We start from the raw sequence: 71,327 nt of genomic DNA on the forward strand, positions 1-71,327 counted from the left end.
AGGATAATAAAAAGGCCCGCCGCCTATAAACGTCTCTGTGAATTGAGTCATGGAGAAAGGGTTTCTCAGGAGTGAGTTTTAATTTGCACAGGCTGAAGCAATGTCAGGCCGCATGTGTTGCCAGGTGGTTCGGTGAGCCAGAATTGGGTCCACAGAGCCAGAATTGGGTCCACAGAGCCGGCGATGAGGAGCCAACTTCAGAACACAGAGCTAGCAGCTGGGCACCACCAAATGGAAAAGGAAGCAGCCTTGCTTAGGGCGGGCGGTATTAGGTGACTTTCCAAAGAACTCGCGAGCCAACGGCTCCCACTGAGAACAATGTAATAATCATGACATCAACCCCTCGCTTTTACCTGGCACTTTTCATCAGGAGATCGCACGGTGCTTTACCAGGGAGGTCAGCAGCATTATCTCCATTTTACAGATGGGGAAACTGAGGCACAGAGAGGGGACGTGACATGCCCAAGGCCATCCAGCAGGCCAGCGGCAGAGCCAGGAATAGAACCCAGGTTTTTTGTTCCAGGCTCTGATTCAGGAAAACAGCCCTAGTCAGGATAGCACGTAAGCCCAGGGCTAAGTACCATTGAAATCAATGGGATGTAAGCAAGTGCTTAAAGTTAAGCACATGCATAAGGGCCCAGCTGAGAACAATGGGAGCTGAGCTCTTGAGAAAATATGGCCACTTCGTTCAGGTGCCGAAATGGGATCTGATTGCTTTGCAAAATCTGTCCAGCGGTGACCCAGCTTCCATTCCCACCTCGGTCCCTGACTTGCTATCTGATCTCATGCAGCATCTGCTATCCAGAGCGGGGTGGAATGGGCGGAGCTGCGGAACAGCACACCGCCAGGACACATGATGCTTTAGGACAGGAAGTGAAGAATACTTGATCTAGTTGAAATGACAGGGGCGGTTTAGAAGGGGGAACTGAACGCCTCTAATGATCGTACCCCACAGTACGGTGGGCGCAGAATGAACATTTTCCCTTTGGATTTTTTCCAATGGATTTCTCCCCAACCTCTGGCTTAGAAGAGCAAGCTACTAAGGCAAGTGTGTTCAAGGATGGGCCTGGAATTCATGTGTAAATCCCTGACAGCCAGAGCTTTATTCACAGGAAGAAAGCAGGAAAATGCAGCTATTGAAACATAAGGGACAATGGAAACAGTAATAAATTCTAACACTAGGACTTGGGATACATGGGCGCCATCCCCTCCTCTGCCACAAACTTCCTGCAGGACCTTGGGCCAGTCACTTAGCCTGTCTGGGCATCAGTATTCCCATCTGTGCGATGGGGATAGCAGCCCTGCCCTGCCCCACAGAGTGTTGTGAGAATAGATACATTAAAGATCGGGAGCACTTTGAGATTTATTGATGGAAAGCAAAGTACAAAAGCCAGGGGTTGTTGTTAGTACTTAGCGATATAGGGCCTTCCATCAAAGGGTCTCCAGGAGGGTGCTTTGCATGCTTAGTGGATTTAGCCTCAGCGCCCTCCAGTGTGAGGCAGGTTGTTGTTGTTACCCTATTTTACAGCTAGGGAAACTGAGGCCCAGAGACTTTAAAGCCAAAAGTCAATGGGAGCTGGGAGCTCAATCCAACTGGACTCCAAACCATGGAGGCCTCTAAAGTCAGTGACCAGGATATGCCTGCATTTGACTTCCCCAAGACCACCCATGGAGTCTGCAGCACAGCTGGGAACAGAAGCCAGGAGTCCTACCTCCCAGGCCCCTCCTCTGTAAGCCCCATCACTCCCCAGGACCTCAATCTTTTTGTCTTGTAAAGAACTCCTAGAGTAGCTGCCTTCCCTCTCAAAGGTGTCTTCCAGGCCACAGAGGTGCAAATATTTATCCATACTTGGAATTGCAAAGTGAAGGCGCCCTAAGTGTTCCCAGACACTTGAAGGCAGTTGTTGTTTCAAAGACCTGGCCTGCAGACACCTGGCTGGAATTAATCAGCAGATGCCAACACTGAGGGTGACTGAAGCCCTTATTAACCCTTCACACGTGAATGTCAAGGTCACTGCAATGTTTCACTAAGGCACCTTTTAAAAAGGTTTCTGTTAGCAGTGGCTGGGAATCCCTGAGTGAGGAATATTTCCCCTGGATAAGGACATCAGCAGGTAGGAGATATTATTCGCTGCTCCTCTGATGTACTAAAGACTTGCTGTGCCCTGATTACTCATCACGATAAATCAAAGTAACAATCACAATATAAAACACTGTGGCCTGATGCAGGAAAGCCCTTATATACGTGCTCAGAGATACGCCTTTCAAGAGACTGCAAGGCTTTCCCACGAGAAGGTGTGTGTTACAGAAGCTCTGACATCGCCATTTTCCTGGGTTGGTGTCCAGAGGCAATAATCACAGACCCAAAGCACAAATTTTCCTGTGCAACTCATTCAGTCCCTACCTAGTCGGGAATAAAAGGGATGAAAACAATGACCTTAGCGGCCGCGTGGCTCAGCAGAGCGCTGTAATTGGCCGTTAAGAATTATACTCTGGAAATTGATGGCAGCCGTGTGGAGGCCTAGATCCTCAAAGGTATTAGGTGCATGCATCAGCTCAGGGAACAACCATTTCCTGCAGCCTCCTAGATCCTAGAGAGAAAGGGTGGCCTGGAAGCCCTGAGAGAACCTACGCAGGGAAGCTGGCGGCTGATCAAGCAGCTTAGTATGATGGGCTTGCAGGAAGAAGGAGTTCCACCCAGCCAGGGCAGAAGGTGGGGACGTAGCCTGCCAGGATCCATAAAAGGTTAGTAAAACAGCAGTGAGGTCTGGAGCCTTTTTAGAAGACGCATCCAGAGACAGGAGGGGGCTGGATAGACCTCAGCCTTAGCAAACATTCTGGGTGAATCTTTGGAAGGAGTGGAGTAAGGGTGCCTGGGGGTTGAGAAGCATCACTGGAGGGGAGAACGGTGGTGCCACCCCTGGAGGGAGGAAAACTGTCCCCCCATTTAAACCTTTGGAAGACTAACAGCTGGAGAGGCCGCCGTTGCTGGGGAAGTTCCAGGATCTGTTACAAGCCAAGCCAGGGAAGAGAGACAAGTAGGAATTCCTGAACTTCTAACTAGTGAATAATGGTGTCATCAAGGGTGTAGGCAAGTGCCATTAGCACAGCCCTCGACAGCAGACACAGCATTTAAAATGCCAATGGGACCGTCACTTCCTAGTCGTGCCTTTGGGCCTTGAGGGGCACCAGGTACATTTCAGCACATGAGCATTGTCCAGAGTAGCGGAGAGTACGTAGTGGCATATTTCAACAGTATCCTTAAACATCTCCTTTGGAGCAGCTGGCAGGCGTCTAGTGAAAAATCCAAGCAGCAGGGCTTACCATCACCGCTCGGAAGCAGGTCTGGGCAAAGCGGGAGATAGAATACCTTGGATTCTCGTTGGAAAGAGGAACAATTAGATCACAAATAGGCAAAATGGTAGCAGGGACCAAGATTTAAGACCATGCGACGGAGGGGCCGGCACTGCTGGGTCTAAGAGGTTGGAATAGGCTGCTGCTTCCACATTTTCTTCAACTGCAGCGTCTCTGACCAATCTGTCTAGAAAGACAAGGTAAGTTTATGCTTCGAATGTGTCTCCCCAGATCTGACTTCACTCCCCCAGCCAGCGCTTCAGAGCCCAGGGTCTTATGGAAAGTGTTAAGCAACATTAACTATAGGCACCACTACCAATGATGCCTGTTATTTATTTATTGTTAATTATTATTATTAATTCATCACATGGATCTTATACAAATATGAACCATTATTGATTAGGAGTAAAAGCTGCCACTAAACCTTCCCAAGCCCCTTCCCTTTAACACTCTACCCCTTATCCTTGTGCAAGGATATCACCTAAATGTTTGGCTCACTGTTTCAGGGGTATCAGAGGCTGGAGAGTGAATTCTGCTTCTACTGGGTTTCTCCCAGGGGTCGGGAGAAAAATAAGTGACCACTTCAGAAAGATCCAACTGAGCATGTGTAGACAGCCACGGAATATAATCACGGCCTGTGCTCTCCCTTGGAAACCCCATCTTGCAGCCCTCAGCTGTTTGGCTGAGGAGAAGCGGGCAGGACATCTTTCAGAATCCGCTGTTCCTTAAATGGCTAGAGAGATCATTTGAGAGTTACTAATTCTATGTTATGTACTTATCTGGTCCCTGTCACCATAGTATCTGAGCACCTCATAACCTTTAATGTAGTTACCCTCACACCACCCTAGCCCCATTTTACAGATGGGTCACTGAGGCTCTCACAGAAAGCGTGGAGCATCGAACTGAATGGAGGTCTAACTCTGAAGCTAACGCCCTAACCATGGGATCCTCTTTTCCTCCCCCAGGGCTAAGCCTGCTACCTGCACAGTAATACCTGGGCCAGGGACTGGAGACCAAGGCAGGAGAAGGGGTAGAAGGCAGCATATGGAAAAAGGAAGGGAAGAGAGTGGAGGAAGCGGAAAGGGATGGAGAACTGGAAGTGGCCGAGGTGAAGGGCTGGGGTGACATGCGCTGTTTGGCGTCTGATCTCCTGTGCCTGTGTGTTGTTACTGCCTGTCCCTGAGGGGGTGGCAGGTTGCTACAGAGACCTCTCCCCTTGGTCACCTTTCTCCCAGGGTCCGGCATGGTGACACCTACCTTCTCAGCTAGGGAGACCTGCCAGGAGCTGTCCTGCTAACTAAACCTCTGGGTCTCTCCCTCCAGCTCCACTCCTCAGCCGACTGCAGGGAGACTAAGCCAAAGGCAAAGACAGAGGAAACCCCACTAGGTCTTGGGAGGGTAAAATCCTAGGAATCTCCCATGACTGCAACAAGAACCAGTAGCCAGCCAGCCGGGTACAGACCAGGCCAGATCCCACGATGCTTTGCGGCACACGGCCACTTCTGCCCAGAACCTACGATCCCCACTCGGCCAAGGCCAGGGGAGAACTCTACAATGTCCGCGCTTTGGAAAGAAATGGCCAAGGCAGCCCCATCCCTCTTGCTGTATATTTTCTTACTCAGGGAATACAAACAGACAGCAATCAGGGGACGGACAGGGGGCTGCTGCTAATCACCTGACCGGAGGGAGCGGCTAGGGCTAGTCCAGTTGTTTATGAGACATAACCAGCCATGTGACACAGGTTGGGCCATGCAGGGTCATGAGCCATTTAGCTTGGTATAAACAACAGAAGCCAGGCCAGGGCTGTAATCTCTCCCAGATGCCTTTGCTCCTTTCCCATGTGCCGAGCGGAAGGATCCGAAGCTTATCAGGGGAAAATCCTTCTCCGCGCAACCTCCTCCCCTGGAATTTCTGAACTCACCAGGGCTTACTCACGTAACGGCTCAGATGGGGAGGGACACAGAGCCCCTTTGATGGGGGCACCTGGCTCCCTGTTGCCCTGTGTCGTCATTTACACCCATGCACAATAAGTGAAAAAGAGGCATAAATCATGGCCTTTGGGCTCTGGTAGCACTTTAAACCCTGTTTGCACTGGGGCAATTGACAACACAAAGTGCAGGGCAACAGGGAACTGGGACTCAGAGGGCAGGACAGCGGGTAAGTAGGGCCCAGGGGGGAGGACGTGGGCAATGGGGCCCTAGCGGTCGGGTTTCATCCTGTTGCTTGTTTATTCCACCCTGTCAGGCAGTTCCCCCCCCCCCCCCCCCAGCTCTGGGCATTCTAGCCTGACACACTATTGTCTGTGGAAGGCAGATGCTGTGTGATGAGTGTTTACACTGGATTCATCAGCATCTCGGTCCTGGAGAACGGAGGCTCCCTCAGGATGCCTCGTAGGAGTCAGAGTAGGGAGAGGAATTAGATCTAAAGCCAGAGACAGACTCCGGGATTCTGCTGAGCTAGTCTTGGCACAGTCCTGATCCTGCACCCGGTGTGGGAGGTAGGCCATGGGCTTCTGTGGGGGCAGGATTAGCCTATGAACCATTTGGAACCAGTTTCCTTTAGTGATCAACCCAGCCTGGCCTACCCACTCCATGCAGAGCTCCAACTTTCCTGCTTTTTCCGGTCTAAATGGTTTTCCTGGGCCAGACCCTCCCCCCAGATGCACTCACCCAGTTCAAGTAGATTGGGGGTCTCACACTGAGATTTCTCCACCTGCAGCGATTGTTAAGATGAAACTCTTGGCCCATCACCTGGGCATCAAACTGGAGCGATGCCTCCATCAAAAATCCTCAGCCTCTTGCTGTAAAATGGTCCATGTGGCAACAGGCACAGTGCAAGGTCTTCGGGGAATCGTTTGGGGGGCCCAGCTGCACCCCGGCACCAGGAGGAATTCAGGATCAGCACATTTTGGGTGCATCTACACTAGAGATTCACCTCAGATGCCAAGGCCTGAAGGGACCTAGTGGGACCTGGGGCATAGCACAGGCCAAAGAACAGCTCCACAATAATTCTCTCGTGCCTTGGCCTAGGACAAGGCTGCGAGGCCGCTCTGCAAGGGGCTGCATTGCGTGCCATGGGCTGCCTTCCTCCAGCTCCCCCCTATGGGGAAGCCCATTCAAATTCCCCTAGGGAGGCACATGTCTGAGACCCCTTGGGAAGGTCCCTGCACATCAATCCCCCAGGGCTGTCTCCAGTCAGAGCGCTGAGCAATTCATTTCCAGTTTGAACCTCAGTTTTACAACAGAAGGGAGTCCCCGTACTGTGGAAAGGCCCCGTTTGCTAGGTTCATCGGCCTTTAAAAGAACCATCAGGATTTCAGGAGAAAAACACCGGCCTCTCCCTCGGGCCTCTGTTTATGCTACAGTATAAATATCTCGTGCGACTCTCTCCAACTTTCCACTCCTCGGCCTTCCCAAGAAGCTGTTGAGTGGGAGGCTTCTGAGAATCATGGCCTGGGATCACGAGGGCCGGGTTGTGGGGGGCACGCTGCGGGTGTTGAGAAGCCACAGGCTTTTTCACGAGGGAGAGAGAGACGGAGTCAGGGCTGTGGTGTCCCCCGGCCTCACAGCTCGCTCCCTCATCCCACACGCATCCCGTGTGGTTCCGCTGCGTTTATCGCCCTAAGCCTCGGTGAAGAGGTTTTTAATATCCATGAGAGGCGAGGGGGGCCATCAGCAAGCTACTGGGTCCAGGCCATGCATTCCTCAGAAGAAGCTCCGGCCGACCCGACAACTCCCTCCAGCTCTTTCCCTGGGGCCTCACGGTCGTGCCGTTGATTAGACTTGGAGCGACTTCGGCCCAGGGCAGACACAGCCTGCTCCTGATTGCTTGTTGTTTCTAATCAGGAAACCTGAGGCTACAGGAAATGCTCTGGAAAGAACTCCTCCACACACGCGCGTGTGTGCGCACACACACCCCCCACTTCTTTGTTCTGAGCTCCCCACCCAGCTGGCTGATGCAGGTATTGGTGTAACCCAGACATTACAGCTCCCACTCTGTGCCGATGCACGAAGATTTGTACAGTCCCCAGCCAGGGAGACCTTTGCTCATTAGCTCCGGCCACTCGTGCATTTAGCACTGGAGTTCCCCAGCTCAGTCCCTGGGAGGGGGGCCATCCCGTGAGGGTATAAGGAGGATAGAGGTGCAGGGACAGGGAGGGAAAGGAAGTGGATGGGGCTCCCAGATGCCTACTCATGGGCCGGCTGAGGGTGGGTGGCAGCATGTTAAGAACGAAGGAATAGAGTGTAAAGTGGCTCCCTTCCCACACCCACAGTCAGCACCCACCCCAGGCTGACTCAGGTGCCTTTGAACATCCCAGCCTCTATTAACAAATGATCACCCCTGTGCCTTGGCAGCTGTGAGAGCCTGAGGCTCCCAGAAATAGGGAACCGGGCCACTTTCTAGGATAAAGACCCCTGAGACCCCACCGCCGCCTTTCACACGGGCGCCCAAGCAGGCTGCAGCTGGTAACGGCTTTCAGTTCCCACCCCCCGGGCTGGAAACAGCAACACTGTCCACTTAAAAACCTCACCCAACCCCGCAGGAAAGAAACCTCCCAAGATGAAGGGGAAGGCTCTGCCTCGAGATGGGTACAGGGCTTCCCACATGTTTATTCTGTGGTTTCAAGAGCTGCCAAGGGCAAACGGGGATGCATGGAGGCAGGCATATATTAATTACATGCCCAGCAGCACCACCCCTGTTTGTTTATTGATATCTAACATCATAACACATTCCAGACATTACCTTGCCAGCACTGATCTCCTACCAGCCCCTTATTAGCGACAACAACTGCTCGTGTCCAGTGACATTGCATTATAACACTGAGCCACACTCTTTGTCCCCCTCAAGTTTATGTCTGGACATTGCTGGGGATCTGTGAACAAACTCACGTTCCCCAGCCATGCATGCTCGCCACCCCTTCGCTCTTGGGTAAAATGTGCTTGGCCTGCTTTTTTACGAGGGTATTTCACCCTGCTCCTTACGCATCATACACAATCTCGGTACAGAAAACAATATCCCCAAGTAACGTTCCCTCTAATTTTTGACAGGCTGTGTGCACAAAAAATTTCTTCTGTGCAAATTGTTGTGCTTCGTGCAAATTTTTGTGCGTGCGGTGTTTTGCTGTGTGCGCAGGGTTTAGGATCTGTGTGCGCATGCACACCTTAGAGGGAACAGTGCCCCCAAGCCAGCTTCCTAAACAAGGCTATGTTGGGGTGGGGGAGGGAATAATAATAGCTAAACATGGACCAAATCTTCCCAGATTCACCACCACACAACAATCACAATTTACATACAAGTAGCTTCATGAGGGGAATTCAGAGCTGCGACAAATCCATCTTCTACCAGCAGCATTCGGTTTGGGCCCATCCCTTCCAGAAAGGCTGCTGTGTACGGGGGATCCGCTCCGGCCCCTGGTCTGAGAACTCGGAGGGAAGTGGTTTTCCCAGCCCACGTAAATTTGAGGTCGAGATTTGTCTTCATCCAAAAAATCAAACCCCGGGGGGGGGGGGGCAGCGGGGGGGAAGAGAAGGAATCGAAAAAGAGATTTCAGTTGAGGTCAGTTGGAATTATCCAAACGGAATGTTTCAATGTGTTTCATTTTGATCTTGATCTTTTTTAAAAAAAGATTTTTTAAACTATAATTATCTTAAATTACAAGGCAAAAAAAAAAAGCCATTTCAAACCAGAAGACTGGAATTTTTTGTTTTAAAAATGTCAAAAGATGGGCTATTTCGAATATTTGTTTTCATATCAAATAACTTGTAAAAACCAGCTCTTCTCCTCCAGCCCTCACGCAGCTTTGGTTTCAATATGCCTGCAGCTCCCGACAAAGAAAAACTCGTATTGAAAAGTTCCCAGCTAATTCTACTCAGGGAAATTCTCCCATCTCCCCTTTTCTAGCAGCTGCCACACTCAGTGCAGCAATGCAGGGACAGACAACAGGGAAGTGATGGAAAGAGCTGTTTCTTCTGCAGCCGCTTTCATCAAGCCATCAGTCAGGCTACAGGGGGTCATTGCGGTGTGGCTAACTCATAAGACTTGTGATAATATTCCAAGGGGGCAGGGGATCTATTAGGTTCCTGTTATGGTTTTTGCCTACCAGGTTAAAAACAGAACCTCTATTTTGGAATGCATGGTAGGGTTCACAGTGTTGCCAATCGCTGTGATGTTTACCATGAGTCTCATGATAGCTGGTGTTTTTAACGCCCCAGCTCCTAGAGTCATGTGAATATGCAAGGATCTCAGCTTGCATTTTGAATGAAGGTTCTATCCCTCGAAGCCACAGAGAAGGGCTTGAAAACATGACCAGAGTGCACCTTCCTGAGTCATGATTTTTTGGCACGCTTGTCTTCCTCTCCTCATTGCCTGCTCTGTGCTAATCAGACCAAAGGCCCGTTGAGCTGGTTGGGAAAAAAAAAAAGTGTTTTTTTGTGGGACATTTTGAAAAATGTTTGAGGCTTTTTTAAGGGGGAGGGAAGTTCCGCAAATTTTCCTGTGAACATTTGATTTGGAGGGTGTCCAGTTGCTGGGCCACCTTTGCCACAACGGCCACTAGGAAGGGGAGCTATTTGGGCACGGAGGATAGACATGCACACCTTACATTCAGAACTGTCCACCTGCCCCAAACTTCAGGATGCTGCTCCAAGCTCCATTTGTTTGCCCTCCCCCCCCCCAATTGTTAGAAGAGCCATTTAAAATAACCTGAAAGTCACCAGGACTCATCACCCAGTGGGCCAGGCCATAAAGGGTATGTCTACACTACAGCCACACACCCGCAGCTGGCCCACATCAGCTGACTGAGGTTCATGGGGCTATAAAACTGCCGTGTAGACGTTTGAGCTCAGGTTGGAGCCCAGGCTCTGGGATCCTCCCCAACTCCCGGGACTAAGAGCCCAGGCCCCCTGACATCTACACTGCAATTGTCTAGCCCTGCAGCTGAAGCTTGAACCAGCTGACAGGTGTTTTATTGCAGTGTAGACAAACCCTTAGAGAATCAGCTGAGGGATCATGTTTGAAACGTTGGCAGCTGTGATCTCCTGGTGCGGTGTGACCCCTTCAGGCAGATTCATGGATAAGCAATTTTGGCCAAGAAGCAGGGGGCGGTGGGGTGTTTTTTAAAATGAGTCCTTTTCCAAAATTGATTTGAATTAGGGCACACTGACCTCTGTTGGCTAAGTGCAAAACCTTGAGAGCATTTCAGAATCATATTGTGAGTCCGCCACTGAGTCCAGGACAAAGGGAATTGCTTTAAAACATGCAAAAATTCAATAAAAGCCATTTGTTATATCTCCACCATAAAGACTAAAAGTTGCATCTCTGCCCAGGACAGAACAGAGGCAACATCTTTAAAAGAGTCATTGAGAATACTGAGTATTCAGTATTGCTCCTCAGAATATTCAACCGCTCATACAGAACAGAAATTCTAATCTTTAAAAAAGAAATTGAAGGAGACTAAATAAACTAGCCCTTAATCGGACATGGAGAGAACCCGTTAGAGAGATCAGTTTTAGTTGTTTGTGCAAAAAGAAAAATCTATACACTCCATTACCAGGGTATCTGAGCACCTCACAATCTTTAAGGCCCTTACCTTCACAAACTCCCTGTGAGATGGGCAGTGCCACAGAGGGGAAACTGAGGCAGAGACTAGGGACCAGATTTTTTTTTTTAAAAGGTTTTGCTTCTTCCAGTGACAAGCCCAATACAGAGGTTGCTGACCACCATCTTCCACGGCCATGACAGTCATAAAACTTCCACGCTCCTTTAGAGACCAGTCCATCTGACCATATTTCCAATATAACTGTCTCTCTCTTCCTCTGCCTGGTTCACGCACAATCTTGCCTGATTGCAGAGCAACTTGCTCCCAGTGCTCCTACTATCAGTGAGCTTTGTGTCCCCAGAAAGATGCTATTTGGGCTCCTAAATAATAATAATTCCTATAAGTATTGTTATCCTATATAGTGCTTTTTACCAGCAGATTGCAACATGCTCCACAGCATCCCTTCGAAGCAGGGAAGCACTAATAGTTCCATTTTACCAAGGCACAGGTCGGCTAAGTGACTTGCCCAGGATCATACAGGAAGTCTGTGGCAGAGCAGGAAATGGTACCTAGGGAATGTTCTTCCAAGTCTCAGGCTAGCACCTGAACCAGGCTTTTTCTTTGGTGACCAAAATGGGGTGTGGGATGTGTGCAGAGCTCTGAAATGCAAGATTTCCTGGGATTTCCATTTTGTGGGAAATTTTGCTCTTTCAAAGTTTTCTGCAAAGCAGAAAATGCCCCCCCCCCCCCAAAATTTGCTTCAGAACCAGCAATGTGTCCAAAACAAGCTAGGCTGTGAACAGCAGGGTGCTTGGAAGCCAGGAGAACCCTGGTTTAAGCCAGCGTTCAAGGCCTCAAGGCTCCCTGCTGCAGACCCAGGAGTGGAGCCCCAGTTAATCACCAGCACTCCCAGGTTTCTCAGGCTCCAGGCTCAGTGCCGGGGAACCCCTGGCATAACTGTGTGACCTTGGGCACGTCACGTAGGCCTGCCTACACACAAGAGTTATACGCTTTTAACTCCACTAGTATAGCTAAAGCAGTACAATCCCCCAGTGTGGACACAGTTATACTGGTATAAAGGTGCGTACACCAGTTGTGAACTGGTGGATTCTCACCAGCCCCAGGGAGTTTGGCAGACGATCGCTAATTAGGTATCTTGGCCCTGTGGCTAAGCCCTAGATCCCACCACACCGAGTGTCACCAACCTGAGCTGACCACCTCAGAAGAAATACGGAAGCCGGTGAGAACGTGGGAGTACTTACAAGAGGAATGTATCAGTGTCACGGGTGAGACTGGCCCTTTTGAAGGGGCGAGGCCAGAGTGCCTGGGACTCACCAGCTCACTCCGCCTGGGCTTAAAAGCAGGCACCAGGGCTGCAGAGGGGAGACAGTCCTAGAATTCAGACAGGGAGACAGTCCAGAGTCCCAAGAGCAGAGAGAGCTCAGAAGAGCTGGGCTGAGAGCATCAGGGAGGGGACGCCCTCGGAGGAGGAAGCGGGCAGAGATCTCCAGCGAGTAGTGGACCCACATCAATCTCGTGAAAGCAGCAGGCAATCGGGGGCAGGGTCACCCACAGACTTCCCCAGGCCAGAGAGGGCTGAAGGCTGGCAGCTGCAGAGACAGATGCCTGCTGGCTCTCTGGGCCAGAAAGCCGATGCCAGAGAGGGCTGAAGTCTAGGGAATGATGGAGGGGTGAATGCTAGCGCCACACCTGCAAAGGAAACAGGGTAGAGAAGTACCCCAGCTGGAAGAAGGCACCAGAGCCGTACCTGAGAGCCAGAGGCATAGGGAGAGATGCTGGAGCCTTACTTGGTGTTAGGCCTTGAAAGAGTGACTGTACAGGTTGGACTGTGCTGGGGAGATCAGGACTACAGTTGTGGGGGGACTTATAGGATAACCCCACAAAGAGCTAGTTATGCTTGGAAACTTGCTGGAGATACTGGGGACTCCAGAACAAGAGGGAAAACGGAGGTAGGCCCATGATAGAGAAGGCATGCAGGTGATCAGCCCTGGCAAGTGCCCAGGAGAGGTAAATCAAGGCAGGGGACCATTTGCAGGGCCCCCTGAGGCCACCCTTACAATCAATCAGCATCTACACCCAAAGCCTTTAGTCCCATTTCCACATAAGTTCTCTTACTTCTCAGGCAAGTCCAAAACTTCCTAGAGAGGCTGTGCCCAACTTTCCCCTGATCCAGTACATTTCCCCACAGGTAATCGCCTGGCCTCCTGCCCCTTTCTGGAGCTGTTGTCCTCCAGCCTTCTTAGTATCACTCCCTCCTCCCAAGCTGGAATGATCAGGGTCTGGCTTATATAGAACCCAGGCTCCTCCCACTCCCAGCAGCCTCTGAGAGGACTGGTTAATGGCAGTCAGCTGCTTGGGGGGTCGGGTTCTCTCCCCATATGACAGTTCATGCTGTCACACCATGTAATGGGGCTCAGACTCACCCAGTGGCGCCTCCTGCTGGTCATCCAGGAATGAGCTCTTTTTACTAGCTCCGGAGCGCCCTCTGCTGGTGTCTCACTGGCCCCTGTGTCCCTCCCGGACCCCGGTGCCCTTTTACCTGGGGTGCTGCCCCTCCAAGCAATACCCCACAGATCTGGGTCTCCCCTCCCCAGGGAACCCTCATCCCCACCTTTCCTCAGCCTGTGGGCTACTGCCAGTCACCATCTAGCCCCCTTTCACTGGGGCCGACTGCAGACTGTATAAGCCAGTCATCATAGGCAAGGGGGGTTTGGACCTGCTGCCTTCGCTTACCCTTGGGCTGCCTTGTTGCAACCCCACTACCCTGCCTCAGGCCATCTGCCAGGCCTGCAGCCTGGGGCTTTTCCAGTCTGGAGCCTCCCAGCTCCTCTAGCCTTTCCCAGCCCTGCTTCACCTCAGGTCCCCTGGTATGTCTCCCTTGATAGCTAGAGAAGATGCTATCTGCTCCTAGCCCACTGCCCTCTTATAAGGGCCAGCTGGGCCTTGATGAAGCCAAGTGCGGCCTGACTGGGGCATGGCCCCCAGCTGAGGCTGCTTCCCCCAATCAGCCCCGCTTTTCCTTCCCTGCCACAGCCCTCTCCCCGGGCTGTTTTAAGCCTTTTAAGGCAGGAGCGGGTGACCACCCCTCTACACACCAGTATAACTTATTCCTCCAAAGGAAGCAGAACAAGCTATATCTGTATAAGGCCCTTTTATACCAGTATAACTGCATTCCACATTAGCAGTTGCAGTGGTATATCAGGAAAAAAATCACAGCCTAATTGACATCATTATACCAATATAAAATTAGTGCTTCTGTGTAATGAGAAGAGTAGTGCTGCATTACCTCCCGGGGTGTCGTGAGACTAAAGAGTGTGAGATGCTCAGATACTATGGTGATGGAGGCCAGATAAGTACTTGAGACAGTGAGATGGAAATTAACAAAACGCAGTTCGCCAATTCTCAGCTATCCTAACGCCCTGATCCTGCAAACACAGGTGCATGTATGGAACACTACTCACAGGAGTCGTCTCATGAAGGTCCATGGGGCTAGTCATGTGAGTTAAAGGTAAGCACTTGCATAAGCATCTGCAGAATCAGGGTCTGAAATAACGACCAGGTGAAATGAAAATGCTGAAAAGAAAATTGATCAATATTTTTTTAACCCACAACAACATGAAAAGAGAATGAATCCGTCGTCTCAGCAAAGAAGGGATTTAAAATATTTTAGCACAGCAAACAAGGTGGGAGTGATTAAATCCAGGATCACATATTTTTAGCAAATGACCAGACTGAGATAGCTCAGTGGTTTGAGCATTGGCCTGCTAAACCCAGAGTTGTGAGTTTAATCCTTGAGGGGGCCATTTAGGGATCTGGAGCAAATATTGGGGATTGGTCCTGCTTTGAGCAGGGGGTTGGACTAGATGATCTCCTGAGGTCCCTACCAACCCTGATATTCTATGATTCTAAGAAGCAGAACAGAGCCAAGAGTTAAGTGAGCAAGAGCCAGTAGGTGGCATTCATAAGCTTTGCATGAGGTGTCGATTGCTGCAAAAGAGGAAAATGTTTCTTGTGCAAAAACAAAACAGAAGAAAACACTGAAATGTTCCTCTCCGCTAGATATTCCCACACCACTTTGATCAGCAATATCTGAGCTGTCATGTTCTAAAGTGACCCTTCGTCTCATTGTCCCAGTTTGGTCTTGGGAAAGTGTAGTGCCTAGGAATTGGGTAGTTTGCCTTTAAATAGTGTGTGAGCTTCCTGGTCTTCTCCTGCAGAAGCCACCAAAACCTTACAGGGCAAGGGTGCGTATGTGTAACGGGGGTTTGTATGTTTGTGTATACTGCAGCTAGTGTTTGTAGTTGGAACCCAGCTCTGCCGTAGTTAAGGTTTATGCTTAATGTTGTGTAAAGAGCAAAGACACATCAGATGGACTCCTACTTCGCAAGTGACCAGCCACTCCCTCCTGCTCCTCCCTCACTTCGCTCTTCAAGACACGCTCCTTCTGAAAAGCCTTTCAGTCATGATCGCTGGCAAGATTCCTGCCCCAAAGCCTCCAACTCATCCTGGCAACTCTCCCATCAGCAGGTGAAATGCAGCCATCAGCAGAAGGGTAGCTGGGATCCAGCAGGACCAGCGTGGACTTCAGGGCTGTGCATGATGGGGTTGGTGCCAAACCAGCGCAAAGAGACGGAGGGACATGGGTGTGGCTAAGAAATGCGGAACCCTGCCCAACCCGTCTTTGGCATGCCACCCCAACGACCCCTCCTAATGGAACCCTGACCATTCGGCTGCTCCTCGGACCTTGTATGCATGTGCAAGGATGGGGCTGGAGGACCAGATTTGCTCAGTAGTTCCATCCGCATAGTATAGCATCTAGCTAGAGGATTCAGTAAGGAATAGGGGCAGGATGCACGATCTCAGAGACTATAGCTTGACTTGATCTGCTGGATGCAGGCAGCTGGGAGCCAGTCCGTTAGCTGTGGGGCAGGGACCACCTTCTTGTCCTGTGCCTTTACAGCCCCTCGCACAGGGGGCCCTGCTCCGTGTCCGGGGCTCCTAGGCCCTACGGTGATACAAATCATCAATAATAATTAATTAATCAACGGACGTGTGCACCTCAGCAGTAACACCTGGCATTCAAAACAGCATTTTCCTGGAAGCCCGAGGAAAGTTTCCAAAAAGCTGGCTGAAACAGAAGCAGGGATTTTCATAGGCGCCTAAGGGAATCGGGCACATGCTTCCCATTGACAGTGGGGTTTGGACACCCTAGACCCCCTTGTTAACCCCCCCCAGCCTAAATCTTCAGCTGGTGCCATTTCCACTTGCCATCTGCTCTGGGCTGCATCTGCACAGACCTGCGTTCCATCCTCCCCATTCCTCAGAGCCGATTCTTTTCAGCTCCCTCAAAGCCCTCTGGGGGTCCGCACTACCCCAGTGGCCCTCCTAGCCACCCCCACTCCAGCTCCCAGCAGCAAGAAGAGCCCCTCTGTTCCACGTGCAGAGAGATGCTGAGGGGAAGAGGGCGCACTGCTAGACTGGGGACAGAGAACCTGCTTTGGACCACTCCGCCTTTGCCTTTCCTTAGCCAATGATGCTCTACATTAAACAGCTTTTCCCCCGCCCCTCTCGTCCTGGGCCGGATCCTGCCAGGGGCTGGGGGTGCTTAGGATGCCAAGGGAGAGGCTGTGGAGACATTTGCTGTCCTCTATCCAATCAGAGGAGACGTGGCACTGAAAAGGGGGGTGCTTTATGCTGCTAGCTCTCCACACCCCCACACCCCTCCCCTTCCTTCCCAGCACACAAAAGCAGTGCAATTAGCTGTCTTAAGGGAGCTGGGGCTTAGCCAGCTGTGAGCTGCAAATAATCAAATACCTCCGAGGCAGCCCCCGGGCAGAGCAAGCAGCGGTGGCTGCGGCCGTGTTAAGAGAATACAAATAACTGCCATCCATTTCCAAAGCAAAAGGCCAGCTCCTGCACTGAAGGCCAGCACTGATGCAGCTCCTTGTTCCCCAGCTGCGACAGCCTTTCCCAGCGGTATTTTTATTCCAATCCTGGATGTCCTAAGGAGCCCCCTGCTACCGAAGGAGGAATGCCCAGCTGGAATACAGGAGAGAGCTTCTTTGTTCCTCAGTAGCAAGAAGAGACCCTCAGAGGGTAAGTACAAGATGCCCTCCGTGCTTCCCTTCTGCCTGGGAAAGGGTTGATGATGGAGACATCAGGTCCAGCTCCTGGGGTATTTTTTCCTCCATCCTGCTTTGAAGGGGTTGGGGAAGGGGGATTAGAGCTCCGGGATCTGCATGGGCGCTGGGGCATGGCTGGTTCCTACATGCTAGGAAATCATCCGTTAGCACAAATACGCTCCTTTCCCAAGCAGCGCATCCGGCAATGCACCAGGATAAAGACAAATATGTAATGCAGGAAACACTGCACAGACAGAGGGAGGGTGGGGAGAAGGCAGTAACCCTTCGCCACACAGCTCTCCGCCAGCCTCCTCCGGGGCTGGCTCCCACCTCTGACAATGCCCACAGTAAATCCGAATACCGGATTTCCTTGGTGATCCATAGAGCTTCACCCCCTTAAAGCAGCAGGCAGACAGAACTGCATCTCCTGCTCATCCATCGTCATGGAGGCCCTCTTTAGAAAGGACACCAGAACCGCACTGGCTCTCACAAACAGCATCGAGGGGACGGGAGGAGCAACACTGGCTTTAGTGGGGTCACTCAGGCTTGACGCTGGTGTAACTGAGACTGGGATCTGGCTAGTTGTATTAAAAATATGTTCCTATTTGGCCAACCCCTAAATACGCAGACACCTCATGTATATTGGATCCTTTGGATTGAGCCTGAACATTCATGTACCTTTCACGCTGACCGTGCTTATGTGCAGGTGTGTCATGTCAGTTATTCAGCTCCGGCAGTGGGCTTGATCCTGCTCCCTTTAACTTCAGCTGCTATTGAGATCAATGGGAATGGAATCCGGTCAACAGAGGAGTATATGGGGCCTTGCTAAAGGATCTGACAACATGCAGTCCGGATCCTGAATCCTTGCACACTCTGAATTCCTACTGACTTCATTTCGAGCTTTAAGTGGGCAAGGAATATAGGGTCAGACCCGAGATAGGATGGGCACGATTCTCATGGACCGGCAAGGTAAAGGGGTCACAAAGCAAGAGTGAGCTACAGTCACAGTCACTCTGAGACCCCTTCGCACTGCCAGAGGCCTGAATGTAAATGAGAACTAGGCCCGGGGGTCCTGATTCTGCCTTCCCTTGCACTAGCGTGGCTCAGGAGTGACTGCACTGAAGGGAACGGAGTTACATCAGTATAAACCACATGGAAGCCGGCACAGAGCCAAGGCCCCTACGCAGACATGTCCCTGTATGGTTTGACATATGTTTTTATAAAAATGGGACCCAGGACAAGTGATGAATGCCACAAGGCTACCAGGTGTATCTCCTGAGTGAAGAAGAGCCAGCGTCTTCCTCACAGGAGGCCTTCCTCCTAGACCCCTCTCTTCCTCTCTCAGTGCTGGGGGCTTAGTTGGGTTGCAACACAGAACATCACCCAGAAATTTCTCTGTGCAACAGAAGAGATTCACATCCACAGGAGACAGCAAAATGGAAACAGGTGTCACTGCCACATAACCTGAAACCGATCTTGTATTGTTGTCCTTTAAACCTGTATTGCATTTCCATTGGCGATCGTGCTGTTAACATCAATATTAGCAGTACGGCAGAATAAAATCTGAAAGGTGAGCCTATACCCCACAGAACGGAGCGTGTTGGGTCCCTGCGGATCTCTGCAATGGCTCTGCTCAGAATTAGCATCTCAAAGGGTGATCGATAAGTAGTTTGCTGTGGTCGCGTTTTATACAGAGCCTATGCTCCAGGACCAGCTGACTTGTTTTTATCAGGGGGGGTCAGTAGCTCCAAAATACCATGCCCAGGGGCTCGCTGGCTCATGCTTTTATAAAGCCATTGTGTTTTCTATAGAAAGTCTATGTAGTCACGTCAGATCTGAACATTCCCCCATCCCTGACCCACGTCTGGAGCTAAATTTTCCAAATGGCTTCTGATGTTGGAACAGACCAGAATCAAAACCCTGGACTCCCACGCTCCCGAACTATGAGGGGGCTGAGGGTGGGCTGCAGATCCTAAAGGGTGTAGCTTTACGCTCAGCATTCAGCTTGTTGCCCATGCTGCTGTGTCTCCTATTCCAGACCGAGCCCCTCGGCAGGTGAAACCCAGTGCGGCCAGAGTCTCTCCCCAAGCGCGATGGGCACCACCGAAGCCACGCTGCGGATGGAGAATGTGGAGGTGAAGGAGGAGTGGCAAGACGAGGACTTCCCCAGGTCTGTTCTGGCAGAGCTGCAGCTAGAAGTCAGGGAGAATTATACTAGAGAGCAATAGGACACCTGCGTCTGACAAGCAGGTTCTTGCAAAGCTCAGGCAAACCATCATTCAGAGAGCAGCGATTTTGCAAGGATGGCTCACAGCCCTTTTCAAAATGTTTGCATGGCAAGAATCTTGCAACACACTCACACCTCTTGGGCACTCAGATACCAGGGTGAGCGGCATAGTGGTCATGTGATTGTTAGCAAGCTGGACATACCTCCTTCTCTTGTCTAACATGCAGGGAGTATCTCCTCAAAGAAAGCAATTCTGCACGTACTTACTCAAGCGAGCAGCCCCAGTGAGGCGATTGAAGTCAATGGGACTATTTGTGTGAGTAACTGCTACACGATGCTATAATGAGTTGTCGAGTCAGGTCCCAACTGATCCCCCACCGGGGCTGTCAGACAGCCATGTAGAGAAAGACGGAGTTGCATCTGCTCGCATCCAATCCGAATTTTTGCCTCTGGCCCCTAGCACAGAACCCATCTCTCCCAGCTCCAGTCTTCGGCTTGTACCCAGCACCTGGCTACACCCATGCGTATCACTCGGGATGCACCATGCAGCTGGCGCTGATGAATGGGGTGGAGCGGCGCGGCCTGAATGCTGTGGGGATGCCTTTCAAGTAGTGATCCTCTCTTCCCAGCTGCAGCGGAATTGCTACCACCGGGCCTACAGCCATCCTCTGTTCATAGGACAGTGGGCCTGCTGTGTAATTCGGCCTGTTAAGTGCAGTACCCTGGCAAGGCCAACCACTGTAGTCAGAGGTCTCCTGTCCTCCTTGTTGTTAGATGATTAGCTTAGTTCTGTTCATGCAAGTCCCAGCTGCAGGGCTAATCTAAGCACCTCTGTCTGCAGCCCACGGTACCCCGCTCGTTTTTGTTCACTCGTCGTCCTCCCCACGCACAAGAATGAGACTCAGCCAGGCCTTTGTGTTGCTAGAAGATGGGAACAGCCCTCGCTTATTTCAGGGAGGGGCAGGGGGCCCCAAGCTAGCAAAGAGCTCCTGAGAAAGCAAGTTAGCCCTGAGCCGGAGATCTGCTGCAAGACCGGACAGCAGTCGTGACTCCCCCAAATGTTGTCGTTATTTCTATTACAGAAGCATCTAGAGGAACTAAGATCCCAACTGAGCTCAGAACCCCCTCCCCCCGCATTGTGTTTGGTGCTGTACAAACACAATGGCCAACAGGCCCACGTCTCCTGAGTCCTGGGCCAGTGCACTAGCCACTAGGTCACACTGCTATGACGATGCAGGAGCCACAAAGCTCCATTTTTTCCAGCTGCGGCAAATCCGCTCTCTTGTCATAATAACGTAGCACTTCTCTTAGCTTTCACCCCTCGATCTCAAGGTGGGTCGATAGCCTTTGTTCCCATTTTGCAGAATAGAAACCCGAAGCACAAAGAGCTTAGGTGACATACCCAAAGCCACGCAGCAAATCAGTGGCGGCGTTGTGAACTGAGCCCCGGTGTCTGGAATACCAGGCCCCCTGGCCGAGCTGCCAGACCACACTCCCGCCTACTGCATAGGGATTAAACAGGGAAAGAGGTTAACCTTTAATGTAAATAAAACCTAACGAAGCCTGTCAGCTGACGCATGAGCCCCTGCTGGACTGGCAGAATTTAGCTGGCGTTGGAGAATTGAGTTAAAGATATTTTCACACTCCAATCACAGAGACTGTCCCTTCCGGCTTGCCTTGGAGCCCGGATGATGTGCTGAGCAACTGTATTTGCTTAGCGGCCATTAGCCCCTCTGGCTACAAAGGTGCAGGCGGTCCCTACAAAGATCCCCGCTGGGCGAAGTGAATTCAGCGCCTGACAAAGGGCGGAATGTGAACGTTCCCCGTAGCCAGCCGGTTCTTGGGGTGAATTTCCTGTTCCCTGGTAGCAAAGGGGTGGTGTCCACTGCTACACAACTGGGCTGAGCTCTGTCACCCAGGCTGAGAACGACCTAAGTAGCACCAGCAAGGAAAGACTCCTCCCTGAAGGTTTAATCTCCTGGCTACAGTGTGTCTCAGCTGTTTGTGTGACTGCAGTGATGCTGTGGTGATGCTAGAGGGTGGATGCAGGAGCATGCTCACTGTGTCACTAGCATCCATCTAATCCACAGCAGGGGCACAGGGGAGCAGGTGCCTTATATGGTGAAATTGGCCATCAGCTGATCAGTACAGAGCAAAATGGTGGCCCATGACCCTTAGAAAAGCTGCTTTATTCAGGAAACTCTGGAAAAGGGGAAAGATTCTTCAGCTAGCTGTGTGGGAAGGAAAACCCAAGGGCAGACTTACCCTAGGAAGTGGGAGACAGCAGTCTAAGCATCCTTTGGAAAGGTAAGGAAGACCCCGTACCTCTGACTTTTAGACAGATTCTATTGCTAAATGAAAAGGATCTGAAATCCCCCATCAGCTTCATAAACCCCTGAGCCCCACGGCAGCGGGTATTTTGATACACCCAAGCCAGATGGCTTTTTTTTTTTCTTTGACAGTGCATCACCCGACTGTCAAGCATCAGAGGGTCAGATCACAGTCACAGAACCAACCAGGGAAAGAGAGAGAGAGAAAGACAGACAGACAGAAAGTGTGTGTGTGTGTGTGTGTGTGTCCATCCACACGCATATGTGTGTGTGTGTCCGGTGGATCTTTTGCACTGATCTAGGAATATTCTTATTTCTTACCAGTTTAGGGTACGGCTGTCTGCTGGGCTCTGGGCTGGACCTTAGAAGCAGGGCCAGTGTGCCTTTAATCAGAACTCGTACACTCGTTAATATACAACAACCTGGCTCCAAGGGGATTATCCCTTCATCTGAATGTTTAGACAGTTTAATTTGATGGCTGTGGTAGCGTGTCAGTGCAAAAGGCAGTCTCTGTAGCTCTGTGGGGCATGTGCAGTCTATCCCCCTTGCTTGAACGTACCAGGTAAAACAAGCATATGGGTTGCTCTGAGACTGGCCTGTTCTGTGGGGCTCTGTCCCTGAACTCGCAAATCTTCACCCCACAGCCCCTAGCAGGCACTGGAAATTCTAGTTCGGGTTATTCGGCGCCAGGCAGAAGGAACACAGCCTGGTGTTTTGCCCAGCGTGCTGCGCTTCAGAACACCACGCATCATTCATGCGCCCGCGAGAGCCTGCGTAGCTCAGCTGGGCAGACTACAAGGGGACGTGGCGAGACGTGCTGCTTAACATATGCAAAGCGTGGGCCAGATTCTGATCTCATTTACACCCGGGTAGATCCACTGGCTTCCTTGAAATGATGCAGGACTCGCACCAGTGTGACTGAGTGCAGACTCTGGCCCTGGCATCTAAAAGCAAAGCTTTCTGTTACGTTGGCATGGCTGAACCTCCTGCTAGCAGCCACCATCTTGCAGAAAAGGGAGGTTTACGGTGCAAGCTGGAAGTCAGAATCTGCCTCTGGAGCTGTGACCCAGGGCTGCCGTATTGCTCAGTGCTCCCCGAGACATGGCTGTAAATTCCTGGGTAGGGAAATGATACAGCGTGCCTGGGTCCTATTTGCCTGTATTACAAAACCACTGCAGCTTTTGCGGGGGGAGGAGGGGGCTCGTCAGTTTCTGCACAAGGAAGGGCCAGGATAGAAATGGGGGAGTCTTGAGCCAGAGCATAGCATGGAGGTGCCGAGTTCTCCTGAGTTTTAAGGCCACTGAAAGAAAAGGAGGACTTGTGGCACCTTAGAGACTAACCAATTTCTTTGAGCATAAGCTTTCGTGAGCTACAGCTCACTTCATCGGATGCATACTGTGGAAAATGTAGAAGATCTTTTTATACACACAAAGCATGAAAAAATACCTCCCCCCACCCCACTCTCCTGCTGGTAATAGCTTATCTAAAGTGATCACTCTCCTTACAATGTGTATGATAATCAAGTTGGGCCATTTCCAGCACAAATCCAGGTTTTCCCACCTCCCCCCCCCCCCCCCACCACACACACACACACAAACCCACTCTCCTGCTGGTAATAGCTTATCTAAAGTGACCACTCTCCTTACAATGTGTATGATAATCAAGGTGGGCCATTTCCAGCACAAATCCAGGGTTTAACAAGAACGTCTGAGGGCGGGGGGTAGGAAAAAACAAGGGGAAATAGGTTACCTTGCATCCAGTCGGAGAACACTTCAATCTCTCTGGTCACGCGATTACAGACATGAAAGTTGCGATATTACAACAAAAAAACTTCAAATCCAGACTCCAGCGAGAAACTGTTGAATTGGAATTCATTTGCAAATTGGATACAATTAACTTAGGCTTGAATAGAGACTGGGAGTGGCTAAGTCATTATGCAAGGTAACCTATTTCCCCTTGTTTTTTCCTCCCCCCCTCGCCCCCCTCAGACGTTCTTGTTAAACCCTGGATTTGTGCTGGAAATGGCCCACCTTGATTATCATACACATTGTAAGGAGAGTGGTCACTTTAGATAAGCTATTACCAGCAGGAGAGTGGGGTGGGGGGAGGTATTTTTTCATGCTTTGTGTGTATAAAAAGATCTTCTACACTTTCCACAGTATGCATCCGATGAAGTGAGCTGTAGCTCACGAAAGCTTATGCTCAAATAAATTGGTTAGTCTCTAAGGTGCCACAAGTCCTCCTTTTCTTTTTGCGAATACAGACTAACACGGCTGTTACTCTGAAACCTCTTTAAGGCCACTGACTCCCTTGGCCCCAGTCACCTAATCTCTTGGCATCAGGTTCCCCACCCAGATAAAGGCCACAATCATACAGGAAGGATTCATTACTTAGTATCTGCAAGGTGCCTTGATGGGGCGGCGGGTATAATAGGCCGGGGGGGCTGTGCTTCCCCTGGTGCTACCCCCGGTTGTGCGGTTTTGGGGGGGAAGTTTTTGATTTATTATGCCCCAGGCAGGTTCCAGGGCGGCTGAGGAGGTGGTATGTGCTATTCAGCTTCCTGGGTTCCTCTCTGGACGGAGTCGCAAATACCGCCTCCTCAGCCGCCCCGGAACCTGCATGGGGCATAGCAAAAGCTTCTTCCAGACCAGAGACGCTTTCCCCCGGGCGGCTTGGGGTCTGGGGAGGGGCGACCCGGCGTGGCTGCAGCGGGCCCGGGACTCTTCTGGGCAGGTGCGGGGGGCCGGCTCGGGGCTTCGGCCAGACCAGGGCTCCTCCGGCCGAGGGATTCAGGGCTCCTCCGGGCACAGGGGGGATGGGGCTCTGGCTGCGAGGGGGGGCAGGCAGAAGGGACGGAGCCAGGGCTAGCCTTCCCAAAGGGGGACTCTACCCACCACCCCGCGCCTTGAAGAGAATGAGTGAAAGGCAGTTGCCGGGGTATGGTTCAGGTTAGGGCTGTGGTGTAGCTCGCAGTGTTGTGGGTAGAAAAATTGCAAAGTGATGTCATGGGCCAAATTTTTCCCCCCCATCTTCCTTGGGCAGAAGTATAAAGTGAGGCCGCAAATAACCGGCCCAGGGTGGGTGCTGACGTGCCCAGAGTGTCTGTTCACTTTACACTCCAAGGCTCCCTTCTTGGCAGGACACTCGCAGTTTGGGGGCCCCTTCAGGGAAGGCCGGGGCAGGGGCTGTGGCTCAGTGAATGCAGCAGCCAAATCCACCTGCTCTGAGTGGCTGAGCTCCCAGGCTTCTGCGTGGCATCGTCTTTAGTCCATTTCCCCGTCCGGCTGTCAAGGGGCCCACACAAGGCCGTGGTGTCTGGGCTGCAAATGCAGCCAGGGAAGGGTTAAATCCAAACCAGGAACTTTAAATGACAACCCAGGAGAACATTGCAATGCGTAAAACTTGACAACAGCCCGGCTGCTGCTGTGCTAAGACCACAACCTATCATGCTGGTCTCATTGTTTCCTCGTGCGCCTCCATCGGACTGTCCCCATCTGCTGTGTCTTGACTTATACTTCGATTGGAAGCTCCTTGGGGCAGGGACCATCTCTTTGTTCTGTGTTTGCCTAGCACAATGGGGCCCTGGCCCATGACTGGGTCTCCTATGTGAATACTTTATTATTAGATTCGGGGAGGAGCCTCATCTGGGTGGGCAAGGAAACAAGGGTGTAAGGCACCGTGCAAGAGTGAGAATGACTAAACAATACCTCCCTACAAGAATTCACCAAGCAGAGGAGTGAACAGGACTTCCAGGTTCAGCAGCTCTGCTAGACTCTCCTGTCCGTCAACATCCCATCTTTAAGGTCGGCAAAGGGGAGCTTTCAGTGGAGGGTTAACACAGCAGCCATCAAATATTTCAGAGACTCCTTCTGCAGAAGCTAAGCGTTCCCCAGGCCTTAGTTCCTGAAGGAGCCTCCTCCATTAATAGATATGACACGGACAGACACTATTTCGTTGGTGTTTGGTCCTGCTTTGAGCAGGGGGTTGGACTAGATGACCTCCTGAGGTCCCTTCCAACCCTGATATTCAATGATTCTATGCAGATGATGAATGAGGGCTTCCTATTAGGTATGTTCCTCACGTGTGTCGCAGGGTTAATTCACACACTGCTGGGGGCAGTAATTTAGTATCTGAAACATCAAACTTAGAATCTATAGATTCCCCAGTGCCACGAACTCAAATCCCTGTAGGTTTGACGCAACCCTTCATCCTTCACAGGACATGAACGTGGGTTTCATGCAGTTTAATAAGGGAGAGTGAGGACGTCTCTCGGCACTTTTGGGGGGTAAAAGAGAGTTTGCTCTAGTGCCCTTGGCTAAAATGTCCACTCTCCTTGCTGGGTGGCAGCTGGGTGTCTGGCTGCTGCCTCGCACCCCAGAAGTGGCTGCATTTCAGTGGGGATGCGATGTGTGTGTGTGTGTGTTCATATAGATAGCTCCTAAAGCACCTTGGGATGCAAAATGCTATAAAAATAAATGGCAGTTGATTAGGTTGTTCCCAGTCTATTCCAGATGGGATGGACCCAACTCAACTATTGCGTCTGGTTGAAATGTACGTGGCTCAAAGGTGTAGAACTTGCACATTTTCCCCAGTGCTCTCCAGTGCATCAACAATGGAAAGACCTGCTATCAATCTCTCATTTGTGCTGGAAATGGCCCAACTTGATGATCACTTTAGATAAGCTATTACCAGCAGGAGAGTGGGGTGGGAGGAGGTATTGTTTCATGGTCTCTGTGTATATAATGTCTTCTGCAGTTTCCACAGTATGCATCCGATGAAGTGAGCTGTAGCTCACAAAAGCTCATGCTCAAATAAATTGGTTAGTCTCTAAGGTGCCACAAGTACTCCTTTTCTTTTCACTCCGCTGTGTGGGATGTAAAGCCAGCTGAGCCATAGCTTCGTAGCTCAGTATCAAGTATGAGCTTCTAAAGCTCCTCATACTCTGAGCTGAAGGCCTCTTCTGACCCTACATCCCAGCCCAGCAGTTAGGGTTGGCCAAGGTAGATCTATTGTTCTCCATCCCTAGATTTACATTGAACCAGTCTCGGGCAAGGTCTTTCTCAATCCAGAGCTCTTTGCATTGAGACTCTCTTCCCTGGGATCCTTCTCTGGCTACTTATTTTGGATACGTGGCAGGTCCTATCTTCTTTGGCTGGTCTTTTCTTGTCCATTTTTGGCTCGCTTCAGAGCTTTTTGCACCTATGACCCATTTTCCCCTCTACTCCTTTGCATTCACTGGGAATTGATCTCTTTTGCTGGGGAGCTGGGTAGGAAGAGGCATTGACTTGAGGATAACTGGTCCTGTCCTATTTGGTATTAGGGTGGGGGACTTCTTCTTGATGGATTTTTAAATGATGTTGTACCTTGAACTTGATAAATATGATGGGCCTAATATACTTATAGATAGTCGTTACGAAGCCCAAGGAGCTGGGATGAACGGACTTTAATAGTGGCATCTCCTGCTAATTATGCTCTCTTTGCCTCCTGGACCCTTTGCTTTGGCTGGTTTGCAGACCCCTCCCAGAAGAGACAGGAATGGACTCCCTGGGCAGACCCGCAGATGAGAACACATCCTGTAAGTATCAGCCTTGCCTTGTTGGGCTTCGAAGAGGGTATTTTGCTGAGCCCAGTGGGCAGCAGGCCATGGTTAGAGAAGAGAGAGAACAAATTTCCTTCAAGTCTCAGCAAAAAATCTTGCGTGGGGATCAAAACCAAGAACCATTTGAGTGTGTTACAGATTCACAACAAGTGGGGGACACAGGCATTGTCACAGTGCTGAGCACTCCCATGGACTCCTACTGGAGTTGTGGGTGCTCAGCCCCTCCGAATTATGTCCCACCCCTCTCAACTTCCTTGAATGGGATGCCCCATGGCTTCCATCCATCTGGCAGCCGGCCGGGGACACAGCTGTGCCCGCAGCCTCGGTGAGTTGCAGCAAAGCAGTAGGAAGAGTTTGAAAAGCCAGATGCTCATTGATAAGCTGAGCAATTGCTGCCATAATCCACTTTGCTCAGAACAGAGTTCAGACCGGAACGCTCATTGCAATTATTTGATTGAGCTTTGCCATGCACCTGGACGCCGACAGAATAGAGCAGATACAACAGCTACATACGCGCCACGAACAGAGCCAGAATATTATTTAGCACTTGTTTAATAGGGAGAGGAGAGGAACCCTAAGGATCAATCCTTATTAATATCTATTGCTGTGGCAGCTAGGAGCCCCAGTCCTGGGCCAGGACTGGGTGCTATACATTGTGCTAGGCGCTGCACAAAGACGGTTGCATTAGTGGCCCCAGACCTCTTTGTTCCCTCGCTTTATTTTATCCAGTTAGTTTATCCTTTAAGTAAAAGTCGTTCTGTTCACCCCCCTGTGCTTTGAGCTCTGCAGCTTTCATTGTGGTTGGCTATGGATAGTAGACGTCTCCTAAGATAAGAGAAGCATGTTTAGCATCATAGACAGGACTTGAGAGAACAAGTGACTGAGCTAAGGTCCCACCTGGAAGTCAGTGGCAGAGCCAGAATGAGAACTCAGGAATTCCTTCGTCGCATCCATATATTTAATTCACTGTACCATGCTGCCTCCTCTGTGATGTCAGCAAACCACCATCACCAATCAGCCATAGCAAGGGTTCCAGAGACCAAACCATGAAAACAATTATCAGGCTCTTAACTAGGCTCAAATACAGGTTCGAGCATCATTACGCCCCAAATTGGTCTATTCTTATGGTTATTTATATTTTTCAGCCACACAGTTTCCTGCTTGGTGTAGACAGGGCCTCTGTGCCTCAGTTTTCCCATCCGTAAGATGGCAATAATGATTCCGACCTGTCTCGTGGGGGCTTGTGAAGATCACTTAGTTAGCACTATATTAATGCTAAGTGTTATTAACTGAACAGAGACTCTGGACCCAGAGAAAGTTCAGTCTCAGTAATTTGCCCAGCTCAGCAAGGAATGACTTTGTGAGCACTTCAAAAGTGGGGCTGTATTTTGTAATGTGCAGGGACCTCATTAGAACAGAGAGCTGAGAGTCAGGACACCTGCCTTCTACTCTTGACTCTTGCCATTGACTCAGTCCCTTGGCCTGGACAGGTGCTTAACATTTCTGTGCCTCAGTTTAACCCCCCTTTAAAATGGGGATAAAACAACTCACTGCACAGGGGTGTAAGGCTGCTGCACAGATGCAAGGATCTGGCAGGGCAAAGTCTTGCTGCAAGGGTGGATGATCAGGACAAGCTGTCATTTACTTTCCTCTTTCCTTGCAGCTCCCCCTAACACTTTGAACTTTAACGGGGCTCATCGGAAGCGCAAGACGCTCATAGCCCCTGAAATCAACATTTCCCTGGACCAAAGTGAGGGTTCCATGCTGTCCGATGACTTCCTGGACACGCCCGACGACCTGGACATTAACGTAGATGACATCGAAACTCCGGATGAGACGGACTCCCTGGAGTTCCTGGGCAATGGGAATGAACTGGAATGGGAAGGTAAAAAAGACCAACGTGGGGTGGATTTCTCTAGGACTTGGTCCTTGTCTTGGATTAACTTTAACCCTTTTTCTTTTGACTCTGCTTTGGTGTTCCCCAGCTGTGACACATAGCTCCGTCGTGTACCGTTTGTCCTCAGTACATTCACGGCTGACGGTATGGCACAGGCTCAGCTGTTGTTAATTGTCGTAGCAACGGTGAAGTCAATGGAACGACGAGAACTGAGATCAGCTGAAGATCATAGAATCAGAATCATAGAATCTTAGGACTGGAAGGGACCTCAGGAGGTCATCTTGTCCAGTCCCCTGCAAAGATCTGCCCCCACAACTCCAGGGAGGGCTTGGGGGTGGTGATTCAGAAGTTCTCTCCCCCCGAGTCAGTCCTGTGCTAATCCCCCAGCATGCTGTTCCACAAGGCTCTATCTCTCAGGTGAGGTGCAATACCGAGGAACTGACTACTTGAGCTCAATAAAGAGTCTGTGTCACTTCTCACAAGAGCCAGGGCACTGACCTCAGGCCAGATTCCAACACAGATCATTACATTCTGCCTCCCTCGAGTGCCCCTCCAAATGTAAGAACAGGAACATCAGAAAGACCACACTGGGTCAGACCGACCGTCCATGGAACCCAGTATCCTGTCTTCTGACAGTGACTGGCGCCAGTTCATTCAGAGGCAATGAGCAGAACAGGGCAATTATCGAGTGACCCATCCCCTGTCATCCATTCCCAACTTCCGGCAGTTGGGGCGTTTAGGGACACACAGAACATCCCTGACCATCTTGGCTAATAGCCATTGATGGACTTATCCTCCATGAACTGATCTAATTCTTTTTTGAACCCAGTTATACTTTTGGCCTTCACAACATCCCCTGGCAATGAGTTCCACAGGTTGACTGAGCATTGTTTGAAGTAGTACTTCCTTAGGTTTATTTTAAACCAGCTGCCTATTAATGTCATTGGGCGACCCCTAGTGCTTGAAGGAGTAAATAACGCTTCCTTATTCACTTTCTCCACACCAGTCGTGATTTTATAGACCTCTCTCATATGCCCCTCTTAGCTGTCTCTCTTCAAAACTTCCCATTCTTTTTAGTCTCTCCTCATATGGAAGCTGTTCCAAAACCTTAATCATTTTTGTTGCCCTTCTCTGGACTTTTTCCAATTCTAATATATCTTTTTAGAGATGAGGTGACCAGAACTGCACTTGGTATTCAAGGTGTGGGCGTACCATGGATTTATATAGTGGCATTATGATATTTTACATCTTCTTATCTAGCCCTTTCCTAATGGTTCCTAACATTGTGTTAGATTTTTTGACTGCTGCTGCACATTGAGGGGATGTTTTCAGAGAACTATCCACAATGACTCCAAGATCTCTTTCTCGAGTGGAAACAACTAGTTTAGACCACATAATTTTGTATGTAGAGTTGGGACTATGTTTTCTGATGTGCATTACTTTGTAATTGTCAACACTGAATTTCACCTGCCAGTCACCCAGTTTTGTAAGATCCTTTTGTAACTCTTCATAGTCAGCTTTGGACTTAACTATCTTGAGTAGTTTTGTATAGTCTGAAAACTTTGCCACCTCACTGTTTGCCCCTTTTTCCAGATCATTTATTAATAAGATGAACAACATTGGTCCCAAAACAGGTCCTTTGGGACCCCACTGTTTACCTCTCTCTATTGTGAAAATTGACCGTTTATTCCTACCCTTTGTTTCCTATCTTTTAACCAGTTACTGATCCATGAGAGGACCTTCCCTCTTATCCCATGACAGCTTACTTTGCTTAAGAGCCGTTGGTAAGGGACCTTGTCAAAGGCTTTCTGGAAGTCCAAATACACCATATCCACTGGATCAGCCTGGTCCACACGTTCGCTGACCCCCTCAAAGAATTCTAGTAGATTGGTGAGGCACGATTTCCCTTTACAAAAAGCATGTTGCCTCTTCCCCCAACAAATCATGTTCATCGATGTGTCTGTCATGGGCTTCACTCACCTCGCTAGCGCCCCCTGCTGGCTGTCTCTGGGATTAGCTCGGCTAGGCGGTGCGCCTTCTTCTGGTGATGTCTTGCCGCTGTCACTTCTGCTCCTGGACCCGTCTCGTTCCAAGGACCATGGCGTCCTCTTCAGGACACAGCCCTCCAGCTGTGCCATACTCTGTGCTCCCCCCCCCGCTGCCCCGCTTCCGGAGGTACCACAGTCCGATCGTCCAGCTGTTTCCTCAGTGGTGAGTGGAGGTGAGGGGCAACCCAGGCCTGCCCGCTACTCCGGGTCCCGGCTCAGGGACCCTGCAGGCAGCAGCCATGCGCTGCATCCCCTCCAACCTCTCAGTCTACTTCCCTGGGCTGCTTCCCCACAACCCCAGCACCTTCTCCTCTCTTGTCTCAGGGCCTCAGCATGCCAGTTTTATCAGTCAGCTAGGAGCTCGCCCTCACTTCCCTGATCCTGCCCTGCACTGCTCTGTCCAAGGTGCTAGCTTTCCTCCTCCTGCAAGGCAGCCAGTCCTCCCTCCTGGAGCTCCAGGGAGCAACTGAATTTGCTCTGACCTGCAACTCTTCTTATATGGGCCTGCCGGGCCCTGATTGGCTGCTCCTTGCAGCCCGTCTCCTATTGGCTGCTTTCTGCACAGCCTTCCTAGGGCTCAGTTAACCCCTTACTGGCCAGTGTGGGGCAGGTGCCCCATCACAGTGTTTGATAATTTTGTTCTTTACTATAGTTGGAACCAATTTGTCTGTTACTGAAGTTAGGCTTACCCGCCTGTAATTGCCAGGATCGCCTCTGGAGCCTTTTTTAAAAGTTGGCATTACATTAGCTATCAGCCAGTCATCTGGTACAGAGGCTGGTTTAAGCGATAGGTTACATACCACGGTTCGTAGCTCTGTATTTCATATTTGAGTTCCTTCAGAACTCTTGGGTGAATCCCGTCTGGTCCTGGTCACTTATTTCTGTTTAATTAATCAATTTGTTCCAAAACCTCCTCTCATGACACCTCAATCTGGGACAGTTCCTCAGATTTGTCACCTAAAAAGAATGGCTCAGGTTTGGGAATCTCCCTCGCATTCTCTGTAGTGAAGACTGATGCAAAGAATTCATTTAGCTTCTCTGTAATGGTCTTGTCTTCCCTGAGTGCTCCTTTAGCACCTCGATTGTCCAGCGGTCCCACGGCTTGTTTGACAGGCTTCCTGCTTCTGATGCACTTAACAACATTTTTTTGCTTTTAGTTTCTGTATCTTTTGCCTGTTGTTCTTCAAATTCTTTTTTGGCCTGCCTTATTAACTTTTACACTTGACTTGCCAGAGATTAGGTTTCTTTCTATTTTCCTCAGTAGAATTTGACTTCCAATTTTTAAAAGATCTCTTTTTTTCTCTAACTGCCTCTTCTACTGTGTTGTTTAGCCATGGTATCACTTTTTGGTCCTTTTGCTGCTTTATTTTTTTTTTTTTTTTTTAATTTTGGGGCAGACATATAGTTTGAGCCTCTGTTATGGTGCTTTTTAAAAATTTCCATGCAGCTTGCAGGCATTTCATTCTTGTGACTGTTCCTTTTAATTTCCATTAAACTAGCCTTCTCATTTTTGTGTAGTTCCCTGTTTTGAAGTTAAAAGCTTCTGTGGTGGGTTTCTTTGGTCTTTTCCCCCCTACAAGGGTTTTTAATTTCATTACATAATCGACTCTATTACTGAGTGGTCCAGCTATATTCACCTCTTGGACCAGATCCTGTGCACCACTTAGGACTAAAGCAAGAATTGCCTCTCCCATTGTGGGTTCCAGGATTAGCTGCTTCAATGGACCGTCATTAATGGTGAGAGAAATTTTATCTCTGCATCCCACCCTGAGGTGACAGGTTCTCAGTCTGTGGTTGTTGCGGTCTCTTATTGCCCTGCATGGAGAGCAGACTGAGACTCCAGTTTGTATTCTTAATGCATGCATTCTGAGTCTGGATCTTAGGGTGTGTCTACACTTAAAACGCTACAGCAGCATAGCTACACCTGCACCACTGTAACGCTTCAGTGTAGACACTCACTACAGTCTTCCGTCGACCTAGCACTGTCTGCACCATGGGTTAGGTCATCTGAACTGTGTTGCTATGGGGAAGGGGGGATTCTTCACACCCGGAGAGACATAGCTATGCCAATGTACGTTTTCAGTGTAGACGCCTAGATAAGCACCTTAGACCTCTATCCAGTCTCAAGGAGAAGCTCACCAGAGTTCTCGCTTTCCCTCTTCCAGATGATACACCTGTGGCCACAGCCAAGAACATGCCCGGGAACAGCGCAGACCTCTTTGGGGATGGGGTGGTAGAAGACAGCAGCGCTACCAATGGGAGACTATGGAGGACAGTTATCATTGGGGAGCAGGAACACCGCATTGATCTGCAGATGATCAAACCCTACATGAAGGTGGTGACACATGGAGGTGAGGTTTAGGAAGACCATGGTGCCTCAGAAATGCACTGGCCTGCCGGCCTTTCTTATAGTTGCTTCTTGGGATGGTGGGGCTGGAAGAGATGTAGCAACTGCATGGGCGGCGGGTGAACCACAGGCTCAGGGAGGCTAGCTCCGGCCCGACTCGCCCCTTGTGGCCAAGGCCCTGCCCCTCTTCCCTCCCTTCCCCCGCCGGAGCCCAGAGCCCCCCCAGCACCAAGCAGGCAGCGCGGTCCCCAATGCCCCCAGCCCCAGAGTACCGGGCGGGCATGTGGTGTGGCCAGGGGTGGAGCGTGGGCAGGGCCACGCAAGGCTGTTTGGGGAGGCTCAGCCTCCCCCGGCCTTTGATACCCGCCACCCATGAGCAACTGGTTGTCTTGCCCATCAGTAAGGAGAGCCAGTTCCCCATATCGTACGAGGCAGCTATCCCACTGAGCAGGGCACCATTCACATCACTAAAGCCAGTTGGGATTATTTTGACTAAACTTTTTTCTGACAACACTTTGCAGGACAGGGCCAGTTTCAATGCACGGCCTGTTTGGAAAAATGTTTGGGGAAAAAAGTTTTGAAATTGTCAAACCATCCTGTTTTGACTTTTGCAAAGCAAAAAGTTCCCCTCGTTTGGTCCAAAACAACTTTTTTGTTTCAAAATTTAAGTTAATTCGTAGTTCAGTGTAAAACAAATTTTAAAAAGGTCGAAACCAAATGTTTTGATGGACCTGAACTGGATGTCTTGTAGATTTTTCACTTGCAAAAAATTTCAAGATTTTGACTTTTCATCCTAGAACAGGATAAAATATCAAAAATCTTCCAGGGATGGGGAAACCATTTTCCCCCCAGCTCCGATTGTCACCCTAAAAAACCTAGCTACATAATAGAAAGCATACAGGAGCTGATGGCAGCAGTAGATCTAGGGTCTGGTCCCCCTCAGAGGTGCGGGACACCCCCAACTAACACGGAAGTCAACTGGAGCTGCAGGAGCTAAGCAGCTCTGAAAACCAGGCCTTGGTGTCTCAGGTTGGACAACGTAGGCACTAAGGCACCAGACATAGTGGCCACTTCTGAAAATTCGTGGCTGGCAATGAGTCAATGGTACAGCCAGGAATAGCGCTCCTACTCCTGTGCGTTGACAGCAGACCATATTTTCCCCGAATACAAAGACTGGTTTATATCCAACGACTGAATAATGAGCCGACCATTCTGAATAAGGGGCCTAACAGAGCATGTTAAGATCAAATGGGAGGCCGTTGTTGTTCGTCCCCGGGTAAAAGTTTCCAGGACTGGATCATAACTTGGGCTCTCTCAGTCGATGGCCTCTACTTCTGGAATCCAATTTCCTTGGGAATTTGCCAAAATCCTCATGGGCATAACTTTGTGGCACACTGCAAGCCATAGTGATTTTCAAATAAGCCCTGAGCTGCTCCAGCAACAGGAGCTTCATAAAGTAATACAACAAAGTAAACATCGCATTGCATCTCTCCCGGGCTGTGATCCTGCATAGTTCCTCCTGCATGGAGGTCAGTGGGAGTTCTGCGCGGGGTCAGGACACCTCTCTGTGGACCGGGTGGTGTCCCACAACACAGCATAAGCACAGGCCTGGCTGCAGAAGCACTTTGTTGTTTTCCGTTTTGACCTCCTGCCTCTGTCTCACTCAAGCGGCCATGCTGTCCATCTCTTTCTCTATTAGGGTACTACGGAGAAGGTCTCAATGCAATCATTGTCTTTGCTGCCTGCTATCTCCCAGACAGTAATCTAGCTGATTACCATTACATCATGGAGAACCTCTTCTTGTAAGTGACAACGCCAAGTTGCATGATGGAGGGGAGGCAAGAAGTATCCCAGGTCCCCAGGTAACCTCAGTATCTGTGCCACTCACTGGGACTTTACATGGAGCACCTCATCTGGGAGACTAGGCAAGGTGGAATCCATGCCAGCTGTACAGGGTGCTGCTGTGTAACTGGCTGAATACTGCTGGATGACCTGTTGTCCACAGTGTCCTCCTACCTGCCCAATGGTCCAAATTCTGACCCAACACCGATACCTCAAAGCAGCTTCACATATAGCATGGATGTGCGCCCATATGCTGGCCAGCAATAAATGCCTGCCCAGAGTAGGAGTTATCCATCTGAGGCTATTGCTGTGCAAAGGAACTTATGGACATAAATATATGGACCACTGTACTTGATCTCTAGGCCCCACCTAAACACACCCCTTCATGGCTTCTGCAAAGGTGCCTCACGGTGGATTTGAAACATCTTCTCCAAATCCCACAACCCACAAAGACAGACAGGTCTGATTTTCAGTTGCAGTGTTCCTTTGAACCTTCTTGTGGCCAAATAGAGTGACCTGAGTCACAATACGGAGTCAGAATAGATTGGAGAATGATCAGCGTGGTGGGGCTGGGAGAGAGGGTGTACACAAATAAATACAGAAACCCCGCTGTATGTATTGAAGCTTCAGTCCCTGCAATCCCACTCCATGGCGGCTTTGGATTTCCACCCGATAGGTACGTGATCAGTAGCTTGGAGCTGCTGGTGGCCGAGGACTACATGATCGTGTACCTGAATGGAGCCACACCACGTCGGAGGATGCCAGGCCTGGGCTGGCTGAAGAAATGCTACCAGATGATAGACAGAAGGTGAGGAATGCCCTCTATGGGCAGGTTATTTCCCTGATCATCCACTGCACTATACACCCAGCTTAAGGCACCACCAAAACAATGCAAAGGAGCCTTAGTGTAAATGTGACTCAGTCCCACAGCTGTAAAGCTGATTTTGGCTCCTATGCACCCACGTAAGGTATGTTAGGACTGGATGCATACAGAGGACGGGGGAGGGATAGCTCAGTGGTTTGAGCATTGGCCTGCTAAACCCAGGGTTGTGAGTTCAATCCTTGAGGGGACCATTTAGGGATCTGGGGCAAAAATTGGGGATTGGTCCTGCATTGCCTAGGGGGTTGGACTAGATGACCTCCTGAGGTCCCTTCCAACCCTGATATTCTATAATTCTATGACCCCACCTATAGGGGGTGGGACTTGAGCACTACAGGTCCCGGGGGCATGACTCCATCCCTCCTAGCAAAAAGGGGAAAAAGGGGACAAAGTCAGCAGAATTGTTTCTCACCTGGTATCATTCCACATATCCCATGCGGCAGCAGGGACTCTTGCAAAGTGATGCACTGGGAAAGCCAGCCTGCAGCGCTAAATGGGCACCAGCAGGAGGAACTGTTGGGCCTGCTTCCTCCTTGCACTCACTGGGTCGTTCATTCCTGATTACCAGGTTCACACTTCACAACCCAAGACAAAGGTGCAGCATATACAGACCGGGGGGGTCCATAAAAAGAAAATGAGGATCATTTTCACATTAGACTTTGATGCTATTTCGTCCCTTCTATTGGTTATATTTCACAGGAGTATTAAATACAAGCATGTATACCTGTAGTAACAGAGAGACACACCTCGGTCAACATCAATTTGATGCAAAAAACTAGTAAAGGAACTAAAGAGTATTTTACTAACGCTCTGTACTAACAAGTATTGTTTTCTCACGCTACCCCATCTCTCTCCCCCTGGTGTCTGTTGCCTCATACTTAGATTGTAAACTCTGGGGCGGGGACTCTCTTTGTGTTCTGTGTTTGCACAGCGCCTAGCACAAAGGGGATACTAATAATGGGTGTCTCCGTGGAAGAAGTAAGTAAAAAGAGAATTTCTTAGTCACGCTATTTTAATCTATATTGTAGAACCCAGATCCCCGGCTGGTGTAGATCGGCATAGCTCCGTCGAGTTCAGGTTTGGGGATGCTGCAGACAGCTGATCAGTTGGGGTGTCTCCATTTTCGGGTGTCCCCGGTGTCTAAATAATGGAAGAATCATTGAGCCAGAGAGAACGAGCAGGCATGAGAATGACTCTGTAGCCTGGTGGTTAGCACACTCCCCTGGGGGGTAGAAGATCCAGGCCCCCTGCACCCATGTCGTTTTTTAATTTAGTCAGAGTAGAACAGCTTCAATAGGAGGGATTCCCCACAGCAGAGTATCCCATAGCCCAGCGGTTAGGGTGCTCACCTGCACAGGTGGAGGGGAGGGCAAGGAAGGGTGTTTCCCCCACCAAACTGCAAGCCTCAGGGGCAGGCCGTCTGAGTATGGGATGCAATGAGTTCTGCAGAGATGGGAGAGGTGCTGCTCCCTGAGCAGGGCGTCAGAATTGTGTTTATAAACAGAGTGATTAGCAGGTGATTAAGATAGGAAAGGGCTGTTAGGGTGTTTCCTAAAGTTAAATGATCTGCTCCTAGCTTGGCGAACTGCAAGTAGCCTAAAGGATAGAAAGTAATTGTAGAATTTTCTACAATAGTTTCAATTCTTGTATTCAATGATAACAAAGTCACTAATATCTTTCTTTGAGAGGAGAACTGATTTTGTAGACAAAGGAAATGCATCCGAGGGGCAGCCGTGTTAGTCTATATCCACAAAAACAACAAGGAGTCTGGTGGCACCTTAAAGACTAACAGATTTATTGGGGCATAACCTTTCGTGGGTAAAAAACCCACTTCTTCAGATGCATGGCATGAAAATTACAGACACAGGCATAAATATACTGGTACATGAAGAGAAGGGAGTCACCTTACAAGAGGAGAACCAGTGTTGACAGGGCCAATTCAGCCAGGGTGGATGTGGTCCACTCCCAATAGCTAATGAGGAGGTGTCCATACCAAGAGAAGGAAAATTGCTTTTGTCGTGAGCCAGCCACTCCCAGCCCCTGTTCAAGCCCAAATTAATGGTGTTAAGTTTGCAAATGAATTGTAGCTCTGAAGTTTCTCTTTGAAGTCTGTTTCTGAAGGTTTTTTTGTTACAGGATGGCTACTTTTAAATCTGTCATTGAATGTCCAGGGAGATTGAAGTGTTCTCCTACTGGTTTTTGTATGTTATCATTCCTGATGTCTGATTTGTGCCCATTTATTCTTTTGCGTAGAGACTGTCCGGTTTGGCCAATGTACATGGCAGAGGGGCATTGCTGGCACATGCTGGCAGATATCACATTGGTAGATGTGCAGGTGAATGAGCCCCTGGTGGCATAGGCGCCGACTCCGTGGGTACTCCCGGGCTGGAGCACCCACAGGGAAACCTAGTAGGTGCTCTGCACCCACCCCCCGGCAGCCAAGCTCCCCTCCCCGCCCCACCTCACCTCCTCTGCCTCCCTTCCTGAGTGCGCCACGTCCCGGCTCCTCATCCGATCTCCCAGCGCTTGGCATAACCAGCTCCAGGAGGGAGGGAGGGAGGAGCAGGAACGTGGCGCGCTCAGGGGAGGAGGCGGGGAAGAGGCGGGGCAGGGACTTTGGGGAAGGGGTAGGAATGGTGGCGGGATGGGGGTGGGGAAGGGGTGGAGTCGGGGCGGGGCTGGAGGCAGAGGCGGGGTCGAGCACCCACCGGGGCGAGTAGAAGTTGGCGCCTATGCCTGATGGTGTGGCTGATGTGGCTGGGTCCTCTGATGGTGTCGCTAGAGTAGATATGGGGACAGAGCTGGCAATGGGGTTTCTGACAGGGATTGGTTCCTGGGTTAGTGTTTCTGTGGTGTGGTGGAGTCTCTGTACCTTGAAGTCTTTACACCACGATTTGAGGACTTCAGTAACTCAGCCAGAGACTAGGGGGCTATTACAGGAGTGGGTGGGGGAGGTTCTGTGGCCTGCGCGGTGCAGGAGGTCAGACTAGATGATCATGATGTTCCCTTCCGACTGTAGTAAGAGTATTTGAGTAAGAATAGACATTACCATTTTAAATCTAACCAGTGTCCCATAAGTGACTTGCCACAAGAGGTCAGAACATGTTACTATTAGAGCTGAGCGGGTCTAATATTTATTTAATTTTCTTTCTTGAGATAGGAATTCGATACTGGGCTCCTGTCAGAGATTTCTAAGTTATTATCTGCAAAACCACTAGAGTTTTCAGCTGCCTAAGTAGCCCCTGGAATCACGGTTAAAGTTGTGTCCCCCACCACCACCACCAAATCTGAAATGGCGCCCTTGGGGGCAGGCACGGAATTTGTGAGTCCCCCATCCCCCACCCCTCCAGTTGGCCTGACTGGAGCCGCCCCCACAAATATAGAAGTTAAATTTCTCCTATGCTCACCGGAGAGGTGGCAGATCCCTTCTCCTCCTCCAATGAAGGGGCACTTGAACCAGGGTCTCCCACATCCCAGCTGAGTATGCTAACCACGGGGTTCAAGGTTATAAGGGAGCCCCCCCTCCCCACCCCACCCCACTGGCTTGTTGCTGAGAATCCCTGGCAGAAGGAGGCACCTATCTCCATGAGTGGGGCAGGGCAGGGCACCTCCCTCTAGCTAGCTTGGGCAAGGGGCCACCTAGACACTGGCTTTTGTGATTCCCATTCTGAGGCGCCTGTCTCTCCCCATTCATTGTATAGGGAGCCCAGGCCCCGAACTCAGGCTCTGTGAATCCCAGCGATTTTCTAGGCACCTAAACGTTAGAGGACACTGAGCACTGCCTGCCGAAGACCCTTTGTGTGACTAGCCTCTTGCTGCTTTAGGACTAGAACAGATTTTCTCTTTCCTCTTCCAACGGACATGGTGGAAGCCCTGTTATCATCAGAGTGTGTAAATCAAGGCCTGGGTGAGGTGCTGAAGAATTTACTGTAGGAACATCCCTACAACTGCTAAAAGCATCAGGACTATGCCCTAGCAGGTCTTCTCCTTCTCTAACTTATGTAATCCTGTGGGCCCAATTCTGCCCTGACACCAGAGTAAATCTCTGAAATCCACGGAGTCCCACGGGGCCCTCCAGGAGTTTGGAAGCAAGCCCTTTGCATCTAACCTCTCACCTCTGGCCTTTCCGCAGGCTACGGAAAAACCTGAAAGCTTTGATAATCGTGCACCCTTCGTGGTTCATCCGGACAGTGCTGGCTATATCCAGACCCTTCATCAGGTGAACAAAGAACTCTCCCGCATCCCAGTGGGTTTTGGAAAAGCTATTAAACCTCGTGTCAATCTCTACGTGTTAGAGAGCAGGGTGAGGGCTACACAACACGAGGGGCAGATTATCCCACGTGGGTCACCCCTTCCTCTGAATCACCTGGGACTGGCCACAGTCAGAGAGAGGATACTGAGCTTGCTGGGCCTTCTCTCTGATTGAGCCTGGCAAGCCCTGTATTCCTGTTACCCTACTGAGGCAGCCAGAAAGGGAGGCTGGATTTTTGTGGCAGGAAATTTACTCACTGGGAGAGGGGAAAGGTGTCCCAATGCTGCTGGAAGGGTTTTTTTTGTTTGTTTGTTTTTATTTTTATCAAGTTCTTATAACAACTAAAGGAACAACTGGCCAGCTCCTGACTTGGGTTGGGTGGGTGCTCTAGCAAGGAGGACTCTAGGCCAAATTCTCTCCCCACAGAAGTTAGTGGTTCTTTGAGAAGTCCCAGATGCCTTAGCCCCAGCCTCTCCCGGTCCGGGTCACTGCATAGACTGGTGTAAAAACTCATAGGATTGGCACTCACAGCTCACCCCAAAGCCATCCTCTCTCAGCAAAAGTTACTGTCAAAAGGGTGGAATGAAGCTGGGAGCAGGAGAACCCCACTCTAGGTGTCTGAAGTGCCTGTAGCCTCTGGCTAAAGAGAAGCCTTCGTTTTGGGTCATATCCCAGTTGAATTGAAATCAACAGCAAAACACCCACAGATTTTGACAGGATCTGGATGTATGTCCCAGATAGTCACAGTTCTATGAAGGGGGAAGTCAGAATAAGCTCTTAAAGGGTGCATGTTCTCTTCCTCTGTCAGTGTGAAGTTTATCAATAAGATCCAGTACGTTCACAGTCTGGAAGAACTGGAGCAGACTATCCCCATGGAGCACGTCCAGATTCCTGACTGCCTCCTACAGTAAGTATCACAGGGACCTCTCACTTGAAAACTTGGCAACTCTGGGGGCCACAGTCCATTAGCTCCTAACCATGTGCACCTCTTTCCCGTGCTTCAGAGAGGAAGGATGGTCCTGTGATCACGGCTTGGCATTCAGGAGGCCTGGCTGTGGTCTAGTCCCAGCTCTGCCACAGACTCATTGCTTGGCTTTGGGCAAGTCCTACCCTCTCTGTGCCTCAAGCTTCCCCATTCCTACTGCAGAAAATGCAAGAGAGAGAACACATTAACTCTTTGTATTCTGGAGCCACTGCTTGCCCCAGGCTCTTTCGGCTTCAGAGTGAATGCTGTGTTTTCCTGGCGGTGACATTTAAGGAAATCTATCTTGTTCATTGCAGGTACGAAGAGGAGAGAACCAAAGCCAGGAAAGAAAGGTAAAAATCACCTTTTCGGGGGAATGGGGCTCATATTGTCCTAAAGCTTTCTCCTAGGGGAGTTACAGCCAGTAAATTCTGTGTTCGTCATAATCCAGGCAACCCATTTGGTCTGTATTTGACTTTTACTGTTATTCATTCAGAAGAGACACAAGATGCAAAGGGAGTAGCTGCTTAAACCCCAGACTTTCCCATAGGTTTTAACTCAACCTGATAACTTTGTGTGAAACCTGCCAACTGCCGAGTCTCCACTAGGATTTTACCTTTGTTTAGCTAACTTGAGTTAACAACGTACCACTTTCACTAGTGAAGATGCCCACTGTGGTAAATTCAACCCTCACCTTCCATCCATAGGAAGAACCTGTCCCCCAACTCTGCACAGAAACAGTCCCCCAGAATAAACCTGCAGGGGCACTACTGAGCCCGATTCTCATCTAGGAAAGGGCTTGTCTACACAAGGAGTCGTTCCTGCTTAACTGTCCCTGACTAATTCCATGTGTGGATGCTCTTATTCTGGAATGCCACACGTGGAGTTAATCAGGAACCACTTCCTGTCCAGACAAGCCCTAAAGCCTCTTTAAGGCTGTTTCACCTCACCACGGTCGTGTAAAGTGGCAGGAAAGGTAATTTATGCGCTCTTTAAGGCCAGAGAGGTGTAAAAGGGCCTTACTATAAATGAGAATTGGGCCCATTATAGCCAGGTTTGTTTTATTTCCATGTTTTAAGCCATCCCATCTGATACAAAAATAATACTGAATTAGGATATATTGCCACAACTAATGATAAGAGCATACATTATCATTACAGTACCCTATACTAAAAGCAGAGGGGGGTACGGGAAGGAAGCAAAGCTAGCTGAGTTAGCATGCGTCCAGTGAGGTTTATTAAAACAAAATGCCTTGTCATGCCGGGGAACCTACGTGGGACTCACTACCACAGACAGAACAAATCAAATGTTTACACCCTGGGAGGAGGAACTCTTGCCATGGGCCCGAGCCATGGTGACCATTCCGGATCAAAAGCACAACCCAAGTCAGAATTATGCCCCCGACTTGCAAACTCTTACACACAAGAAAACTTTGGCACGCACGTACATCCATTTGGTGCGCCCAAGTAACTTTATCCATGTGAGTTGTCCAATGAGTTCAGTGGTATTATTCATGTACACAAAGTTATATGAGTGTCTGCAAAGTGGGGCCTGTGTTAGTCCACAGTTCAGCAAAGCACTTAACTCCATCCCTGTTCGGGACAGCTCTTGATCACATGCTTAATGCGAAGCACATGATGAAGTCCCATTGATTTTGATGGCACTTGAGCATATGCTTTGTGGAACAGGAATGGACTTACAGGTGCGCTTAAAGTTAAGCACACGCTTCGGTTGTCTCTGGCCCCCTTTCGTGTTTGCTTTCAGCAGATATATTTATTTATTGCAGAAATGTTTCTCTGAAGCAGAACATTTGTGGATGGAGGAAGCAGGAGATGGGATATATCCCAACTTTAGTCAGGCTTTTGATACATGACCCTCTCATAAACAGACGAGAGAAATATAACTTAGACAAACCTACTGGAAGGTTGATGCACAACTAATTGGAAACCTGTACTCAGAGAGAAGTTATCAGTGGTTCACAGTCTAGCTGGAAGGGCATATCGAGTGGGGTCCCGCATGGATCTGTACTGGGTCCAGCTCTATTCAATATCTTCATAAATGATTTGGATTATCGCACAGAGAGTCCATTTTTAAAATTTGGGATGATACCAAACAGGGAGGGGTTGCAAGCACTTTGGGGGACAGGGTTAGAATTCAAAATGATCTTGATACACTGGATGGCTCTCTCCCTGTTGGCCACACCCTGCTGCTTGGGGAGAAGGGGCGGGGCCTCGGGAAGAAGGGATGGCCCAGGGGGCAGGACCACGGTTCTGGTGTCGGTGGGCCCCCCCACACTTTTAGGAGGGGCCACTCACAGCCCTCCAGCCCTTTAAAGCCATGCAGTTCCATGGACTCTTCACAGTTAAGGAGCTATTGAAAAACTGATCAGTGTTTGAAAATGCATGTGACTACATACTTAAATAAAAGCCTATTTACCTCTCTCAGGGCTTGCCTGCCCCCCAAAATCGTATCACTTTCCCTGTACTGCTAGAGTTCAAATCAGTACAACCCCCCTCTAGTGTGGATACAGTTAGACTGGTATGAAAGGGGCTTATACCAGTCTAGCTTATTCCTGTACAGAAAGGGGAATAAGCTAGACCGGTACAAAGCACCTTTATAACCAGTATAACTGCATCCACTCTACAAATGTAACTATTTTGGTTTAAAAAAAAATCACCCCCTAATCGAAAGAGTTATATCAGTGCAAAACCTGTGTGTAACCCAAGCCTAAAGGTCAGATTCTGCCAGGCCTGCATTTCTCTGCACTGGTTCTTGGGGTGAAGTCCTGGTCCCACTGATGTCAATAGCAAAACTCCCATTCGGGTCACGGTTTCACCCATGGAGTAAGAGGCTACTCCACAGAAGTAAGGTTGCCAGACTCTAGCCCCCAAGTTATTAGAAGTAATTAGTGCGGTATTCCTTTAAATTGCTTGAGCTGATCAAACCAAAAAAAAAACCCACAAGATCCTCTAAAGCCCCAAAACAGCCACAAACGTAAAATTAGAGCAGCCAGCAGTCTCAAAGGGCTAGTCACTCGAGTAATGGCTGCAAGATCAGGACCATAATGAGCAATATAGGTACATAGCGCTTTACATCTTCAGAAAACCATATGTACCATAAAAGCGAGATTGATCTGTAATAAGCGAGGAGAAATGGAAAGGCTGGATCTCGGTATTTGAATAGAATCATAGATTTCAGGCCAGAAGGAACCATTAGGATCATCTAGTTTGATCTCTTGCATAACAATGGCCCAAAGAACCCCTCCTATTAACTTCTGCAGCAAGCCAAATCCCGTTGGGCGGAGACACAGCATCTCGTTCAGGAAGATGTCCGGTCTTGATTTAAAAGCTGCATGAGCTGGAGAATCCAGCGCATCCCTTTCACGTTGGTGGCTCCCACTCGGTAGATTTCAAATACATTTTATCGTTACAGGGCAGAGGAGAAACAAGAAATGGCAGAGAAAGACAGGTAAATACCCTGCACTTGTCGGTTAGCTGCATGCAATGACTCTGCATCTCAGCACCTGCCTGGTTCATCAGTTATCAGTTCTGTTCCATTGAAAACCTGGTGTAATGTTGCCAGTAATGGTTGAAAATATCGTGATAAAAGCTACCGGGGAAAATCTAGCGAGCAAATCAGCAAGATCTTCAGAAAGAAAAGGAAGGGCACACACGTGGCCATGTCACTTAGCGGGTGCATGCGTCAAGAAGGTTCTAACCCTATTAAAGACCAGTCCGCTCTTAGTATAACCAACAATCCTATTGTGTAGCAGCTCACAAAGTCAATTGCTGCCATCAAACCCCATGCCCCAGTGCTCGTGATTGCTCAGCTGTGTGTTCATGGACCACAGTGAAAAGACAGCATGTTAAAATGCAGATCCCTCCTGAGTCACTGCAGCCAGGGAGCTCTGCCCTAGATAATCCCGGGACTCACCCGGGGACTCGCCTATCAAAGGATGTGAAACCAGGGGCAGAGCGTGTTGTTCTCGGGAACCAAGAGATGTAGGGTTGCCAACTTTCTTTAATTTCTGAAAACCGGACCCTAAAGCAGGAGCGCCGGAACCTCTGCCTTGCCCCACCCCCTGCCTCGCCTATTGCCATGAGGCCCCACCCCCTGCTCCACCTCTTCCTCCGAGGCCCCGCCCCTACTCACTCCTCTCCACCCCTCCCCTGTCACTCACTGCTCTCCCCTCTCCCCCTTCATCATCACTTGATCCTCTCCACGTCCCTCCCCACACCAGCTGGCCTCCCTCTGCTCTGGGGCTGGGTCGGGAGCTGCAGTCCCTGACACAGATCCTGCCTGCCCACGAAATGCAGGTAGGAGGCGGTCCTGGCTGAGCAGGGGCTGGCATGGGTTAATGACCCCAATGCCTCCTTCCCCCACGGTAACCAGACTTTTTGTGTCTGGTCAGTACATCTGACCAGACGCTGCACAGGTTCCCTTTCGATTGGACCGTCCGGTTGAAACCCGGACACCTGGCAATCCAAGATTTAGTGAGAAAGGAAACGAGAGACTTTTGGAATCCATCCTGTCCCCGCAGAGAAATGAACGTGAGGTGCAGGGTTTTGTTTAAAGCCAGAGATCATTTTGATATTGAACCTGCAGTGCTAAGTGAAAGGAAGCAGGGTACATGCCCTGGCAAGCCCTGAGCGGGGATAGGAAATTGATTCTACCTTGCTCTTAGCCCAAAGGCAATGAATAAAGGGAAGAGAACTTTACAAAGCTTTATTGCCCCACAGCCGTTCAGCCCCCGTTTTGGGTAAGATTTAATTCCTTATGTCAGCCTGGGACTTTGCCTTTGCCAGTCTCTCCCTCCCATTTACACCAGGAAAAACCCCACCCACATGTGTAGGTCAAAATCTTTATAGACATAAACGTGGCAACAATCTCCTGGAAACAGGAATTTGCAGAGTGGTGCAGCTGACGGGTAGTTCTCTGAAACGCCACCCTCTGAAACTATCAGATGGCCCTTTGGGGAATGACCTTAAAACACAGCTGCGTGATTCCTGGGCATTTTGGAATTGCCCAAGGTAGCGAATTCTCTAAGCCTAGCACCATGCCTTGCTGTGTCACCTCCCCCCAGGCCCCAACTCTGATGAGCCCAACTCCTGTTTTAGAGACTGAAATATTTTCTGTACTGTGGCAGTATAAAGAATACATGGATCAGCTTGATCTTTCGCCATTATTGGTTTTCATCTGTCTGAATGGATTCCTGGCAGTGCTCTTCGACTTCACAGAGCTGGAAACACCCTGTGGTCAGGGAATGGAGCCAGAGAACCACAACGTCAGACGGAGTGGTCTCCTGACATTGTGTAGCGATGTTTGTCTTTATGTTGCACCGCTGCAAAGAAAAGGGCCAAATTCTGCTGCCAGGGAAAGCTGGGCAACTCATTTGAACGCCTGGGTGCAGCTCGGAGCAGAATATGACCCTCCAGCATCATCACATGTGAATGCAAAGCAATGACAAATGTCAGACTGCAGTGTCAAGACCTGATTGTTTGACTGCTTTGGCTCCGACTCTATTTACCAGAGTCTCTCCTTTCTACTCCTGAAGGGGAAGGTGGGTCTTGCTGCTATGCCCTCCCCAGGGTAAGATCAAACCTGGGAGAGTCCACTGGAGCTGCCTGTGTCCCTCCAAAAAAACCACACGAGACTCTAGGGCTGTTAGTGGAGGATGACGGGTGTGTCATGCAGATTTGCTTATTCACTGGGATGTTTGTCTCCCAAGCAGGCCTGCGCTGCCGAGGGAGGATCAGGAAACCAGGTTGGAATGAAACCTACTTCTAATTCGGAATTTAAAATTTGTTTTCCTTCTTTCTGCCGTGCAATGACTCTTCTTTACATTCCTACCAACGAATGCTGTGACTATACTACTTATAGGACCCTAGGAATTGCCAGATTGGATCCAATCCAAGGTCCATCTAGCCCAGTGTCCTGTCTCTGAGGGTGGCCAGTGCCAAATGCTTTCCAGGAAGGTGTAAGAGCCCTGCAGTAGACAGCTCACCCTGAGCTGTAATGGTTAGAGATTGGCTTAATCCCTGAAGGACAAGGTTTAAAATCCCTTCCAAAATGGTTGCTGCCCTTAATTATGCCATTAGTTGGAATACAAAGATCTTGGCTCTGGTCTGGGTCTAGCTGAATTAGCAGAGCTGTCCTCTTGGAGTTAAGCCGATGTTCACCGCGTGGGGCCAGGTCTACACTCAAACGTTGACTCAGCTATGTCGCCCAGGGGTCTGAGAAATCCACGCCCCTGAACGATGAAGTTAAGCTGACCTAACCCCCAGCGTAGACAGCGCTAGGTCGACGGGAGAGTTCTTCTGTCAGCCGAGCAACTGCCTCGGGGGCAGGTAGATTCCTGACGGCAGTGGGCGAACCCCTCCCGTCGCTGTAACAAGCGTTTACCCCGAAGTTTTACAGCAACACCACGGCCGCCTCTCCAGTGTAGACGCGCCCTGGCTGGCGTTCCTTAATGCTCCCACCATCCTCAAGCACAGAAACAGCTGCTGGAGACACACGCATCTCGTTGATGGAGTTTAACAGCAGAGAAACGTGTGGCCCATTAGGAAGGGTTGGGCTAGGTTTAGCGTTAGCGAGTCCTTGAGCTGCTGGATGGAGACATTGGGCTTTGAATGAGCTTTCGCTGCAGAAAAGTATGTATTATGAGATGCGAAGAGTGGTGAGCCAGGGAACTTTTTATCCTCTCCTGCCCTGCTACCAGAGAGCGAGGCTGGGCCAGTCAGTGTGGGGCCCCGAGTAGTGGCCTGCATTGATTATGTTTAAGGACTGTCCACCAAAAATTACTGTAACCAGTTAGAAATGCTCATTAACATCAAGGATAATACAACCGGTCAAAGGAAACAAACATCAACCCCTAAAAGTCTACTGGACAACACGCATAATGTTTAAAAAGTGGAATAGCTGTAATTTACAGCGCATAAGGGAACGTATAGATCACAGCATAGGAAATACCTAGCGTTCTTAAGGGCCACGTTAAACGTGACCCTGCCACCCTTTGACATCAATGGACTACATGAATAAGCACAACTTTGAGCAAATAAAACTTTGCAGTTTTGGACCCTCAGTCCTTATTCAGGCAAAATGCCCATTGAAGTGAATAGGAGTTTTGGAAAAGGAATGCTTTGATGAGATGGCCTGACGTGTTTGGCTTGCAGAATTTTATGGAGGATTAAACTCACATGTATCCATATTCTTTGGGATGCTTAGCTATTTGGCTTTCAAGGCATAAGATTTATTACAATTTGCCCTCTAAAAATGTCCCTGTCTTTCTCTCTCCTCCTAGCATGTCATGAATAGAAATAACGAGGAATGAATGGAACCGGAGAATGATGCAACCTGGCAGTCACCCACTGTAAATGCCCTTCCTGGTACAAGATCTTGTCATCCTCTCATTCCAACTCCTGAAAGATCAAGGAACCTGCCTCCCCCGTCTCAGAGATGCAAAGTCCTTTAAAGCTTCTGGAAACATTTTATTTAAAGAAAGAATAATCCAATAATAGCACTTTCTAGGACAGGATGGTTTGTGGCAAGAGATAAGCAGTGCAAACGTATACAATATTTCCTCTTAGCACGTAAACATCACCCCGTAGTCCATTACAGCCACCAGCTCAAAGAAGAGGTCTATTTTTTTTAATGCATAAACCCCTTCCCTAACTTGCTGCTGGCCAGCACTGTGCGATTTTGCTTTCAATTGTTCGTCAGTTTCCTCCACGTAGCGATTCCGATGGCCGTGGGCCTATGTTCGCTAACGCAGGAACTGGGAAGAGCAAGTTTTCCTCCCTTACAGATATGGGGTATGTTTCTTCCAGTAGATGTTGCGTATCCACCAAGCCTTTGGCCGACACATTTCCCCCATCCCTGGCTCCCGCACCTCGGGATATCCTTGCTGGTCCAGCTCTCTAGCTAACTCATGGTGAAACTTATCTATGAGTGAGTACGATGATGTTTAATTTGTCCTGTCCCTCTTCATAAGGCTCCCGCAGATAAAAGACTATACTCTGAAAGAAGGCTCCTCTACCTCGGATGCCACCTTAGCCAGAATCCTTCTATACGCACCTTCTCACATCATGGCACAAAGAAAGACCTATTCTTATGAAGGAACCTTATGGACTGGGAAGTTTTTCACACCTCTTCTTTACATAGATGATGACACTGGACAGTCATCCACTCTTTATACCTCCTATTGCAAAAACAAGCTGCTAAATGTTCCTACATTCTCTTCCTGGGTGGTGAGAGTCTTGTCTGAGCAAAGGGCGGATTGCAGCGTGACCAGCACAAACCCAGGTTGGGAAATCTTGCAAATACAAAGACGGGGAATTGTATGGACATGCAGGCGCTCAGCTCAAAAACAATGCAGACATGGTATCAGGACTTTAACACGTGGTTTGGGGGCTCATGAGGATTTCTGAGCAGAGAAGAGAAGAATTTGAACAAGCATAAATCGGGCAACGTAATTTGTAAACCCCTGTCTTAGCCCAGGGTCAGCCTATGCAAACAATGTCACACATGCACAAGGTAAAACCCCTTATGGATGAGTTCTGAAGCTGAAGAATTATCTGAGAATCTCAGTGGTCAAGAGACATTTTATAAGTGGTGTCCCTGGTGGATCTTATGTACAGAGCCCCAACAATCCAGCTATTCATTACCATTTGAAATTAATGCCACTTCACTCTGCTGTAAAACCCCACAGGAGGGCAATACTGGCAAAGCAAGATTTTCTGAACAGAGGAATCAGCTTTCTGTAAAATGCAGAGCGTTGCTTTTTATACTTTCCTGTCATTAACAATGGCAGAGGAGCAGAGAGTATGCTAGCTAACCATATACTTGCCAATGTTCTTATCTTCTCATGTTCTGCATGTTTCTCCTATATTGTGGGCAGAAGGTTTTCAGTGGGATGCATGACTCTTCAGTCATGGATTTATTTACTGAGCAGACATATGCATGGAAGGAGAGGAGAACTGCACTGATATCACGAACCACAGAAGAAGAAGATCTTGATGCTTTCTCTTGCAGGCATGTTAAAAAGAAGTAACAATTCATTTGCCAAGCATTCATGAAGCCACCTGGCTTCCTGGAAATTTCACTCTTAGCCAGTTGCTGGCGTGGAGGTTAGATTTCTGTGCTACAAGCAAAAGAAAGCAGCACTTCAGGGTTTTTGGAGTTTGAGTTTTACACTAAATAAGACAAAAAAAAAAAGAACATTTTGCACTAACAGTTCCAAAAACTCGGCAGTCACTTAGTTTCAAGGCAAGAAGCAGTCATCAGAACATGGGAGGGTTAAGCTGGTCCACAAAGCGCTGTGCACGCTCACAAACAGACTGATCCAAAACCCATTGGGGTGCATAGAAAAACTCCCCCGACATCAAAGAACTTTGGAACAGACTCAGAATAAATCGTTACAGATCTTGCTGTAGTACAGAACATGTGAATTGCCCATTCCCATCAGAAATTCAAGGGCCTAGACTTTCATTTTCATTCTGAGAACACTTTCCTGCATTTCAGTGGAAGTCAAGAATGCAATAAACTGTATGATATTGAAGGATGGAAGGGAGTTGTAAAGTCATACCATGGGCAGTTGGGTAGAACATTAAAGAGATGTTTGAAATCCAACCCCAGAAACCTCCACCACATCTGTAGTAACTCCAACACTTCAGCAGAAATGTTCATAACATCCCAGTCAGTGGACTAACTCTGTTCTGGCACACCTTCTGCTGGGGGGAAAAACACCCACAGATTTATCTTCAATCTTGGGACCTTGAGAACTAAAACGTTGATCGTGAATAGTAACCACAATGGGTGACCTTTTTGAAACACCATCATTTGCAGCGTTAGCAGAGAAACCACAGAAAGGATGGACCTGGAGATTGAAGTATTAGCACCTTATGAGGTAGGTCCTCCAGACTGGGGTTGAGGTTTCAGGATATTAAAATGTACATCATCTATTTCATTTGCACAGACAGGGAAGGTAATTCATTGAAATGGAGAACGTCAACTTGACTTTCGTAAAACGAGCTAATTTTTTTTTTTAAAATACACTTTCTGGTAGAGCACTCTTTAAACAGGATATCCTAGATCTTGTTTTAAAATGTGTCGAGAGATTTTCCTGCTTCCCAGCTGATGTCTATATAAGGATCTTTTCAATATGAAAGAAACTGAGTGTACAGGAGAAAAAGTGAAACAGACGATACACACAGTGCTGTCAAATGCACAAAGTAAATTTAAAAAAAGAGACAAAAAAGTGTCAATCACTTCTTTCAGCTGTCCCGATTTTAGATATTACTTGTAACCCTAGTAGCTACAAAAGTCTGAGATGGAAACGTGCCATTCAAGTTGGCAGTATCCCTTTAACAAGATATGCAGCCACATATCTAAGACTGGTATTGACTGCCTTGTGCGATTTTAAAATGTTTTCATACATCAATATAATATAAGATCCCTAGACTGTAAAAATACTCCACACAAAATGACTGCATTTGTTTTAAAAAGAGCATTATGGGCTGGATTCGACTCTCAATGAAGACAATAGAAAGACTCAGTGAATTTCAAGGAGGGTTGGATTTGGCCCGCCAAAAGAGAGAATCGGAATGGCAGACAAAGTTTCAGAGAGCGCAGGGATCTGGTATAACCGCATAGGCCTGGAGTCCTCAACGTTGTTTAAAAACTGCAACAAAACATGCTTTAGTAATAACACTTCACGAAGTGCCGTCATACTGGACAGCTCTACTTCTTCGGTAGTTGAAGGCATTTAACATACCTGGGCCTCACAGCAGAACTAAGATGTGCAGGTGTCTGCTATAAGTGTACAAATTGTCACGTGGCATCACGTAATGCCATGTCAGAAGTCTGGTGGCATTACTCAAGCTCCACTCTTGATGTTAACGATGTCCTTAGAAGCCTTTGGTGTATTTATTTCCGTGCATCTTCACTATTACTCTCTGCTGGAGAAATCTATCGATGTTGATAACAATATTACTTTCCGAGGCAAAATGGATCTGCCATTCAAAACGGTTACACCTGGATGTGATGCTGCTATATAGAATACCAACTGAAAAGAGTACTGGAGGTAGGGCAAGAGATTTCCTTGCCATTGACTGAAAGAGACCTGACAGTGAGGACTTTAGTGCCTTGTCTATACTAGAAAGGGTTTAATGGGAGAGCTACACGGGTATAGTTACACTAGCAAAAAACTCTCGTGTTCCTGCAGTTTTTCAATCAGGTCCCCAAACAAAATCAGCTAGACCAGCAGAAGCAGCAACTGGCGGTTTAACTGCATCTACTTTAGGGCTTTTGCGGGTCTAAAAATGTAAAAATTGCATGATTACTATACCAGAAACGCATCTAGTGTAGACCTGGTCTTATTCCTGCCTTGTAAAGAACCTCTGAAGAGTAGCTGTTTTGATTTACGAATGCTCTGTATGATACCAAGTAACAGGTGTTATCAAACACATTTTCCTGGGTGAGGCAACTCCTGGAATTATGTGCATTAGTTCCAATATTGAGTCCATCCAGAGCACCATTTTTGACGGAGGGAAAGTGTATCCTACATCTGTGGCACCAGCTCCAAGAACAACAAGAAGGTATTGTGCTCACAGCTACTAGTGGTTGAATTCTACCATCCATGTCATGGAAAACCATAAACTAAAATAATCAGATTCTGGTCTTTATATCGAGATAGTTAAAGGGCAGAGTTTAAAACATCCTAATTCAATTTTTAATGTATTCATGCATACTCCCTAAGAGCCTGCTCCAAAGTCTATTAAAGTCAATGGGGCTCTTTCCTTTGACTTCAGTAAACTTTGGATATGGGCCATAGTGAAGGAAACTTTTTTGTTTGTTCGTTTAACAGCTTCAGTGATTTTTCTCCAATCTACTTGTTGTTCTGATGTATTTTACTGACAGCCCAACGAAATCAGTAGAATGAGGTAGACATGATCAGTCCTTCTGAACTGCAGATATTTTTTCCAGGGTTAAGCAGCAGTCATCAACAGGGTTATGCAATCAACCTACTGTGTCCTGGCATTGTTTGAATGTCTCCAAATTCAGGACTATCCAATAGTTTTTGTTTTGGTCCACAAGACACAGGACCTGAAATGGATAGAGTCTGGGATCTAATCAGGTTAGAAAACGAATTCAATTTCTTCTCTACAGTCCTGTGTAAATCTGAGCATCCGTTTAGAGCATACCTCATGGCAATTTTTTCCATCTACTTTTTCCAAAGACTCTTTGCTTACAGATGTGTCTACATGTTGGTAGAGAAAAACAATATTCCTAAGTGTTCAACATTCTTAAAAGCAACACTCGTCTATTTCACCGTCCTGGCTAGGGAAAAAGAACACAGTTAATATGAGAATGGTTGCTTTAAACTGATATGGGCTTGACAGCGGGAGAAATAAACAGGCAAGATTGCTTTAAAAATGCAGACACACGTTTTCTTTTGTATTTCCATACTAACTGGCAATCAAAAATAGAGCATGCTACTGTGAAAGTGAATTTTGAAGCCACCATAAGAGGGGGTTATAATCAATCTCAGTTTTCTTCCTTTGCAGTGCGCCCTCCCACCCATACCTACGTGTAAAAATGTGTGAACTGTCATTTTTCTAAAGTGTTTGTATTTAGGTGGTTTATGCTAGAAGACCTAGACGATTGTTAACTATGTATTATTATTATTTTTTGCTTTGTATTCTGCCATACAAATCTGTGGATATTTAATTAAAATCAGAATGACCCTTAAAGGAAAATGCCTCTCCTACATTTTGAGTGCATCTAATTTCACTGTTACATGTTTTGTTGACAATGTGGCCTTAAATGTAAAACCCGGAGAAGAATCTCAGTTTCTTTGGATTAAGGACCATTTTCTCCTATACAACAAGTCACAAAGTGCCCGATTTCTAATGCTGAGGTTGCAAGGTGAATCTCTCAAAATGCTCTCACTAAAAATATAGTAACTTTCCTTTACTATATCAATAACACTTTGCTTCAGAAGCGGCTCATGGAAACACTGTCCCATTAGCTTCGCGTCACCCACTCTGTGAAGAACCATACTCTGCCACGAAAACTAAAATTTGAGAAGACCTGTTCTTTGTATATTTCATTTGCAGCCTAATTGACATAAATGCTTCACCATTCAGTCACAAGAGAGTCTGTTATAAACCAGCATATATATCTAAGATGTCAGGATCCTAACTTGAATGCTAAAAACATTTTTAAATTAGATATTTGCATGAACATAAAATGTAAGTTAATATCGTCGTAAACCAAACATTGTTGGATGTATGTTGTGAAAAATTTACCATGAAATCCGTAGCATTTAATGCGGGTACAAGCTATTATCGCTACATTTGGGTTACACGGGAGCAGAAATGGAGAGCAGAATTTGAGCAGAATGGGATCCATTTTTTTTTTTAATATTGATTTACAGAGCGTCTATCACTGTAACCGCTCTATATAACAACTAACATTCTTCTGATAATTTGTCTGATCCCATCTCTGATTTTAAATTATATTTCTCTCCAGAGAGCTGGTACGAGCAGATGAAATACTGCGCTTAGAGCGTGGTGTTTTCAAGCTGAAGGCAAGTTGGAGCTGGAAGTAATAGTGTACGAACTTCTTGTTTTGTCTATTTCCAGAGACGTAACCACGGTATGCTGATTGAAGTAATGTTGTGTAACATGCTGTCTGAGACAAAACCACTGCCTCAGTGGCAGGGTCACATGTTACTAGGATCTGAATCACTTCTAAAACATTTCAAGTGGCCCTTCACCAGATTGTTACTAACCTCACTGTTTTGCCAGCAGAAGAATTTGGGTCAGCGGTGACAAAAAAGGAGGCCAGGAATCCTGGGTAAGTATGCTAATCACACATCCTGACAGCTAGGAATGTGACCGGCGCAACAGATAAAGTTTGAAAGCTCCCCCACATTATGACTACACAGTGCAGCTGAAACAGGATTAACTGCTACTCTACTGAAGAAACAAAGTGTTGCAATCAGAAGGCAAAATGTCCTTTCTCGGAAAAACACACACCGTTTGCGCAATCTTTGCTGTATTTTTCCATAAACGACACTGATTTCTTCTATGCAGCAGACTGCTTTAGCGAGTTTATATTCTTATTTAGTATTTATTAAGCACTGCCAGCATTCTCTGCACCAGAACTAAAAAGATGACCATCTCTGGGACAAAAAACGTAGTCTGAAAACTGGCGCACAGAAGAGGAGATTCACTGGAAAGCTCAGAAACCCTGTGGGGATATTGAATTGTACTGGGGTTTAGGGGGGAATTAGGTTGCTCATTTCACTTAACCTGGGAAATACTGGGAAACACAATACTGGGATTGTGAAACAGATGACTTTGCTAATATTTTCCTTAGGTGCACATTTGCAGGCCATCACTCCCTTCCTACATAAAAAGATAACACACAGCGGCAGGGTCTACACATAGGTCGACATAGCTATGGCACTCCGGGGTGTGAAAAATTCATACCCTTGAGTGCCGTAGTTAATCTGAGCTAACCCACGTGTAGTGGGGTGGTCACCCCACTCTGGCCCTGAGGAGGTTAAAAGCAGCCCTGGAGAGGGCTGTGGCTGGGAACAGCTAGGCTGATGGGGGGGAAGCAGCCACAGTGGGGGCCACGTCCCAATCAGAGCCCAGCTGGCCCTGATGAGAGGGCTGGGGTCCAGAAACTGAAGGAGTCTCACTCTAGCCCTGGAGTGGGAAGGGCTGCTGCCTGGGAGCAAGGTACCTGAAGCGGAGAAGTGCTGGAGAAGGGCAAAGGGAGCTGGGGCGCTCCAGCCTGGTAAACCCCCAGGCTGCAGGCCTTGTTAAAGGCCCAAAAGGTACCGGGGCTGCAGAGGGGCAGCCCGGGGATAGGCAAAGGCAGCAGATCCTAACCCCTTGCCAGTGATGAGTGGCCATTACAGACTGCAGTCTGCCCCAGTGAGCGGGGGCTAGATGATGACTGGCAGTAGCCACTGAGGCAAGGTGGGTTTAGAGGGTTGGGGGTTCCCCTGGGAGGGGAGACTCAGAGTGAGGTTCTGCTGGGGAACCCCAAGGGAAAAAGGACACCGGGGTCCAGAAGGGACACGGGGACAGCAAGACACTGGCCTGCAGAGGGCGCTCCGGGCTGGACGAGCTAATTCCCAAGATGACCAGTAGGAGGCACCGCGCCGGTGAGTCGTCGCAGCGCTTCACCGCGGTGTGGACATGGTGAGGTTGATGGAAGGATTCTTCCATCAGCCTAGCTACCATCATTTGGGAAGAGGGATGACCTGCATCATCAGAACAACCCCGTCCAGTGCTGTACGAAGCGTCTATGCTATGGCAGCATAACTTCAGCGCTCTCTTTGTAGTGCCCGTAACGTAGACGTGGCCTCAGGGACAGTAAAAGACTAAATCTTAATGAGAAGGCCACGAATGGAAATTAAGTCCAAGTCAGTAAGCTCCTTCCGGTCATGTGTCCATCTTGACCCTAGAAGTAATACCCCATGGGGGGTGGGTCTTAGGGTGACAGGTGGGTGGGACCTGACAGGTCAGGGACGGGGCCAACGTTTGATTGATGGTAAGCCCCTTATACTACTAAGCTCTGCCATAATCAGCACTTGCCAAAGCACTGTAGGAAACAATCCTGCCAGGCTCTGGGATAGACTAGATGACTTAAAAGTAATCTTAGACAGATTAGATTTTTATGGGTAAATGTTGGAAAACGTCCATTTCACCGTATACACACAAATCGGCGAAAAATATTTCCATTGAAGAGGATTGAAATGTAGAGACAGGCAAGATAAGAAAAATGCTAAGGACATTTACTTAGTATATTTGGACATGTGATGTTGACTCCCCCTTACTCCCAATTTCATGCAACCGTGAACATTTAAATTGATAAAAACTGGGGGGAAAAATGCTTAAAAATAAACATATTATCCATCAAAATTACAACAAAATAAAAATCAAGTTCTGCCAATCCTACCTAAAAGATTGTGTCTGTCGCTAAGGTCTATGTACCGGCCCACATGGGGTAGATGAAAGGTTTGAGTCCCTCCTCTCCTTCTCAAAAGTCACTTATTGTGGTTTTGCCTTCTGCCTGTTTAGAGAGAGCATCTAGTTGGACATTTAAAACGGGCTTCTCTGGTGGAGGCATTAATGAGACATGTAGAAGAATGGCACGTCCTATTATAGCTCAAATCCAAATCTGCCATTTTAACCCAAAATTACTCTGTGTGGCAAATCTTGCTCAGTTTAGTTTCATTAAAAGGGAAGCAAGTCCACAGACATCTATAACTTTAAGCAAGTAAAATACCACGCCAGACCATCCGAAAATTCATAAAGCATGATAAAAACAAAGCTTTGCCCCCCAAAACATATACCAACTACTATAGAAATCATTTCATTCTCAAGCCTTAAAGTGACACTTCAACATTTCCCATAATCTTCCAGGAGTTTTGAAACCCTTTCTACCCAAATTCCCACAAGAAAAGAGCTAAGTTCCACCCCAACCACCGCTACTGAAAATTCACCTACGCCCCACCTGTTTTATGTCAATATTGTTTATTTTAAAATTAAGGTAGCCCAAGAATGAAGCAACATGTTTGATGATGTACACTATTATCAGATATATGTCATGATAGATGTTTTCAGCCTAACACCCCATGCACAAGACAAGATTCCCTGCCCCAAAGAGCTTACAATTATACACTGTTAATACCATGAGTAAAGAAAATTTCAACACTAGGGGAGATTAATGAAGTGACAACGCAAATGGAGAGAGGGAAAGCCTTCAACGGAGCGTTTTATGTTTATTTTTGGTGCGTCACATACCGGAACTTTGGGCTGTGCTCGTTAGCTTCTTGGGGTATTTGCGACATTTTGTGTATTTGACTTTTAGTCCTACTATAGGCAAGAGCAGTCAGGGGCCCTGGGAAGCATGAGAGTGGAGATTCGTGAAAGAACACTGAGTACAGAAGTGAGTTTTGAGAAGGGAGCCAAAGGAGGAGAACAAGCTAACACGTTGTTGTTACAAAATTCATTGTTGGGTTAGTTTCCTTTTTCGTTCCTTGGAAAAAGCACCACGTTCTATATAAAATGATCTGCTTTCACATACAATTCAAACCAGTTCCAAAATTTTAACTATCAAAATATTTGAACCCCCTTAACTATTTGTAAACATTCTTAATACGCAAGTAACGTAAGGAGAGGTAACGTATTCCTTATCTGTGTGAGGAGGGTTGGTGGTAGGTATTTGTAGGAATAAAGTGTCAGTAAATAGACAATTTACACACAAGGAAGAAAAAGGAAGTTTCAGATGATCCAGCAAATAATGATACATTGAGAAATGTCGTTAGTGACGTTTTAATTAAAACTTTACATGTGTTATGTTTGAAATACGACTATGCAAACACCAGATTACACCAAACTAATACAATACATTGGTATTTTTATCTCTGGCACAGCTTCCCAGCCCAGGGGTGCAGGGCAGAGGACAGGTGCAGTGAGCGTGGGAAAAGCTACATGACCCTAGATCCAATTTTGGGGGAGATCCTCAGCAGGTCATAGCTCCTACTCCACTGAAATGGGGCTATGACGATTCACCCGAGCAGAGGATCTGCCCCCTTGACTCCCCACTGCAAATGTTGTGCTGTGCTTAAAGTGATGGGAGTACGTTGGGAAACATACATATTCTAGGCCTATGGGTGACTTGTGCAAACCACTCAACCCCTGCATGTTGTTTGCGACCGTCCATAGACGTATATCATTGGGATGGGCAGACTTCCTGTTCTCAGTGGCTCAAATTCTGAGTGTGTTTGTATTGCCCGGTGATTCTCTAGAAGATGCAGTACACAAAATACTATGCAACCAGATGCTACAATAATTAGTGCCGTGTAAAAGCCCAGCAAGAATCCTTCTCTTCCCTCTTCTCCAAGCTGCAGTGTTAATTACAGCCCTGCCAAATTCTTGAGGAAGGCACACGCCCAGTTGGATTTTAGGACATGGTTTATTAGGTGGCCATCTTGATCTGGATAAGAACAAGGAGACCTCCATGTTGTGACAGTTTCTTGTTCCCCTATTCTGGGCAAAAGGCAGGAAAGTGAAAAGAGTGGGAATAAGTTGTTGCTAAATAACTGGTTTCTATATAAACAAACGAAGGGAGGGGCCAGGGGCTCTTGAGTGCTGGAATCTTTGGGGCTCAGGTGTCTAAAAGCTCTCTCTCTGTGGGGTGGTACACCCTCCCACATTGGTTACTGGCCTGCAGTAGGTCCCGAGAGACTTTGATGCATGCATGCACTCTGCTGGAAGGGGAAACTATAGTGACCTGGCCGGACCTGGAGGCCAAGCCACGAAGCATTATATCATAAGGACAGACAAACTGGGTCAGACCAATGGTCCATTTAGCCCAGTATCCTGTCTTCCAGTGGGCAGTGCCAGATGCTTCAGAGGGAATGAACAGAACAGGAAATCATTGAGTGATCCGTCCCCTGGGGTCCAGTCCCAGCTTCTGGCTGTACAAAATTATTAGAAATCTAAAAGAGACCATTAAATCCTTAACAAGATGTCACCCAAAATGCCCCAAATAGTGGTTAAAATGTGGTTCTCCAAAGACCTCTGCTGTGCTTCCAGCAGAACGGGCTCTGGTAACATCTCCCTCCTCATACCAAGCATAGAGCCCCTTGTAACAATAGGGTCTACAAATTTACCCTGATGAATGAATTTAACCTATGACTGACCCGTGCCAGCTGACAGGGGCTCACACTGTGGGGCTGTTTCATCGCTGTGTAGGCTTCCAGGCTGGGGCTGGAGCCGGAGCTCTGGGACCCTCCCACCTTGCAGGTCCTTCAGCCCAAGCCCAAATATCTACACTGCAAATACAGAGCCCCACATGAGCCAAGTCCGGTTTTTACTCACAGTGTAGACGCAACTTCGGAGTCCTTTTCCCTGCCCTGAAGAGGAGCTCTGTGGTGGCTCTCTCACCAACAGACGTTGTCCAGTAAAAGAGGTTACTTCACCCGGCTTGTCCCTTTATACGGGGGTAATTAACGGCTTTACTGCACAGCTGCCCTAGAGCGTGAACTCGCTGCTTTCAGGCCGTCCACACTCATTTAAACACAAACCCACCCTCCTATCCGAGCTAATTCTTCATAGGAGACGTGACAGCATCGATCTCACTCAATCCCATGATCAACACTTACAAGGCCGTTGCTGAGTCAAGGCTCCCAGCTGTACCTCGGTCACGCGCGGTCAGACGGAAGCGGGTCCTATAGGCACCACAACATGGGTTCAATCAAATCACGAGGGGCAAAACAAACACACACAAGATCCAGGACTATAACACACGAGCTCACCCCAGACCCTGCCTGGGCCCTGTTTTCCCTCGGGCATCCCCAGGGTTCAGGTCAAAGCAGGTAGAGCATCAGCATCAGACCCCTTGGCCTGAGGATGGTCTTGGGGGGTTATTTCCTTCCCCCCGCCCCCCAGCAACTTTTGGGGTTGGGGCACTCAGGCCTGCGGAGATTCAGACTCTGAAGCCCCAGTGCTCTGCTGATGGAGGTGCGTTTCGTCCCCTTGCTGAAGCAGGTCACGCTGTGGGGTGGGGGCGGGGGGACAGGCGGGGGGGGGGGAAGGAGCCTGCTATTAATAGCAGCAGGGAGTTGCATTCTTCTTTCTACCCAACTTTGGTTAAAGCTTTCAGAGGCTGGCACAGCATCAGAGGTGGCTGATCTTATCCAGCTCAGCTCTGCCCAACCTAGCCAGTGAAAGAGCTATGTGCTTCCCTGCCATGCTCCTTTCCCAGCCCCTCCCATCACAAAATGTTCCCAGGATCCAGGGGGCTCAGATACCCAGGTGATGGCCCCAGTGTAAGAATCTAACTAGAATAGGACAGAGCACAAGTAAGATGTGCCTGAGAGGTGACAACCCTCCCTTGCCACCCCCTTAGGTGTGTGAATCGCCTGGCTCCCTGCCCAGCCCCATATGTTCTAGCCATTATGAAGAATGGACCTGGACCCATGAAGGCTTGGAGAGCATTTGGACCCAGGAGTTTAGTTAGGGGCACTGCAAAGAGATGGAGGCCAGGTGGAAAATTCAGACCTAGATCCAAATTCTGACCTACCTCCATCCCCGAAAGCTTGGGTCTATTCAGACCAGGGGGTTGGTTCAAGTCAGCCTCAGATGATGATGGTTAGGAAGGAGATTCCCTACAGACAGAATCCCCTGTAACAAGATCCCTTTGCTCATGAAGATCAAGAGTTGTCACACTATCCTAATGACCAGGGAGTTAACAATCCTTAGCTCTGTTAACTCACAGACCTCACAACAGCCCTGGGCATGGCGGTCCCATTTCACAGACTGGGAACCGGCTGGCCTGGTTCTCCCTTGCTGGGCACCTAGCATCATTATGTACAGCAGTGCAGAGCGGGCGGGGAGGGGTGAAATCCTACGGCCAGCATCAGCAGGGGGAGTGTTTGCTTTGTGCCAGTGGAAATAACTACACCAGGAGCAGGGCCGTGGGGAACGAGGCCCGGGGTGGAGAAGTGACTTGCCCAAGGGCAACCTGGGTTTGATGCAAAACCCACTGATGTCAACAGACTTTAGTGGACTTTGGCTCATGCACCTGTGGCAGAGTGGAAATGGACCCAGGAGTCCTGACACCCAGTCCTGAAAGCCCAGTCAGCAAGAGTCTAGTAATAAATCGTCCAGAGGTTCTCCTTTCCCACTAGTTACCTCCTCCACTGTCTGTCTCTCACACACTCATTTAAATCCCTTTCGGACACTAGCCTTTTTACCAATGGCCACGCAGTTGCCTGCCCCCTCCATCCCCTAACAGGAGGGACAGAGCAGCAGCGGGGTCCGAGCAGCTGCCCGATGGAACCCGTGGAAGACCCTATGCCACTGGTCCAGCCCCGTTCCAAAGCCGCCAGGGAAGAGTACATCCCTCGTTCCATGGGCATCTCCAAGGAAACACGGCGGAGGATGGGGCGAGTACCGTTTATGGGATAGGGTCCGGGGCCAGCAGGGTGGGGACACACACGCACACCCCGGATTTTACGGAGCGGAGATAAAAGGCCGGCTCCGGCTCCCAGGCAGGTCAATGGCAGTTTGACCCTTTGTGGAGGAAGTGTCTGAAAGCCCCTGCAGAGCGTCCGGCACCTGAACCGCTGGCAGTTAGCAACGGCGGAAGCCAGCTCCGGCAGGCTCCAGGCCACCAGGGCACGTCTGGAGGACACCAGGGGGCCTTGGCACGAAGAAGAGGGCGGGACGTCCAAACACTCCACCATGTAATCGGGGGGAGTTTTCTCGTCGTTTATGCCACGCGAGGCCAGCACAGCACGCTCTGCAAATCCAGCCCTACCTCGGAAGCGACACAGCCTAGAGGCATTTGCCCCCGCGAGGGCAGGAAATGCCCAGGGGGCAGATGGCTGGTCTATGCCACCTCCTGGAGATCAGTTGGATTTGCAGAGAGGAAGAAGGAAACGGAGGCAAACCAGCCTCGGCCTGCTGGAGAGCTTGCGGCTGGGCAATACGAATGGAGGCCGCGCTTTGGCCCAGCCTGGGGTGCACCCACATCACTCGTCTGGATCTGCCACAGAAGACAGGCCGAGGGGGACTGGTGACCGCAGGATGGAGGAACTAACAATCTGCTCACTTTGCACCAGTGCCCTGCCTCTCTCTCTTACCTCTCGCTGCAGGGGCCGCGAACACTGGCACAATGGGCCACCCGGGCCGGTTTGAAAAGTCTTTCCCCACCTCTTATTCCTGAGCCCGAGAGTGCCAGGAGAGAATGGGAGAGGCACAGAAAATGGCTGCAACTCAGCTCTCTAGCGAACGCCTGGGGACCGCTGGCTCCTCTCTGCCCACCCGGCAGGAGCCCCCAGAGTTGTCCCTCCAGCCCAGCCCTGGTCCTAGGCTGAGTCTACACTAAAGAGCGTAGTCGACCGAGCTCCATACCCCTGAGTGGCATAGTTAAGCTGACCTGGTGTAGACAGTGCGAGGTGACTGGAAGAATTCTTCCAGCCACCTCGCTACCACATCCTGAGGAGGTGGATTAACTCCAGTGATGGGAGAACCCCTCTCATCGGCGTGGGTAGTGCCGCTCTGCTGGGTTACGTGTAGACACAGCCCTGCCCTCTCCCCAGGGGGAGATCTAAGCCAGGCACTCACTGCCTGCTGGCTGATGTTCGGGTTGAACCTCTGACCCCTACCCCGGCTATAGAGCAGAGCAGCGTGTGGCTAGAAAGCGAAGGCAGGCTCCAGGGGCAGTCGGGGGTGCAGACAGACAAGGCAGCCATTTGATTTGTTCAGCTGGTGTGGGAGTGGGTTTGTGGCATGTTCTGGGCGTGACTTGAGGAAAGGCCAACGTCCTGTGAGATTTCCAGGCAAGGCAAAGACAGGGAACAGCTCAGTCTGCCCGGCCCGGCCAAAGAGCTGATTTATGCAGATGGAGAGGAGTCAGATGCTCCTTCCTCCTGAAGAAGGGACAGCTTCCCCAGCTGGGATTGTCAGGACCTGGGAGACATTGCACAAGGGCTGAAAGGTCAGCACCCGAGAGGGGAAGATCACCTTCCCCAACCCGCCGTGGGCCAGAATGACTCAGCCCTCCTGACCCAGCTGTCTCGGGATCCCACAACAGAGCTGGCATGGGACAGCTCCTTTCACGTGCAGCAGATGTCACTCCTGAAATCTTTAGGCAGCGTGGCCTAGTAGTGTACCGGGCACTGTACCAAGAATCAGCATCCCTGGATTCTCTTCCTGGCTCTGCCACCAAGCTGGTCTGTGACCATAGGCCGGTCACTTGCCCCCGCTGTTCCTGTTTCCACTCCCCCCCGTGGGTATTTCGATTGGAATCTCGTTTGGGGGGGGGGGGTTTATACAGCGCCAATCTCAGCTGGGCCCTCCCAGTGCTACTGCGATGTAACTAATCATTTTGGAGGGGCAGCTGCAAACTTCTGCAATCTTCACGAATGCTTTAATTGGGGGAGTCATTAGAATTAAGTGGTTGGGTCCCATTTAAATCCCAAATTTAGGTTTTGTAAAAGAAAAATAAGTTCCCGTTTGGGCACTTGGACCTACCAGGGCAGAGCCCAGCACCAGTGCAGCGCCCCAAGGGACTTGACCTCTGTGGCTCTGAGAGCAAATCACGCCCTGTGGTTTTAAAACCAAGAACTAATAGGGAAGTTTCTGTGTTTTCCTTCTCCATGGAACCAGGGCTTTGTGTTTTCTTTTAAACTCTGGAGAGATGAAACTAGCATCCATCAAAGGGCAAACATTTCATGAGAGCGGGAGACCAGCGATCAAAGAGAAAACAACTGGGCAATTTGAGGGGCACTTTATAAAATCCCCTCGACCCACAGCAGGATCCAGATGTGTTTGCTCATGAAATCTACTGGGTTCCAAGTAACACACACACACACACACACACACACACACACACACGATTGATGGGCAAGGGGTTAGTGTGCTAACTTTGAATTTGGGAGACCTGGGTCAATTTCCCAGCTCTGCCAAAGACTTCTGGGGTACATCTATTCTACAATTAGATGTGAGCACAGCCCGTGTGAACATACCCGATCTAGCTAGATCACAGCTAGCTTGAGTAACAACCGCTGTGACGCTGCAGCCGCACGGGCTAGCCCTGTCTTTCAGGACCCTGGTTCCATACTCCAGCAGCCACTCCTGGGGCTTCACTGCTATTGTTACTCAAACTAGCTTTGGTCTACCTGGTGTAATCACCCCCCCTTGATTGCATTGTAGACATAAGAACAACCATTATGGGTAAGACCCGGGGTCCATCTAGCCCAGTGTCCTGTCTTCTGACAGTGGCCAATGCCAGGTGCCCCAGAGGGAATGAGCAGAACAGGGAATCATCAAGTGATCCATTTCCTGTTGCCTATTCCCAGCTCCTGGAAACAAAGGCTAGGGCCACCATCCCTGCCCATCCTGGCTAATAGCCATCGATGGACCTATCCTCCATGAACATATCTAGTTCATTTTGAACCCTGTTATAGTCTTGGGCTTCACAACAAAGTCTTAGTGTCTCTGTAGAGAGGGGAACTGGGGCACAGCCCTACCCCACAGCAGGGAGATGGGGATAAATACAGATACTAGGGTAGCAGGGCTGTGTAAGGATCATAGATAGATCAGGGTGTTGGTGCAGATGCCTTGGTAGTTATAAGTACCTCCAACCAGTTTAGTTCTAGCCAGTCTGGGCATTGCATCTCCCAGTCAAAAAAAAAATTAATAAAAATCGTAGCACAAGGAAAATTGCAGTGGATAATTATGGGAGATGCCGAAATCCTTGCCGATTTCTGCGCTGCTGCCTTGTGGCTGAATTCTGAAAGGGCCAAAGTCAAAAGTCTGTCAGCTGATCTTTCTCCGGCTATTTCCAAAGGGCAGCACCTGGCAAGCCGGCAGGCAGTTCGGAAAGTGGCAAGAGACTGGAACTTGCTGAACCTCTCAGCTGCCTTATGCCAAAAGGACCCTTGCCGAGCCTGCCCCGTAGCAACAAAACACCTGCTACTAGATTCCAGCCCAGAACGAGCTGCCGGCCTGCAGGAGGAAAGGGAAGATATGGAGAATGAAAACTCAGCCCTGAATAAAACAGCCTTTGAGCCTCGTGATGAGCTAAATCCTGGCCCCACTGAACAGCATGGGGGCCTGCGCAATGAAGCATCAAGTTCGAATTTTCTAGCTGGATGTTCTAACAGTCACAGGTTAATTCGGGATTAGACTCACCCAACCTGATTCCCCAGCTGCTTATGCTGGTTTGCAACCTGTGTCCCTTCCATGGTGTCAATCAGGAGTAACTCCACTGTCCGAGACAGCAGAATCAGGCCCATCTCTACCAAAATTGGATCAAACAAGGTCCCCAAAACCAAACTCCTTTGCGGATCTGGGGCCAAATTCTTCAGGCACAGGCAATGTAAATCAGCCCCTGCAACCCACACCCTGGCAGGGGGCAAACAAAAGGAGGGGCTTGTTTAAGTCTGGGCTGTTGCTGGTGCCCAGTGCCCCATCTGCACATCCCAACCAGGGAGGGAACCCACTGGTCAGATTCAGATGCCCAACCAGGGTTACTCAGCTGGAGGGGCTGGCCAGTTAGCAAGGGGAAGCAGGAAGAGGTGCTGTGATAGGGAAGCGAGAGGCTTTTCCATCCCTGGGCAGGGCAGGAGACAACTGGAACGAGTCACACCTGCCTCCCAGTACTTCAAGGCAGGATATTACCCCCCTCGTCCCCCACCCCACCCCCTCTGGCCTCTGCTGCTGCAGCCCTTAGGGAAGGGCCCCAGGACGCAGCCCTCCCCACTTGCAGCAGGTGAGGCCAAGCCACGCAGCCGCAGGTCCCACCCCAGCACCAGGGCGGGCAGGTCCCAGGGTAAGACCAAAAACCAGGGCATCAGCCTGGAGGCAAAGCCTGGGGCCTTGTCTTTAAGAAAGGGAGACCAGTGCCCTCTAGTGGCAGCCGGCCTCTGTTACACACTGCACGCCCCCAGCTTGCCCCACGGCCAGCTCTTAGGGGATTTAAGCAGCTCGTCACAAGACAGACCTCGGAGCTGCCTGGTAACAGCCTCATCAAGCTCTCCCCTGGCCTAGGGCCCGGCCCCCATCTCATACTCATCTAACACCTCGACAGGCCCCGCTGCTCTCAGGACCCACCCGCAGGCCCAGGGTAGAGGAGTGTGGAGTAAGCAACTCCCCCATCCCCTTTTTCAAACGGCTCTCCGAGGTGTGGCTTTGGCAGCACCCTGGCTGCCTCCTTTCAACAGAGGAAGCAAAGGCCCTGGGTATAAATGGTGACGATCTAGGGGCAGCATGGTGGGGGGGGAATCGATCCCAGGCACGGGTAGGTATGAAGGGGTGTTTCCCCTCTTAGCACTCCCACCTGAGCGTCGCTCATGCGGCAGAGGAAAGTTTTCCGCTGCTGGGGGTCCTGCAGGCTGCCCGCTCCCTGCTTCGGGGCTGCCAAAAGCAATGGCCCCAGGAGCTGCTGCACAGGGGGAGAGATCAGGAGCTTCAGCACCAAGGGCAGAGTTTTCTGCCCCTGAAGCTGCATGGGCACGAGTTGGTCGCCATCCTACAGGGGCACATGTGCTTAGGGCATTACACTGGCCTAGCTGGGGTAAGTCTGTTTTCCTGTTAGATCAGGGGCAGGGAGGAGGACACCGACGCCTTTAACTCAACCGGCAAAGTACAGAGCCTGCCCAGGGAATTGCATTGAAGGGCAGAGAGCTCCTGCCACAGGGAATCCAGCTGAGGCATTTCAAGTGGTATGAATTTAGCACACGGAAAAGATAACTGGCCTCCTAGCCCTGGAGAAGAAAGGCTAGTGTTTAGCCACAGGACAGTGCCCGGCCCCTGTGGGGCATGGCGAGGGGGAAGCAGGGTAGGGTTTGCAATCACATGGACATGACGACGTGGACTCTATGCAGGGCACCCTCATGGTGATCTACCGTTAAGCAGCTTAGCTAACCCTCTCCTCTGGCTGGATTCGAACCAGTGCCTTGGAGGCGAGAGGCACATAGCAAGTTTACCAATATAAGCTCACCCTGCTGAGGCTACCTTGTCCCCTCCCACCCACATCAGAACAAAAGCCAATGCCGCAGCCCGTTGCTACAGAAATCTTTATTCCTTTCAAATAAAGACAGGCTCGTATAACCTATCGGTACTGGACTGTGCGTGTCACAGAGCAGAGGAGTGCATGGGTTCACTCGTTCCTAATAAAAACGGACCTACACCAAAGTTAATACATCTCCCTGTCACACAGGCACTAGGACATGGCACAGAACACACGACCCATGAGCCCAGACAGCCAGGTGGGCGAACCATGAAAGAGGGCTCAGACCCTGTCTACATTCATAACAATGAGAGTCAGTGATTGGCCAACCCCTGACTCCTTTCCGGCAAAGCTGAACACTGATTGGCTGCCGGTTGTTGCTGCGGAGCTGTACTACAGCCCGCCTTCCAACACATGCTTCAGGCAAGGAGCCAGAGGCACCATCTGCCTTTCAACCCTAGGTTCCGATACAAACCAACCAACCCCAGGCCCCGAGCAATGGCAGAGCCGCTGGTCCCCAGAGACCTCTCTTAGCCTTTCCGTTGGGGACCCCTATGCCAAATGGAGACTTGCTCTGGGAGTGGGCCAGGGGTCCCAGGGGCTAGTGGCTCTCACACAGAAGGAGTTTCTATCCGCCCCCACTGCCATGTTCATGACAAGCGGCGGGATTCCCCAAGATCCAGCCCATGCTTGTCTCCCTCCTCAAGGCCCTGTGTTGTGTTGACATCTGCTTGCAGCTTCGGGGACTGGCTTAGGACTTTCCCTGGACGGGAGGTGAAGCTGATCCTTGCTCAAGGACAGCAAAGGATTGCCAAAGTGCAATACACTCGAGCACACCAGAGGGCTCCCATCTAATCCAAGCAGCTCGAGACCAGACCGTGGACAAACCTCGCATCTCACCTGGTAGTTCACACCTGCCTCCCCTCATCTATTTAATCCCGCACCGGCACCTGGGGGTAAAGATTCAAAAACCAGGAACATACAGGCGTGGCTGCGAGGTTCCCTCCTACAGCCCCTTGGAACGCCCAGCAGATTGGTACGGAAAGGACACTTGGAGATCACACATCACAGCCAAGGAAGAAGCCAGGAAACACATGTTTTCTGCAGATCTGGTACCGACTTGGCAACCAACATCTCTTTGTTGAGCATCTCGTTTCTCTGATCCACTCTGTATCCAACCAGGCCTAGAGATCAACCCGTCCAGCTCCCGGTCCCGGTCCCTCCCTCATTTTACACAGACATTTCCATGCCCCTAGAACAAGTTCGCTTGAAAGCGCCCTCTGGACGGTGTCCACTTCATTACGGAAGTTAGGTGCTGGGTTACGGCATGTGCACTGGTGCTTTCGACTGGGATTGGCACAAACGCACGGGTCTGTTTAATCTCCGAGTGGCCCCGGGGGCCCAACAGCTCAGAGTTCAAGAGGTACATGACAGCCCTCAATGCTGCAGCTTACGCAGGCACGGGGCTGCCTTTCGAATCCATGACCTTTGGAGCTATGGCACAGGAGAAAAGGGTAATACAATCGGAATGGGAGAAGGGCATCAAAACATTGCCTCTGCGCAGGAAGAGACCATAGCAATATTCTCTGTAAGGCATTTCCTTGTTCTTTCAGTTTACAGTATGGAGCCCAAATCCGTAAGCTGGGTAAAGAGAACGTTGGAGAGATTTCTAGGCGTAGCTGCTGTCCTATCCGACCACACCCAGGATACAGCCTTGAACCCCGACTGCCGGGATCCTACTCCCTCTCTGGTTACGTAGCCTGGCAACAAGTGACATGAGCGCAGAGTAGAAATTACACTCCCTGCAGACCCAGGGCCCGATCCTGAGAAGTGACAAGCAATCCTTTATTCCTAGTGAAATCCACAGGACTGGAGTGTATCTGGCAACTGTAAGGATTGGGCCCCTGTGAGATTCAAAGTCTTTGGTCATAGATTGCCTCTGCTTAACGGAGGAGACACACGGAAGAAAGAAGGGGTTGAGAGAGACCAGCTGAAAAGGGATTCTCAAGCCACACAGTCACTAGCCAGCTTGGCTTTCCAATGTGGAGGCATTGAGCCATAAAGCAACAAATTCCTCACTGCTACCTCCCTGGAGGGATCAATGAGGAAGAGTTAGCACAAAAGCCAGGAAAATCCAGGGCATTCTTCCACTCCTGACATTAGAGTCCACAGACCAGAAGAGGCCAAAAGAGCCGCACATGCCATGTTTGCAGCCTGATTGTTTTCCAGCTTGAGAGACTGTTTCTTCCCCCACCACTGCCAGTCTGTATGCAGACTCTTTCTTGCACTGGATGGTTGTATAGAGCAAACCCCAAGCTAGGGCAGATGGGAGGGAAGCCAAGAAAGGAAACTGATTGGACCTGGGGTTGAAGACAGCATGTGGCTGTAAGGGTCAAAGTTAGGGAAACTGAAATTCAAGGTACACTATAGATTCAAACAGTTGCCTTGAACTATCAAAGCAGCTGTCAGTACAATGCAGCAAGGGGGCAGCATCAAGGCAGTGAATGTTTTACCGACGACGAAATACAAAGTTGACTGGGTAACAGGCCACAGAGCAGCTGTAAATGGACATGGGTGGTGGAGGTAGAAATGTGGTTTAGCTCGCAGGCAAGAGGATTGGCTAGTGGGTCGAGATGGGGATGGAAGGCAGGACTCCTGCGTTCTGTTCCCATGGGTCAGTGATTTGACCGTGCAATTCAGTTCACCTCTAAAAACGTAGGCGGATTCTGACCCACAGGGTCAATGGAGGTTCAGGTGGTGTCTGCAAAGCACTCTGAGGTCCCTGGGTGGAAGGCGGTAGGGGGATAACTACAGGGAAGTGACAAATCAAGTACTACAGACCGTGGGCTGATCTGGCGCATGCTGGCAACATGCAGGGAGATGGGAAGTGCACAGAGGCCAGTCAACGCCCAAAGGCGGGGTGGGGTAGGGGAAAAAAAGGGACAAGCACTGACAAGTGGCTTCTGCATGTGACTAACATAAGGAGAGGACTGGGGAGAAATGTCCAAGGGAATTAGGCCCTAGAGGGCCAAACACTGAATCAGGCCTCTGGGGCAGGAGAGAAACTGAAGATCTGCCCAGTGACAAACAGCGGTTAGGAACATGCAAAACAAGGAGCAGGAGTCAGGAGAAACCCTTATGGCCCTGCTGTGGCAAATCCGGTCTGGAGTACTGGGCACAATGCCAGGCAGCCTGGAAGAGAATCAGGGAAGAGGCAGAAGAGACAGCAAAGGGGACAGCAAGGAAAGACCTGCACTGCATTAGCCAACTCCATGTGCCTGCTAGTTGATCTTTCCCACCTCTAGCTTCCACGACGCTGGTACTCCTACTGTACAAAGAAGAAAGAGGTTGATAGAA

The 71,327-nt window shown here is 49.4% G+C and overlaps 1 protein-coding gene across 6 annotated transcripts; it reads left to right on the plus strand.

Moving 5' to 3' along the window:
* The first annotated feature begins 16,632 nt into the window (after nt 1-16,632).
* On the plus strand, nt 16,633-52,543 carry ATCAY (ATCAY kinesin light chain interacting caytaxin). Of its 6 annotated transcripts, none has more exons than XM_074939719.1 (13): nt 16,633-17,008; nt 19,073-19,204; nt 27,105-27,166; nt 28,854-29,075; nt 33,301-33,486; nt 35,182-35,284; nt 36,001-36,132; nt 40,337-40,423; nt 41,265-41,363; nt 41,738-41,773; nt 44,853-44,888; nt 47,149-47,184; nt 48,721-52,543. In XM_074939719.1, exons 2-13 carry the CDS (start codon nt 19,128-19,130, stop codon nt 48,728-48,730), a joined length of 1,086 nt encoding a protein of 361 aa, XP_074795820.1. In that variant the 5' UTR covers nt 16,633-17,008; nt 19,073-19,127; the 3' UTR covers nt 48,731-52,543. The 6 variants fall into 6 exon arrangements, with proteins under 6 accessions (XP_074795820.1, XP_074795821.1, XP_074795819.1 ...); XM_074939720.1 differs by having other exon boundaries at nt 47,152-47,184; XM_074939718.1 differs by lacking the exons at nt 16,633-17,008; nt 19,073-19,204 and adding an exon at nt 19,249-19,577.
* Nucleotides 52,544-71,327: the final 18,784 nt, after the last annotated feature.

The sequence above is a fragment of the Natator depressus genome, chromosome 25 (genome assembly GCF_965152275.1).
Source record: "Natator depressus isolate rNatDep1 chromosome 25, rNatDep2.hap1, whole genome shotgun sequence".
Classification (NCBI taxonomy): domain Eukaryota; kingdom Metazoa; phylum Chordata; order Testudines; family Cheloniidae; genus Natator; species Natator depressus.

Coding starts and splice junctions, on each gene's coding strand:
- ATCAY (XM_074939715.1), top strand. CDS start 21,429: ATGACCCTTAGAAAAGCTGCTTTATTCAGGAAACTCTGGAAAAGGGGA. Junction 29,076..33,300: donor GAATGAACTGGAATGGGAAG/GTAAAAAAGACC, acceptor TCCCTCTTCCAG/ATGATACACCTGTGGCCACA. Junction 40,424..41,264: donor ATATCCAGACCCTTCATCAG/GTGAACAAAGAA, acceptor TTCCTCTGTCAG/TGTGAAGTTTATCAATAAGA.